Raw genomic sequence first — 70399 nt, 5'->3', positions numbered from 1 at the left:
AAACTTGCAAAACAACTTTGATTAGGGTGCAAACAAAAGAACATAATCTAAACAGCAGTACAGGGCAACCTCAAAAGACTCCAAAATTGGGCAAACATAACTTACTTAACAATATATACGACACTGATAACCAATGATCAACAGGAACTCAGAACATAACCTTAGATGTAAAACAATAATAACCAAACACCAACAAGAACCAAGAACATTACCTTATATGTCTTAGTGCATTTACATAATATGAACATAATCCTTCCCATCATCCCGTCCTCCTCCCCACGATCTAACCCAATGTTTCTCACAGCCTTAGATTAATGGCCACTTCACAAACAGCCAAGGCCAACTCATTGCCAATCCCTGTCAATCCAACTCCCACAGGTGGATACTGGTGGGCTTGCCAGCTTTTTGGTGGTATCCTGTATGATTTCTTGTTCTACCAAATCTTGCACTCCACCTTCTTCTGAGATATCCCAATGTCCAGCCTAAGAGAAACAGATCCACTTTTCTCACCATAGGCATCCCAACCCAATCCTTATCCTTCCTGGCCATAAATTTTTTGCCACTCAGTAATTTTGTCCTTGAATGCTTCACGTTTCTAGCTTCTATGGGTCGTAACAGACTATTTATGTGAGTGTGGGTCACCAGACAAGAACCCTGGGTATTTCCATAATATTGATTTTGATAACATGGTGACATAGGAGCTGGCCACAGCGACAGGCCCACGCCACAGTGCTCGGTACACGCGACGGGACAGGACACGCCAGAGTGGTGCTGTGAGGAGCCCCCGCACAGCGAACTCGTTTGTGTCTGACCTGGAGCTTCTCTGAGCCGTCATTCCTGCAGGTGATCTCGAGGCCAGACTGCAGGACTTGCTGACCTGTGGCCTTGCCAAGGCTTATCTTCTTAAGGTGCCCTCGAGAGCAGGCATGGGACTTGGTGACCCGGAGCTTAAATATTTTAAATAGTAAAATAAAGTACCAAAATTTAGTCCCTAAAAAACTACAAAAAAGAAATATTCAGCATACAGACAATTTTTAATTAATAGTATTACGATGATTATTACTAATTATAATTATTATTATGACTATTCTTTTTCTTTTATTTATCTTTTTGCGGGAATTTTTTCTTTTTTTTTTTGTGGTATGAAAGGTTTGCTTCTGTGAAAATGAAGCAAATATTTTAGATTTTAATTTACCTTCTTCCTCTTTTGTTTTTAACCTTTTCAGTATGTCCTATAATTATATTTTATAGCAAAAAGATCACCAGACAAATGAAGGTTTATAACAAATAGCCAGGCTCTGGTAGGTGGTAAAATTCTGATTTTTTAAATATTTTTTCCCATTTTTTTATTGGTGCTTTTTCACTGCAATTGCATCACAAGTAAAGACAATGAAAAAAGGTCACAGTTCATCATCATTTTCACCATTTTACAGAAGTTTCTAACAACAATGAGGATGACCAAAACCAGAACAAAACACAAACAGGAGGTAACTTCCAGTCCCATCAAAAAGGAAATGGAATTTTCTTGGAAAAAAGAATTTTAAAAATTTTAAAAAACAAAAAAAAACCCCAAATAAAACCAAACATTTGGGAACTCCCAGGCCTTGGTGACCTGTTGTGTTGGAATTTCCCCTATTCCACCTCCAAGTTATTCTTTTCAAGTGGATTTGATTGGAATCCTTTTTTATCCTTTTCTTCCCCTTCCTTTTCCTTCTTAAAAATTATTTTATTCCTTTGTGCTTGCTTCCACACCAATTTCCTCATTCCCAGCACTATCTGGTATTTTTCCGAATCCGAATTGTGTCCAGCCTTGCTTCCCACCTCCCAACCCCTGAAATCACAAGAAAAAAAAATCCCAAAAAACCTCAGAACACTGAATCAGCACAACTTGCATCAGCACTGCCATTGGAGTGTTTCTAGACAAATGGGCAGAATATTTGGGATGAGCATCCGCTATCCAGCAGGTCCTGCAATGTGGAGGTGGAAAAAGCTGCTAAAATTGGGATTTTCCCTTTCTGGGAGTGTTTTTGAGCCCAGGATTATTCCCATGGGGAATAAAAAACCTAATTGGTTTTAACCAATCCATTTGGAATGCTGCACGTGGTTCACCTGGGCTGGGAAAAATCGGGGAAAAAATGGAAAAAAACATGGATTTCCCACTTAATGGCTTCATCCCTTTGGAATGCTGCACATGGCTCACATGGGCTGGGAAAAAATGGGAAAAATCCTGGACCACACACCTGAGGGAGGGGATCTGTTAATCTTGGCTCATCCCAGGAACTTCCATTCCTCAATCAGGGATGGATGGATTAGGGAATTCCCCAGTCCAGGACTGCCTATGGCACCTCCAAGAAAACCATTTCCTTGCTTTTCCAACTCCAGGAACTGAATTCCTGGATTATTTTCCATCAGGAAATTGCGTTTAATTAAAGTCTGGGTTTTTTTCCCCAGCAATCCAGTCTTTGGCATTCCAACCATTCTACCGATCCCTATCCTAGGTGTGCTTCAGAGGGCTGGGATCTCCTGGAAAAGGGGATTTATGGTTTCTTCCTTGGAACCCAAGGGCTCCAGTGCTGGCACATTGTAAGAGATGGTCTGCAGTTTCCCTCATTTGCCTCACGCCTGTCACAAGAACAGAGACCGAGACCCTGAAAGATGCCAAGGGACTTTGTACAGGAGTTCTGGCCTGGTTGAGGTGGATGTTTGCCAGGTGATTCTTTGCAGGTGTGGTTGCTCTGCTGCCACTGTACACTGCCTTCATTCCTGCTGGTAAGCAAGGATGTGATAGATTGGCATTTAAGAAAACAAAAAGAAACACCTAAAGAAGTTAAAACTGCTGGAGGCTGCTAGGAGTTTTTCTCCCGGCAAACAACTGGCCATTTCTGAGAATTGACAGCAGTTTTGACCATTGAAAAGTGAGATCAACCTGTGAACACCACCTTAAGATCTAAGCCTGGGAATTTCTTTGTCTCTTTGTTTCCTGGCTGTGAAAGGTAACAGAGCTCCAGCTGGCCTCTCGTTCCCTGCCCAGACCATGTGGCCCGGGCAGGGGCTGGGCTGGGCCTGCTGTGGCTCCCAGCCGGGAGATGGGGCCTGCGGGGCTTCTCCCTGGGCTCTGGCCAGGCCAGGCCAGTCCCTGGCTTGGCTGCAGTTTTTGCTGTGACAGAATTCACCAGAGACTGTTGAGTAAGAAAAGTAAAAAAAAGCTCTTGAACTGCGGTGGGCTGAGACAGTGACCACACTCTCCAGAGCGGCCATGAAGAATCTTCCATCGCAGACAACTCCAGCTGCTGCTCCAGCAGAGATCACAGAACCATCTACAAAGGCTGGGCCAGATTTTAACCCTTTCATTACCCAGATGAGACTTGAAGATTAATCCTTTTTTCCAGAGAGAAAAAGAGAGAGTAATCAACATGTAAAGAGACTTTATAAACTATCAGAGATAGTAAAGAAAAGAATTAAGCTTCAGAAGAGGTAGAGAATAAGGAGAAGCTTTAATAACCTGAAATATTTTTCTGTTAAAGCTATGGAGGTGGGCAATAGTATTCTGAAAAAAATCCTTTAATTCATGACAGAGTATATTGAGAGGAATAGAGTAGTTCCAAGTGTGGATTTTAAGCAAAAAGTAAAGTCATTGTGATACAGTGAGGCGCTGGAACAGAGGGGGAGAAGTAATCGTTGGAAATTTGTAGCTTTGTAGAGGCAAAGAGAAAACTTCTGTTTCCAGGGAAGCTCACAGAGACAGATGAAGAGAACTTTTGCCTTTGAATAACTCATCCCTAAAAATGACATCCCTAGACTCATGACCCATAACACACCTCAGAGTGATGTGAAATGGAAAGAGACAACTGTTGACAGGTTTCCGGGCAGCTGGCATCAGAGAAATAGAAAGCTATAACAGAAATAGTTTTCTGGTGAAAAACTCCATAGATTTACAGAAGAAGACTTCTGTTTCTCTACAAAGACTAATGGAAAGACAATAGCAAGAATTGAGATTGTTGTAAACAGCAAAGTTTTTTTGTCTCTATGTTGTCATATAAACAAGAGAATAGTTGGGTAGTGAGAGAAAAAGAGAGAAAAGTGAGAGAGTTGGGTTTTCTGGAAGTTTTATTCTGGTTCTGTTATTCTTGTAGTTTTGTTAATAAACTTTTATTCCTTTTGACTTCTAATCCTGTTTTGCTCTTGTTCTAATCCATATCTCACAGCAAGTAATAAGGAAGTTTTCTAGTGATTTTTTAGTTGCTGCTTTAAAACCACAACAAGGGACTTGTAAGGAGTGGCCTGTTCTGTACTTTACATTTGTTTCCCAGAGCAACAGGTCTGATCACAATAGCCTAGGAATTTCCCCACCTCTTGGCCAGCTGCCCCTCGCTTTGAAACAGACTGTAAAAGTGACTTTCTAAGTTACCTTCTTTGAGAGAGATCTCCCCACAGAAGAAGACACCGGTGACCCCGTCTTGTGTGTTGGTAGCCATAACTCCCCCTTTTCTCTCTTTTCACTTTGCCTCTTTATCCCTCTCTCCCCCTCTCTTTCTCTCCCTCTCATCTATCACATAACCCATGTTACTTGCACTAAAATAAAAGTGCATTATTGCTGATGTGATTTAAACTGAAATCCCTTGGTGTCCTTTTTGCACTCTGAGATCCAACAAATCTCTCATGACACCTGCTTGTGCTAGCAGATCATGACATTTAAATTGGTGGCATGGACAGCATTTCTGACAGACAGAAGAGGCTGCAGGTTTTGTTGTGCAGTCTGTATTAGGGGAAGGATGTTTCGCTCCAGCTGCACCTAGCCCGACACTCCCAAAAGAGTGAACAAGGGGGGGAAACTCAAATTTCCCGCAAACTGTATACGCCTAGGTGAAAATCACCCCACGCTCATTTGAGGGCTCTGTCTTCAGACTTTTGCAAAAGATCTCAGTGCAAAAGGGTGGGACTGTTTTTTCTTGTTGCTGTGTATGAATTTTGACTGCTTGGTGTAGCAAAGAGACAACAAGAATTTTAAACTGAAGGAGTGCTTCCCAAGCAGATTTGGTCTCATCACCCGTCACTGTCGGACACGAAATAAATCACACAGACACAGCTCAAGAGATGGTGAAGAAGAAGCAAACTTTATTTCTTCTCTCACAATTTATTGCTTTCTGACCATGGCCAGGGATTGGGTAGTCAGCATAACACCTTTCCAACCACACTGGCCGTAAGAGATGTCCATCAAGAGACATGTAACAGAAGGAATGCATACATATCTATGTTTATAGTTACTGTCTTGGGAAAGTTCTTTAGAAACTATGTCAACAAGCTCCAAAGCTGAGTTTTCAGGGCGACAGTCACCCACACAGGGAAGCAAAGGGTGATGCAGCAAAAGCTGTGTGTGTGCATAACTTGATACCTCCCTGTAGTGGTTTTCCCTTTGTAAAAATGAGTGAAAATGGCAGTGCAGAAGTTAAAGCTGTATTTTATGCCCTATTAGCAAAACACAGTGCCAGACCTCTCTGGGAGGGGAAGAGTGTGCACTTAATAACTGGTTTAATTTGGGAAATGTAATTGATAGAATATGTTCCTTACAACATGAAACAAAATTTAAACTGGGCAAAAATATATACTCTGCTCAGTTTTGGGAGCTTGTCTTACAGAAGCTATAGAAACTCGCTTTAAGCAAAGAAGCAAGGAAAGAACTATTATAGACTCCCTTCAAAACCTAGTTGAAATTTTGCAAAAACAATTAGATGAGGAAAGGAATGAGATCCACCTGTTGCCAGCGGCCCAAAGAGATGTGTTAAAAATTCAAAGTGTGCTTGCCCACCAAAAGAAACAGAGGAGAGAGAAACCCCTCTCATTAATCAAATTTACCCTCAAAGAGAACTAACCGATAAAAAATTGTGGGGAGCACTGCTGTCCTTGCTGGAAACCTTTAATCAAAACAGAATATAATGATATCAATGATGAAGATATTGATCCGCATACAACCACTGAAGAAATCCTGTACACTGCCACTGAATTGGCTAAGTTGAAAAAGGCGTACAGGCATCTCCCTCACGAGTCAGAGACAAAATATGTATTGTGATTATCTCTCACTGGAGGAGATCAGATTCAACTGACAGGTGAAGAAGCCAGTGGGTACTGGGGACATGGGGTCTTCTCAACAGCAGGAGACAGATGTAACCCGTGGTCCCTAACTGTCCTGGGTTGCAGTATATTCTATCACCATCCTCATGTACTGTTGAAACCAGGTGAGGCAGTGCTCCCTGCCTCCCCCCCCCCCCCCCCCCGGGCTACCTTCTGTTAATGGGCCCATCAATGCCCTGCCCCATGACTCATAGATAACTTCCCCCTGTATTGTCCCCTGTTAATGGGCCCACCACTGCCTTGCTGCATGACTCAGAGATAACTTCCTCCTGGACTGTTTTCTGTTAATGGCTCATCAAGGCCTTATCTCATGACTCACCATCCCATTGTGAGATGCTCCTCCCCGAGGGAGGAGCCAAGCATTCCATACTGGATATAAGCTGAGAATTCGAACACCACAGCAGCCCTTACCTACGGGACTTCCAGAGGACAGGAGCTACTGCTGGACTTTCAGCTGAAGACCAGACCCCCTTTCTTCCAGAGGATCACGCTTCAACAAGACCACCTCATCTGGACGACTACCATCACCCTAACAGGGTTCCAGGCTGTATTCTGACTCTGTCAGTGTTTTTGATATTATTGCATTTATTCTTTTTATCATTTTCCTATTAAATTATAATTCTGACTTGCGATCTCTCACTGGTTTGATTTCAAACTAGTACATATTTTGGCGCCCAACGTGGGGCATTAACCTGAGAGAAAGTCAGAATTGCAATTTCATATTAACAGAAACCTATCCACCATGGTGGTTGGCTTGTCTATATGGGTACTGTATCTTGCTCTCTATATTTTCCCTCACATGGGGAACTACTTGCCTGTTGTATTGCTCCTGTTGAGACCAGGGAATGGTATGAGAATTGCTTTATTGGTTTATTATGCTTATGGCATGATAACCTGTGAGGCAATGAATACCATTCGGAATATATACTCAATTTTGTTTGCTTGTCCTAGTCTGGGCTGCTACATCTGGGACCTTCTCAACAATCGCACCCTGCCCTTGGTGGGAAGAGTGGAGAGTGGTTTCTTCCAGCCTTTCAGGTCAGGCACAGCAGTTTTTAAAAATATTGAGTTCTCTCTGGATGCCAAGGACAGCCTAGTCTTGCTGTTTTGTTTTCTCTGCATGGCCTGCACCATGTACACCATGCTTAGAAACAAAGCACTGTTTGGTGTGGTACAGCGTCTTCTTGAGGAGGAAGAGAAAAGAACCAAGAGCAGAGCAACAGCATCCATGACCACACAGACTGCCACAGAGGAGAAAGGAACCAAGAGCAAAGCCACAGCGTCCGTGTCTACGCAGACTGCCACAGAGGAGAAAGAAACCAAGAGCAAAGCAACAGCATCCGTGTCCACTCAGACTGCCACAGAGGAGAAAGGAACCAAGAGCAAAACAACAGCGTCCATGTCTACGCAGACTACCACAGAGGAGAAAGGAACCAAAAGGGCCATGAGCACCTCCACACAAACAGTCACCGAACCAGAGCAGCCTAAACCGGTAGAAGTTGCCCCCATTCAGAAAAAGAAATCAAAAAGCAAATCAGTCCGCATAGTGACTGATGAGGGTGAGGCAGGACCTTCACACGCAGCGGAGGAGACAGAACCAGAGATTATCACTCGCTCTCTATCCCTAGGTGAGCTGCGTGACCTGCGGAGGGAATTCACCCGCCAGACGAACGAGTCCATCCTAACCTGGCTGCTCCGCATCTGGGACGCTGCAGCAAACGACACCATCCTGGATGGAAGTGAGGCCAGGCAACTGGGATCGCTGTCCCGGGATGTGGTCATTGACCAGGGGATTGGGAGAACCCAAGAAACTCTCAGCCTCTGGAGGCGACTGCTGACAAGTGTAAGGGACAGATACCTCTGCAAAGAAGACCTCCAGGTGCACCAGGGAAAATGGAGCACAATGGAACAGGGTATCCGATGCCTGAGGGAGTTGGCTGTGCTGGAGATCATTTTTGCAGAAGATGAGAGATTTCCTAAGAGCCCAGATGGTGTCCAGTGCACGTCACAGATGTGGCTGAGATTTGCACGGCTTGGACCAGAGATGTACTCCCGTTACCTGGCAACACTGCAATGGAGGGAAGGTGAGGACAGGGTGGGTGTCCTGGCCAATAAACTAAGAATCTACGAGGACACTGTCACTGCCCCGTTTCGCACCCATGTCTCATCTGTGGAAACAAGGCTGGCTGAGCAAGTCCGGAGCTTGATTGAAGAGGGCCATCAGAAACTAAAAAAGGAACTTAAGGAAGAAATTTACCACGTCTCCCCAGAACCAACAAGAGTCTCTGCTATTAGGAGTAGGCATTCCCCAGCCAGGGAGAAAGGATACACTCCACGAGGTAACCTCTGGTTTTTTCTCCAGGAGCATGGAGAAGACATGAGGAAGTGGGATGGAAAACCCACCTCCTCCTTAGCAGCCCGGGTACGTGAACTAAAAAGAGGGACAACTACCACAAGGAGCTCATCTAGAGCCAGCGCCGCTCCGGTCTCTCGTGGCCAGAACATCAGAAGGTATAGAAATGATGATATGAGTGATCCTCTTGAAGGGACATCAAGAGCATATTCACCGGAGGAGAGCAACGTGCACCATGACCAGGATTAGAGGGTCCCTGCCTCTAGCCAGGTAGAGGAGAGGGACAACCGGATCTATTGGACAGTGTGGATCCGATGGCCTGGCAATCTGACCCACAAAGATATACGGCTTTGGTTGATACCGGCGCTCAATGCACTCTAATGCCATCAAGGTATGTGGGAGCGGAACCCATTTCTATTTCTGGGGTGACAGGGGGATCCCAGGAGCTCACGGTACTGGAAGCTGAAGTGAGTTTAACTGGGAATGAGTGGCAGAAACACCCCATCGTGACTGGTCCAGAGGCCCCATGCATCCTCGGCATAGATTACCTCAGGAACAGGTACTTCAAAGACCCAAAAGGTTATCGCTGGGCTTTTGGGATAGCTGCTCTAGAGACAGAAGGCATCAGACAACTGAGTACCTTGCCTGGTCTCTCAGACAACCCTTCTGCTGTGGGACTACTGAGAGTTGAAGAACAACAGGTACCAATTGCCAGAGCAACAGTGCACCGTCGGCAATACCGCACCGACAGAGACTCTGTGGTCCCCATCCATACGATGATTCGTGAGCTGGAGAGCCAAGGGGTGGTCAGCAAGGCTCGTTCACCCTTTAACAGCCCCATATGGCCAGTGCGTAAGTCCAGTGGAGAATGGAGACTGACGGTGGATTACCGTGGACTGAATGAAGTCACGCCACCACTGAGTGCAGCCGTACCAGACATGCTGGAGCTTCAGTATGAGCTGGAATCCAAGGCAGCAAAGTGGTACGCGACCATTGATATTGCAAATGCGTTTTTCTCCATTCCTCTGGCAGCAGAGTGCAGGCCTCAGTTTGCCTTCACCTGGAGGGGTGTGCAGTATACCTGGAACCGATTGCCCCAGGGGTGGAAGCACAGTCCTACTATCTGCCATGGACTGATCCAGACTGTGCTAGAAAAGGGTGAGGCTCCAGAACACCTGCAGTACATTGATGACATCATTGTGTGGGGGAACACGGCAGCAGAAGTATTTGAGAAGGGACAGAAGATCATCCAGATTCTCCTGAAGGCTGGTTTTGCCATCAAGAGGAGCAAAGTCAAGGGACCTGCCCGGGAGATCCAGTTCCTGGGGGTAAAGTGGCAAGATGGACGGCGTCAGATTCCCACTGAAGTCATCAATAAGATCACTGCGATGTCTCCACCGACCAACAAGAAGGAAACACAAGCTTTCCTAGGTGCCATAGGCTTTTGGAGAATGCACATTCCTGAATATAGCCAGATTGTGAGCCCTCTCTACCTGGTTACCCGCAAGAAGAACAATTTCCATTGGGGCCCTGAACAGCAACAAGCTTTCGCCCAGATCAAGCAGGAAATCGCTCATGCGGTAGCCCTTGGTCCAGTCAGAACGGGGCCAGAAGTGAAAAACGTGCTCTACTCTGCAGCCGGGAACAATGGTCTGTCCTGGAGCCTTTGGCAGAAGGTGCCTGGTGAGACTCGGGGTCGACCACTGGGATTCTGGAGCCGAAGCTACAGAGGATCCGAGGCCAACTACACCCCAACAGAGAAGGAAATTTTGGCCGCCTATGAAGGAGTCCAAGCTGCCTCAGAGGTCATTGGTACTGAAGCGCAGCTGCTTCTGGCACCCCGACTGCCGGTGCTGGGGTGGATGTTCAAGGGAAAGATTCCTTCCACGCATCATGCCACCGATGCTACTTGGAGCAAATGGATTGCCCTCATTACACAGCGTGCCCGTATTGGAAACCTGAACCGCCCTGGGATTCTGGAAATTATAACAAACTGGCCTGAAGGTGAGACTTTTGGATTATCTTCTGAAGAAGAGGAGCAAGTGACACGTGCTGAGGAAGCCCCACCATATAATGAGCTACCGGAGAGTGAAAGACGATATGCCCTCTTCACCGATGGTTCCTGCCGAATTGTAAGCACTAACCGGAAATGGAAAGCTGCTGTATGGAGCCCCACACGACGAGTTGCACAAGCTACCGAGGGAGAGGGTGGATCGAGTCAGGTCGCAGAACTTAAAGCTGTCCAGCTGGCTTTAGATATTGCTGAAAGAGAGAAGTGGCCGAGGCTCTATCTCTACACTGACTCCTGGATGGTAGCTAATGCTCTGTGGGGATGGCTGGATCGCTGGAGAAAAGCCAACTGGCAGCGCAGAGGGAAACCCATCTGGGCCGCTGAGATTTGGCAGGACATCGCCGCTCGGGTGGAGAAGCTGATCGTGAAGGTTCGACACGTGGATGCTCATGTACCCAAAAGTCGGGCTAATGAAGAGCACCGTAACAATGAGCAGGTGGATCGAGCTGCCAAGGTGAAAATATCACAGGTGGATCTGGACTGGCAGCACAAGGGAGAATTATTTTTAGCTCGTTGGGCCCATGATGCCTCTGGTCATCAGGGACGAGATGCAACGTACCGATGGGCTCGTGAGCGAGGGGTGGACCTTACTATGGACAGCATCTCACAGGTTATCCACAACTGCGAGACCTGCGCTGCAATCAAACAGGCCAAGCGGGTGAAGCCTCTGTGGTACGGTGGAAGATGGTCCAAGTACAGGTATGGGGAAGCCTGGCAAATTGACTACATCACCCTTCCCCAAACCCGCCAAGGCAAGCGCTACGTGTTGACCATGGTGGAAGCAACCACTGGATGGCTGGAGACATACCCTGTGCCTCATGCTACTGCCCGGAACACCATCTTGGGCCTGGAAAAGCAAGTCCTTTGGAGACATGGCACCCCTGAGAGAATCGAGTCAGACAACGGGACGCATTTCAAGAACAGCCTCGTAAGTACTTGGGCCAGAGAACATGGAATTGAATGGATCTATCATATCCCTTATCATGCACCAGCTGCTGGGAAAGTTGAACGGTGCAATGGACTACTCAAGACTACCCTAAAAGCACTTGGTGGAGGAACCTTCAAAAATTGGGAAGTGAACTTAGCAAAGGCCACCTGGATGGTTAACACCAGAGGATCCATCAATCGAGCTGGTCCTGCCCAGTCTGAACCCTTGCACACGGTGGATGGAGATAAAGTCCCTGTGGTACACATGAGAGGTGTGTTAGGAAAGACTGTTTGGATTAATCCCACCTCAGGCAAGAGCAAACCTATCCGTGGGATTGTCTTCGCTCAAGGACCTGGTTGCACTTGGTGGGTAATGCGGAAAGATGGGGAAACCCGATGTGTGCCACAAGGAGACCTCATTTTAAGTGAGAACTGTGTGTAAGGTTCCATTGTATATATATATATATATGTGTGTGTGTGTGTGTGTGTGGAGTTTAAGGAAGGTACTGATTTGGAATTATGTAGATGGTAATAGAATAAGGGGTGGATTATGTCCTGGGTTGCAGTATATTCTATCACCATCCTCATGTACTGTTGAAACCAGGTGAGGCAGTGCTCCCTGCCTCCCCCCCCCCCCCCCCGGGCTACCTTCTGTTAATGGGCCCATCAATGCCCTGCCCCATGACTCATAGATAACTTCCCCCTGTATTGTCCCCTGTTAATGGGCCCACCACTGCCTTGCTGCATGACTCAGAGATAACTTCCTCCTGGACTGTTTTCTGTTAATGGCTCATCAAGGCCTTATCTCATGACTCACCATCCCATTGTGAGATGCTCCTCCCCGAGGGAGGAGCCAAGCATTCCATACTGGATATAAGCTGAGAATTCGAACACCACAGCAGCCCTTACCTACGGGACTTCCAGAGGACAGGAGCTACTGCTGGACTTTCAGCTGAAGACCAGACCCCCTTTCTTCCAGAGGATCACGCTTCAACAAGACCACCTCATCTGGACGACTACCATCACCCTAACAGGGTTCCAGGCTGTATTCTGACTCTGTCAGTGTTTTTGATATTATTGCATTTATTCTTTTTATCATTTTCCTATTAAATTATAATTCTGACTTGCGATCTCTCACTGGTTTGATTTCAAACTAGTACACTAACTCAGCGTGCAACTCATTGGGCAGCAGGGCTTAACCCCTTGGAAAGAGGAGACCTATAGCTATAGTTGGTACCCCTGACCAACTACTGGAAGACATGCACAAAGCTGCCTGCTTGCAAATGATACATGACAGAAAATCAACTACTGGTTATGAATCACCAATGCAGTTACCTGTGAAATGATGAGCCCTTTAATTTGAGGCCTTCCAGAATCACTTAAACCTAGTGCAATTCTCCTTCAAAAAACCATAGCAGCTCTAAGTCCTGTTGTTGGCACTAAAATAAAAGTGCACTGTGGGGGCCGAGGAATCGAGTGCCGGTGATCCCCTGCAGATCTTCATCATAGGCCAGGCACTTTGCCCTCCCAGCGAGAAAAGTGTCTCTCCCAGAAACCCTTTGGTGTTACATGTTAAACTCTTGTACCCCATTGGTGTTCTTCCCTGCCATTCCACCCTGCTACTTGTATCCAAGTTTCCCCCGCCCCTCTCTTTCCCTATATAAATCCTGGTTTTTTTTTTCTCCCCCAGTTGAGTGAAGCTGCTGTGCTAGCCCCCTTGGCTGAGGGCCCTGCACTAATAAAGGCTGATTTCTCTGTGGTAATTGCTGGCCAGAGCTCTAGTCCTTTTTCTCCCTGCATTGCCTGGGAAGGAGCTGCTGCTTAGCAAGTCATCACTTGCCAGGCCAGGAGAGGGACATGCCAGTGCCACTAAGAGCCGTCCTTCTCAGGACGCTTTTTCAGGAAGGTCACAGCACCCCTGACATCCACCCCGCCGCAGCAGTGCACCATTACTGTGATTTAAAATTAAATCCCTTTGTGTCCTTTTGCACTGAGAGATCAAACGAATCTCTCACGAGGTCCACCTGTGTTAGCAGATCATGACAGAGCCCTCAGCAAACCAACCAGCACACACACAAGGACACAGATGGCACTTCCTGGCTGGGACAGGGCTTGTGCCTTCAGCAAAACCACCAGCAGCCAAGGGCTTCTGGCCATTTTCCCCGCACCATTCCACACCTGGGCAGCTTGCCGAGCACAAGCCCTTTTCCCCCTCTTCCGCTATACCCTGTACACCATGGGCATCAAAAGAAAGCTCCTGGGAGTCTGTCTAACATAACATATCCTATATTTATATACTAAAGAAAAACAAAAAGAAGAAAAGAACAATCTTGAAAAAAAGGGAAATCTTTGCCTGCTCATGTGGCCCCAGCAGACAGATCAGCTCTCTGCAGACCTCCAGCAGCACAGCCAGCTGAGGTCCGATAGACGAGGTCGTGACCTCCATGCCCTGCGGAGCTGATCTCGCAGCCTCTGGAATGTGGAGATCGGAGCGGGGTCTCCTGCCCTCAGCAGGCACAACGTCTGAACTGCCAGGCTTCCGACCTCCAGGCTGCTGTCATCCATCGTGTCTTCAAGGGCTGGAAGAGAGACAAACAGATCCCAGACCTGCAAGGGCCCCCGGAAAGCCCCCTGCCAGAGCCATCCCAGCTGGCTCTTGCCATGGCCAAGAGGGAGCAGGGACCAAGGGGAACAGCCCAAAGCTGCGACCATGAACACCCCACGTGCCCCTGAAATCTCGGTGTGCTCTGCCCACGCTGCCCTTCATCCGCACATTGAGCAGAGCCCTCCGCAGCCAGGCCAGGACTTGCAGCTCTCCCCGCCAGCCCCGCTGACAGCCCGCTGCCCTCACTCACATTGGTAAATGAGCTGCAGCTCTTTCTTCTGCCCCATCAGGAGCCGCCCGGCAATCCCTGGGAACACAGAGCCTGTCAGGGCCCCGGCGGCACAGCTCCCTGCTAGCGGCGCTGCCAGCCCTGGGGCCACACGCCCTCCCGCCCCGGCAGGGCTCAGCCCCAGCCCTTGCCGCATCCTGACTCAGCCCAAGGGCACGGCTGCCAGAGGCCGGCAGCAGCCCCGAGAGCAGCCGGGGCTCCAGGGCGCCGGGCCCGGGGGCCGCAGCCGAGACAGCAGCAGCTGGGGCCGGGGCCGAGCTGCGGCGGGGAGGGAGCCCGGGCTCGTGGCTCACCGAGGAACCTGATGGCTGCCGCTCGCAGGGGCTCCTGTGGGTTCTGCAGGTACGGCAGGGCCTGGTGCAGGTGCTCGGCCGCTCGGCTCTCGTCTTGTGCCAGCTGCGGAGAGCGGCAGGAGGGAAGGGTTGGCGCGGGCTCTGCCCCTCGGCCGGGCGCTGCCTGCGGCCAGCCCTGGCCTCCCGTGGCCGCCCAGCCCTGAGGCACCGGCCAGCAGCCGCTGGTGCCGGGCTCTGGAGGGGGCAGAGGGCCGGCTGCTGCCCGGGGAGCCGCGGTGCCGGCCCGCCCCGCAGCCCCAGTGGCTCGGGGCTCCATCGGCAGCCGGCTCGGGGCCACAGGAGCCTGGAGAAGAAGCCGTGCGGCCCCCGGCTGCGACACTGGGCAGGGGCGCAGCTGCCAGCCCCATACACCGAGCGCCGGAGACAGGGAGCTTCTCCAGGTTAAGGCTGGGCCTTCCAGGCCGTCCTTACCAGGACCTCAGCGAACTTCCACAGTTGCTTGTTCTTCACGGGATTTGCAAGGTCTCTCCTCTTCAGGAACTTGGCCATGCTAAGCAGTGCTCTCTGAGAGGCCTGGAGAGCAGCAGAGACTCGCAGATGGCCCCACAAGGCAGGGCACAGGACCCGCATTCGTGTGCCAAGGCCTGCAGGAGGCTGCAGCCAGCAAGGTGCCAGGGCAGGAGGCAGCCGAGCCCCCTGCCCGGGTGACAGCAGCAGCCCGGGAGTCCTCACCTCTGCTACACGCTGGTTCTCGTCATGGCAGTGGAAGAAGAGGGGCAGCAGGCTCTGGCACATTTGTGTCTCCAGAGCTTCTTTTTCCATTTCAGCTAAAACAATCACCAATGTTTGGAAGAGCAGTATGGACACCAGCTGCACCTGGCTATTATTCTATATGGAAGGAAGAGAAAACAACCTCAGCCCTGTCGGCACGGGGCTCAGCAGAGCACAGGCCTGGTGCACCAAGTGTCCAGGCAGCAGCCAGTGGCCTCGGCTGGGGGCACAGAGCCTTACGTGGTCAAAGAGTGGTGGGAGCACCTCAGCCAGCTGCAGGGCAATGGGGCTGGGTATCAGCATCTCCTTGTCCAAGACTACGGAGCTGAGTACCATGATTGTCATCCTAACTATTTCTTCATCTGCGTCCCGCAGGAGCTCCACAAGCCTTTCAGTCAGGCTCCACATCTTTTCATTCTGTGTGGAAGACAAGTCTGTGAAATGCCACCTTGCTGCCACAGGGCCAAGAGGCCAAAGGCCTGTCCCAAAGCACTCAGGCAGCTGAAGCGGGAGGCAAGAGAGCTGGCAGCAGCTGCCTCAGTGCCCAAAGCCCAGCCGAGCCCAAGTGACTTTGTTCCCCAGTGCAGCTTCTGCCACTGCCCACTTCTCACCATTGAGGGATCGTCACTGAGCTTGAAAAGGGCTCTGAGCACTAGATGACGCTTGTCCCTGCACTCGCTACTCAGGTGCCTTGAGAAGATTTCCAGGAGCCTGTTAGCACCACGTTCACTCAAGTCCAGGTAGTCCAGGATCTGAAAGGCACAGGACAGTGACAGGGGAGCCAGCCGGCAGGAGCAGGAACCACACAGGAAACAGGGCCCAGGCGGCAGCCCAGGGCATGGGCACCGTCCCAGGCAGCTGCAGCTATGAGAGGGCAGAGAGGTGGCAGACAGCTCTGCAGGGAGGCAGTTCTGGCCATGGGGCTCACCTCCACAAGGAATGCCAGGGCAGGCAGATCCCAGCGTGCCTCCTGTGTGCTAAGAACCCGGAGCAGGTAGCGAGCAATCCGGGAACACAAGCGTTTGGAGACACAGGATATCTCCCTTCCAGGGTGAAAAAGTAACCAAGACTATGAGCCAGAGGGACAAACATCTCCCAGGAATGACTGAAAAGTCCTGATTTTTCACCATGATCCTGCAAGGGGATCTGAGCCTTTTGGGAGGTGACTGCTCATGGGTGCTCATGGGTGAGCCTTTTGGGAGGTGACTTCCTCTCCCAGCCTTTCCCAGTCTCCTTGGCCATCCCTTGGTGATGCGGCCCTTTGGCCCTCGACAATGGGGACTGTGGACACAGGGCAACCTGGGCACAGGGCACAAATGCCAGAGGCAGTGGGGAGAAGGGGTCTCACCTGGCCAGCAGACCCACGGCATAGTGGTGGGTGTCGGCACAGAGCAGCGTGTCCCAGCCACACTTGCGTTCCATTGACAACACCACTTCATTACAGCGCATTTGGCAGAGCAGGGACTTCAGGGTCTGCACTGCAAACCTGTGTGCACAGCAAAGCCCAGGTCATGCTGGGAGCACTGGCTCCTGCCCTGGGGACATGGCAGGAACAGGAGGACTGGGATGGAGCACCTGCTGGGGCTGATGGCAAGGCCATGTTGCTCCTGGCATCCCTTCCAGAAGGCATTGAGATCCTCTGATATATCCAAAGTGCTGAAGAACACTTGGAAGAGCAGATGCACAAAGAGGCGGGGGAAATACACATTCACTACCCGTGGGACACAGGGCACCTGAAGGAACTTCCACATCACCACTGTTGCCTGCAGAGGACAAAGCACCCAGGGATAGTGCCCAGTGCCAAGGTATCTGTGTGGCAGGGCCTGAGCGCGGCAGGGCAAGGCCAGGGGAAAGCCTTGGGGAGCTCCACGCCTGGTGCCCCTGAAGCTGCCTCTAGGCCAGGTTTTAGCCCAGTGCCTGAGGCAGGCAGATGCGGTGGGGGAAGGAGGAAACAGAGCTATTGGAGAGGCGGTTGGCCATGGGGTGAGCAAAGGCCAGTTGCAGAAACTCACAGCCAGGGCAAAGACACCCATGTTGTCCCCATCAGAGGTGCACTTGCTGTGCTCTGGCCAGGTTCTCAGCACATCAAGGAGTATCTGCATCACTGGCTCCACAGTCCGGCTCGAGCACATGATGGTCTTCCACATGGTCATTGCAGCTCTGCGAGGTGACAGCTCTGTCTCACGGGGATCTCAGACACATCCCCGTGGCCTTGGCAGCAGTGGCAGGGGGAGCTGAGCTGGCGCTGCCAGCTCTGCCTCTGCCTGCTGCTCCTCACCAGCAGCAGCACCCAGGCAACCCAGCCCTGCGGGGACAGGGCCCTGACAGGGCATGGCATGGCAGCAGGCCCAGGGGCCGATGGAGCAGGGCTGGGAAAGGTCCCAGGTACACAGGACCCTGGAACTCTCTGTTGGTCAGACACCTGGGCCAGGCTGTGTAGGCTGATGGGCTGGGGAGCCCTGAGCCCTCTGGGCACATGGGCCTCGTACCTGTCACACGTTGGGGCCACACGCAGGAGAGCAATGACCACGTCAGCGGGCTGTGCCTCGGTCAGATCCAGCAGGGTCCTGCCCAGCCTGGAGTCAGCAGACTCATTAGCCATGAGGCACTGGTGGATGTACCTCACCATGGCAGGCACCTGGAGAAGGCACAATGGGAGACTTGGAAAGCTGCCAGAGGGAGTCAGGAATATCCCCTGCTTCCCCAGAGAAGTGCTTCCCTTGTCACCACGCTGCAATGGCCTCAAAGGCTTAGAGTGATCAGCAGGCGTGGCTTGGGAGGCCAAGCGATCCCTGGAGGATTAAACCCTGGCCACAGGCTGCTTACTTGCTCTGGAATGGAAACACCCTCCTCCAAAATGAATTCCATCATGGCAGCACTGGTGTCGCTGGTGTAGATGTCACCATCTTCCATGGACCCAGTGCCCATGACGCTGGTCTCTTCCTGCCAAATGCGCTTGATGAATTTGCATGTTGGGTAGGAGAAGGAAGGGTGGGAAGAGAGGGATATTGCATGGAGTGTTCCAAGCATGGTGCTGAGCTGAGCAGTGCAAGCAGGCCCAGCCCAGTTGGGGATGGCTGCAGGTACCTGTGCAGGTGTTTTGTGGAAGAGGCCACAGGCAAGGTCCTGCTCTTGTGTCTGGTCCACAGCTGCATCTGGCAAAGAGTGAGAGCAGCCAGAGCTGAGGGGCTGCAGGAGCGGCTGGAGAACGCAGCCCAGCCCTGGGCTGTCCCCAGGCAGGGACAGCCCCGAGATGCCCCAGGGGATGGAGCACGGCCACTGCTGGAGGGGTAGCCCCAGCCCCACTTGTGTCCTGTCCCTGGGTGTGTCTCCACAGGATAGGGTGGGATGGGATGAAATGGGATGCAATGGGTTGGGATGTGGCAACCAGCCTTTTGTCCCAGCTCTGCCACTCACCCTCCTCCAGCGGCTGGAATTCCTGCACCTCTTCAGTCTCTACCTCTGGGGCAGCTCCAGGGTCTTCTTCTTCCTCCTCCTCCTGCACCCAGGCCAGCTTGGGAACTCTTGGGGGTCGCTGCTCCATGGCAGTGCCTGGATTTATGGTACTTGCAAGAGAGATGCCTTTAGAAAAGCTCCGAGGCAGGGAGTCCTGCAGTCATGCCTGGAAGACACCTGCAAGACTCAAGTCCTGGCAAGACTGCAGGACAGCAAGTCCTGCACTCGGGTCTTGAGGGCTCCTGCCTCAAGGACAGGAGGCTCCTCCTCAAGGATTGTGCCCTGGTCTCAAGGGCAGTGACTGCAGGGATGGGCGATGCCTCAGAAAAGCTTTGAGGCAGCAAGTCCCACTGTCTGCCCTCGAGGGCACCTTAAGAAGATAAGCCTCGGCAAGGCCACAGGTCACCAAGTCCTGCAGTCTGGTCTTGAGGTCACCTGCAGGAATGACAGCTCAGAGAAGCTCCGGGTCACACACAAATGAGTGTGCTGTGCGGGGGCTCCTTACAGCACCGCTCTGGCGTGTCCTGTCTCGTTGCATGCACCGAGCACTCTGGTGTGGTCTTGTCACCACCAGCTCTTGTCCATTCCACTGTTCCATTCCACCGTTACCATGCTGCACCATGTCACTAACGGCCCTTGCACACACTGCCACCTTCCTGGTTCCTCCCCCATTGTTGTGGTTTTAAACTAATAACTAAGACAATTACTTATTTCTTGCTGTGAGATATGGATTAGAACAAGAGCAAAACAGGCGTAAAACTTAAAAGGGAAAAAAAAGAAAGTTTATTGACAAACTACAATAATAAGAACACCAGAATAAACTTCCAGAAAAAACTTTTCATCCCCATCTACCTTCCCTTGTTCACATGACAACAGAGACAAAAACTTTGGAACTTTGGTGGTTAAAACAGTCCCAATTCTTGCTACAGTCTTTTCACCAGTCTTTGTAGGGAAAGAGAAGTTTCTTCCTGTTAATTTATGGAGTTTCTCACAAGAAAACTATTTTTGTTATAGTTTTCCATTGCCCTTATGTTAGCTGCCCAGAGCTGCTGTTATCAGAGCCCACTCCTCCCATTTTCACCTCACTCTGAGGTGTATATGGGCCATGAGTCTAGGGATAGCATTTTAAGGATAAGTTATTCAAAGGCAAAAAAAGTCTTCTTCATCTGTTTCTGTGAGCTTCACTAGAAAACAGTTTTCTCATTGCCTCTCAAGGCTTCAAATCTCCCAGCACTTCAGTATACCATAATTACTCTACTTTTTACTCAAATTTACACTTTGAACACTTTATTCCTCTCTAGATCCTGTATCATGAATTAAAGGAGTTCTTTTCAGGACTTCATTGTTCATCTCCATAGTTTTAACAGAGAGATATTTCAGCTTAATTAAAGCATCTTAATTCTCTACCTCTTCTGAAGCTTCTTTTCTTTCCTGTCACTGGTAGTTTATAAAGTCTCTTTTCATGTTGATCACTCTCTTTTTCTCTCTCTGGATAAAAAGATTAATCTGCAAGTCTCATCAGGGTAATGAAAGAGTTAAGATCTTGCCCAGGCTTTTGTAGATGGTTTGGTGATCTCTGCCGAACAGGAGCTGGAGCTGTCTGCGATGGAAGGTTCTTCATAGCTGCTCTGGAGAGTGTGGCTGTCTCTGCTTGCTGCAGGTCCTGAGCCTCTCTCCTTCTTCACTCGGCAGTTTCTAGTGAATTTAGTTACAGCAAAAACCTGCAGCCGAGCCAGAGATCGGCCCGGCCCGACCAGAGCCCGGGGAAAGCCTTCCGCAGGCCCCATCTTCCGGCTGGGAGCCGCTGGGCCCGGCCCCGTCCCTGCCCGGCCACATGGCCTGGGCAGGGAACAGGAGGCCTGGAGCTCTGCCACCCTTCACAGCCAGGAAACAAAGAGAACCAAGAGAGCTCTGGTTTTACACTTTAAGGTAGGGTTCACAAGTTGATCCCACTTTTCAATGGCCTAAACTGCTGTCAATTCTCAGCAATGACCGATAATTGGTCAGGAAAAAAGACTCCAGGCAGTTCCCAGTAACTTCAACTTCCTTAAAGGTAAAGTAACTCCATGACACCCATCCCCCCCAGAGTGGCCCAGGTTGGAAGGAATCTCTTGCCCAAAGTGTCTAAGACAGCATGACAGGATCTTTAGGAGCGCCTCAAACCATCAGCAAACGCTGCCCTGCTCTGCAGGCTCAGGGCAGCAGAAGGAGCCCCCAGGGCTGCTGACGCACCCGCAGCAGGAAGGGCACGGGGCCCTGCACAGAAGCTAGCACGGCCTCTTTGGGACACGGCCCTGATGGTGGCCATCCTAAACCTGCACAGGGTGTGACACAGACAAGGAACGTGTGTGTTGAATGCTGCTCTGAGCCCTGGGGTCTGGCCAGCACTGAAATCAGCAGGTGTGGCAGAGTCCCTGCCGAGGCAGACCTGCCGCCCCCCCAGGCGAGCCCTGGCAGTGCTGGTGCCCTTCTCCTGCCCCAGAGACCTGTGCCCCTGGGGGGCTTCTGTGCCAGAGGGCAGCCAAAGCCCACATGCATTAGGGGCTGGGCTCCATCCTGCAGGGACTTCCTGGATCAACTCTTGCTATCTTTCCCATGACATTGCCCCTTCCTGGAGTAATTTTTTTTCCCTAGAAGGGATTGGCAGTAGCACCAGAACACCATCAGTTTCTGGGTTTCCCTGGACAATTCAATTGTACTGAGGTTCTTCCATGTTTCCTTCTGCTTTTCTTTCTTGCATCCTGGAAAAAAAAATTGGATCTACACAGCCTCTGATATTCTACATTCCTCTTGCTGCATGTCTGGCTGTGGCAGCTCATGTCCAAACACAACTGCATCTCTGCTGAGCACGGGAATGGACGGCTACAAACAGGGAGGTCCCCAGTGAACCTCAAGGCAGACCCATGGGGAAGTGCAGACTATTGGGATAACTCTGGGCAGAGAAGCTGTTCTGTGTCTCTGATTATGGTGCTGCTGCCCAGAAACTAGGCAAGAAAACTGTACTCCTTAATATAAGACCTATGGAGCAGGTATTTGTTTATTCGATTCCGAGATTTAGGGGTGTTGCTTCACTCATTCATCCATTCTTCACACCGTACTACCTTTTGTATATTTTTTTAGTTAATGTGCACATTATACTTTCCAAACCTTCATATTGCAGCGTATTTTCCAATCACGTGGTTATGTAAGCCCTTGTAGCACGTGTGCGGTTTCTACACGAGATGGTCCTCAGCCTCCTGGTGGTTGTTTTGGATGATGGCTCGTAAGACTTCCTCAGGCTTGAACTTTTCACCCCTGCTTCCAAGGCGTGCTCTATATGATTGTCTGCTCACATAGTCTGTGGTTAGTTTTTGCAGTTCACTTGTTCTGCTAAATTTGCTGATTTCTAAAAAGTGCTTCATTTACATACCCTGTTACAACACAGCTACTTACTGCACAGCTCCAGCTTTTTGTGTAGCTCAAACATTATCTCATTGCCTTTGCAACAAGTCTGCCCTTTCTTTTATCCTTTGCAAATTCTTTTGCATCCATAGTCTTGCTGTGGTCACAAAATATTTACCTGTTTTGATCCTGAATGTCATTTTAATTTGCTTCAATTTGTGATACATGGTGACAGTTTGGTTACAATATCATATGAAACTCTGGCTCATCATGCAGGTTCCTAAGATTAGTATTCCAGTTCCTAAAATTCCTACAAACAATTGTGTTAGCCAATTCGTATAAGGTAGCCAAGATCTTAGAGTTTCCCACAAATGTTTACTCCAAGACGTATCATCTTTGGTTACTTCAGGGAGCACCTTTGCACGTTGCCAAATGGTATGGATATCCATTGCTCTTTGCCCTGACTGATCTATCTAAGTGCAACAACTGGTATTAATTAGAATACAAACTCTTCCCATTTGGGATTTTATCATCTCTAACACCATGTGGTTTTGAAAGACTGCTTCTTTTAGTGAGTTTATTTCATTTTGTAGTCTTAGTAAGTGTTGTGGTTTTAAAGCATTAGCTAAAAAATCACTAGAAAACTTATTCATTTCTTGCTGTGAGATATGGATTAGAAGAAGAGCAAATCAGGGTTAAAACTTTAAAGGAATAAACAAAATTTATTAACAAAACTACAAGAATAAGAAACCAGAATAAAACTTCCAGAGCTCCTTTTTCCCCACTACTCAACCATTCTCTCATTCACTTGACAACACAGAGACAAAAAACTTTGATGGATAAAACAGTCCCAACTTTGCTATAGTCTCTTCATCAGTCTTTGTAGAGAAAAAGAACTTCTCTTTTGCTAATCTATGGAGTTGTTCACAAGAAACCATTTTCCTATGGTTTTCTATTGCTCTGATGCCAGCCACCTGGAAAACTCTGTCATCAGTTCTCTCCTCACATTTTTTACATCACTCTGAGCTGTGTTATGGGTCATGGGTCAAGGGGTGTCATTTTAAGGATGAGTTATTCAAAGACAAAAGTGCTCTTCATCTGTCTCTGTGAGTATCTCTGGAAACAGAAATTTTCTCTTAAGGCCACAAATTTTCAACAACTCTCCCTTCTCCGTTTTTGTTCCAGCATCACGTAAGATCACAACTACTTCACCATTTGCTTAAATTCACACTTCAAAATACTCTATTCCCCCCAAAATACTCTTTCATGAATTAAAGGAGTTTTTCAGAACACTATTGTCCATCTCTATAGTTTTAGCAAAAGAATATTTCAGCTTATTAAAGCATCTCTTTATTTCTCTTCCCATCTGAGGCTGAATTCCTTTCTTCACTGTCTTTGATAGTTTATGTTGTCTCTTTACCTGTTGATCACTCTCTCTTTTCCTCTCTCTCTCTGGAAAAAAAAAAGGATTAATCTGCAAGTCTCAGCTGGGTAGTGAAAGAGTTAAAATCTTGCCCAGGTTTTGTAGATGGTTCTGTGATCTCTGCCAGAGCAGCCGCTGGACCTGTCTGCAATGGAAGATTTTTTTCATGGTTGCTCTGGAAAGTGTAGTCACTGTCTCAGCACACTGCAAGTCAATGGCTTTCTCTCTCCTTACTCAGCAGTCTCTGATGAAACTCAGCAACGGCAAAAACTGCAGCCAAGCCAGGGACCAGCCTGGCCTGGCCAGAGCCCAGAGAGAAGCCCCGCAGGCCCCATCTCCCGGCCGGGAGCCACAGCAGGCCCAGCCCAGCCCCTGCCCGGGCCACATGGTCTGGGCAGGGGAACGGGAGGCCAGCTGGAGCTCTGTTACCTTTCACAGCCAGGAAACAAAGAGACAAAGAAATTCCCAGGCTTAGGTCTTAAGGTGGTGTTCACAGGTTGATCTCACTTTTCAATGGTTAAAACTGCTGTCAATTCTCAGAAATGGCCAGTTGTTTGTTGGGAGAAAAACTCCCAGCAGCCTCCAGCAGTTTTAACTTCTTTAGGTGTTTGTCTTTTTGTTTTCTTAAATGCCAATCTGTCACAGTAAGTCATCTGCTGTTGAGTTAGCAATCCTATTTTGGCTGAGATGTTTGAAATTGCCTTTTCCAATTGTGCAATTCTTAAAATTGGGAGCAACACTCTAACAAAACTGTGAATCCTAGTGCTGCATCACACCAGTGGGGCAATTGGGTGTTCTCTTAGCGAGTCTGTTCTTCCATAGTCCTTGAATAATAAGTGTCATTTCATTAGTTTGATTTATAACCTGTAAATGAGGGATAAGGCATCCCATGGTTACATTGGCCAGTGCAGTCACCTGGTAATTACTTTAATGCTGTTCCATTCCCACAAAACCACCAAGATGCATCAGTAAGATCACAGCTGGTATCAATTCTCACAGACTCATTTCTCGTATGTCTATCAAAAAGACAGGTTTTCCGCCTTGGATGAGTGACATGGACCCACCCAGCTGTGTTACCGGAAAAGTTGCTGAGATCTGTCCCAGACTTGTTCAGCCCTGTGTATGTGACTGACTCCTTGATAGGTAGTAATTGGAAAAGGGGCTTTCCCAGGGAAGATCCTGCCTGTCTACATTGAGCACTAGTATTGTGTGAGCTGTAGGGGTTCAAATCTGACCAATTACTTGATGGTACCCCTGTTAAGGGAAGGTTCGTTCCATTGTTGCACCTCTCTGCAAAGACAGAAATCCCTGAGTCCTGTGTAATTAGCTGTGGCCCCTTTCAGTGTTACATAGGTGTCAACACTGAAGGCAGTGACAGTATAATCAATGAAAAAGACAGTGAAATACAATATTAATTTAATGGTTTATGAGTGAATTGCAATTTTAGTCTATGATCCCCAACAGGTTTGGTCATCCAGGGTTTACTTGGTGATTTCTTCACTGGGGTGTAGTGAATCAAGGTCGTCTTTCCTTTACTCAAATGGATGTAAAGGCAATCAGAAGCACTTGGAACAGTCTGTCCCACTTTTCTTGCAGAGGATCACCTGTAAAATTCTTACCATACACTCAGTCACCAGGATCAATTACATGCAATTTATGATCTGGCTGCTTAGGTTGAATCTCAAACACAGCATTAAACTTCTGGAGCAATTGTTTGTTTATAGCCATTAAATAGTCATAGATATATTGATTACCAATTTGCGCCAAATTTTTATCACAAGTAACATTTCATCCATAAGGTCTGCCATAAAGCATTTCAAATGGGCTAACTTTTTATTTAGACCTAGGTTTTATTCTGAGTCTGATAAGGGCAATAGGTAAAGCTTGATACCAATATAAATTCATTTCTTGACCAATTTTAGCCATCTGTTGTTTGATCATAGGGTTCAGCTTTTCTACTTGACCACGAGCTTGTGGTCTATAGGGCGTGTAAAGCTGCCATTGGATTCCTAATGCTTTGCTGAGAGCTCGCACCATTTGTGCACAGAAATGTGATTCTCCATCAGAGGATATTTCTCTAGGTGCACCAAACCTAGGTATGCTCTCATTCAACAATGCTTTTGTCATTTCTCTAGCTTTATTTGTCCTACAAGGGAACGCTTCTGACCACCCAGAGAAAGTATCAGTAAGTACCAGGAAATATCAAAATCACCCCCCACTTTCTTGGGAGTTCAGAAAAGTCTATCTGCCACAAGTGTCCAGGAAATGCTCGTCCTAAAAACTCCTTTTTCTTGCCTAACTGTTGGATTTGGATTATTCTTCAAACACGTCACACATTGTGATGTTACTTCTTCAACACTTTCCTGCAAGCTTAGGCCTGCAATTTCTTCCCTTAGGTATTGGGGTAAGGGCTCTGCTCCCCAGTGAGATTTCTCTCCCCACCTTCAGACTTCACATAATGTCTCATAAACTTTTCTGGTGGTATTAGTTGACCTGTTCCTAATTTTCCCCAACCATTTTCTAGAAGTTTTCCTTTATTTTCATTAATCCATTTATAATCAGAAGGTTGGTATTTTACAGGCTGCTTAGTTGATACTGCAGTAGGTATTAGAGCTGCCACAAGTGGTTAATTTCTTTTGGCAGTGATTCCAGCTTCAGAATCTGCAAATTTGTTGCCTGCTTCCGGGAGGCTGTTACCTTTAGAGTGCCCTCAGCAATGTATAATTGCCACTTGCAATGGGAGTTCCACCGCCTCAGGGAGCCTGAGGATTTCAGCTGCATGTTTGACAATCTCCTTTGGTGAATGTAGTCAGGAGTCCCCTTTCCCTCCTTATGGCTCCGTGGACATGAACAATTCCATAAGCATATTTGGAATCAGAGCAAATAATATTTTTCTTTTCCATTGCCATTTCTAATGCTCAAGTGAGGGTGTCCTGGTTTAGGGCAAATTTGGGAAGAAACCTCCAAATGCCGTCCCTCCTGAAAGCAAATTCAAGCGGCCCCTCCCCTAGTTGGTTTGGGAAAAGATTTCTTTGGAGAAAAATGGACAAAATGTTTATTTAGCAGCCAAGTATTCACAAGTATAAAAAATGAATAATATTAAAAAATAAAACTTTTCACAGTTCTGAAGAGATGGTAAATTCAGAAAGTCCTTTTTTGCAGAGTGTAACTCAGCTCACTCAGTCTCTTATCAGTCCCTCTGGTGCTGGAGTGCAGTCCCAGGCCCTGGTGGGCCACAGGCATGAGCTCCTGGTATTTCTCTGTATTTTCAGTACAGAGCAGGTTTAAATCATTCCAAGGAAAAGAAAAGCCACAGTCCAAGGGACTTCTCTGCCTCAGCTAGCTAAAAAAACCAACTAAAAGCAAAGGAGACCTCTGTCTCACTGTCCATCCATACTGCAGACAACACAGTCCAGGAGCAGGATGCAGGGGAGTGAGGGCAGTTTCTGAAAACAAACTGCGTGCTTCCTTTTTTCCTCTCTTTGCTCTCAGAACCAGTCTTAAACGTGCAGAAATTAATATCCAGCATCAACAGAACAGACAACTGGGAATACAAGCATCATAAAGTCACCCCAGGGCTATTATCTCAGTCTTTTGTGCTGAGGCTCCTGCTGGTCACGGGTTTGACTCGATTACCTCCAAGACTGTAGTCACAGTGTAGCCCACCCTTTTCACTCCCTGTCTCACAAAACTGCTGCCAACAGTGAACCAGTTCATGGCACCTGGGAGCGGCTCCTCCTTTAGACCTGGGCAGCTGGAATACACAGCTTTGATGGTCTCTAGGCAGTCACGTACTACAGGTTCAGCTTCAGACCCTCCTTGCAGAAAAGAGGCAGGGTTAATAATATTGGTCACTTGAATTTCAATATTGTCAGATTCAGCCAGGACTGCTTGGTAGTTTTGGAACCTCGAGGAAGACAACCAATGGTTCCCTTTCTGATCTAATACAGGTGGCACTGTGTGTGACACTAAGACAATCACCTTTTGCCCTAGTGTAAACTTCTATGCTTCTTCAATGTTTGTGATTGCTGCTGCTGCTGCCCTAAGGCAGGCAGGCCAGCCTTTGGTCACAGTATCAAGTTTAGAAAAATAGGCTACTGCCCTTTTGTAAGAACCCAGGTGTTGTGCCAGAACCACTAAAGCTATTCCCCGTCTCTCATGGGAGAATAACCAAAATTACTTCTTTCACACAGCCCCAAAGCAGGGACCCTCATGAGTTCACGCTTCCATTTTTCAAAGGCCCTGTTTGCTTTGGGGTTCCATATCACGGCATTTTCAGAGATTTTCACCAATTCATATAAAGGTTTCTCGACCAATCCATAGCCGTGTACCCACAGTTGGCACCAACCTGTCATTACAAGGAAAATACAGAGTTCTCTTACGGTTTGTGGTTGATGTGTCTGGAAAATTGCTTTCTTCCGGGCAGTTCCCAAGGACCGTTGTCCTACGGAGGCCTCATATTTGAGGTAGGTCACTTGTTGCTGTTCCAGTTGGGCTTTCTGTTGAGATACTTAATAACCATTCAATCCAAGAACATTCAAACTGCCCATTCAAAACATTCTTTAGTACTTTCAGTGGCAATCAACAAATCATCTACATTCTGTGGGAGTGTTCCTTGCCAGGCAGAGACTGCTATTGCTCTAATTCTTTAGCCAATTGATTCCTGTTACAAATGACTCAGACCATAAGCAGGAATGAGTAAATAAAATTTAGTTAGATCATGTTCAAGTTACAAAGCAAAGTGGGGACAGGGCTGGGAGCATTGTGAGACTCTTTCTGCTCACCAGAGGCTCAGCCCACAGAATGGTGTCTCTGCCTTTTATACACTCAAGGTTGCACCAGCTACATTAATATTGATAAGCAGTCCCTGTATTTCCTCCCAGCACCTCCCGCAGTCCGTGGCTTTGCCCATATATGTATACTTGGCTCCTCCTAGGGTCCGTGGCCTCATCCCTAGCGGTAGATTTGGCTCCTCCCAAGGTCTGTCAGTCAGTCCTCTGTGCCTTTTGTCGGTGAAGCCCTTCTTGCATCTTGACTGATGGCGAGATATTGGCCTGCCAAGCCTCCCAGCACCCAGTGTCCCCCACTCCCTGCCACCTCTTGCCAGGGACAAGAGTACGCCCACCCTGACGTGTTTTGACAGCCCGGCCAGCCAGAGCTGCCAGGCAGTAACCACAGAAAGGAAGGGGAGGATTGAGGGGACAGCAGAAAAGGGTTGAAGACCAAACTGGAACCACAGGAGTACCTGTCAAAAGACCTATAAATCTTAACAGAACTTCTTCCCAACATACTTAATAACTCCTCCTCATTTGCGTGAGCCAATCATTACACCTTATTCATTGCAATTCCCAAAAACTTTGGGAATTTTTTTGAACCCTTGAGGTAATACCCTCAATGCATCCAGCTAAGGTTGTTTTTTCCTGCCAGTGGTGGGATTCTCCCATGCAAAAGCAAATGTATTTTGATTTTCTTCTGCAAACGGAAGACAGAAGAAAGCATCTTGAAGAACTATCATTGAAAACCCCTTCCAGCCCTTGAAGACATGACAGGTGACATCAGCCTGGAGGTCAAAAGCCTGGCAATTCAGACATTGTGCCTTCTCAGGGCAGGAGACCACGCTCCAATCTCCACGTTCCAGAGGCTGCAAGATCAGCTCTGCGGAGCATGGAGGTCATGGCCTCATCTGTCGGGTCTTTGCTGGCTGCGCTGCTGGAGCTCTGCTGGCAACTGATCTGGCAGGCTCTGCCTGCTGGACCCACATGAGCAGGCAAACATTTCCCTTTCCTTCAAGATTGTTCTTTTCTTCTTTTTGTTTTTCTTTAGTATATAAATATAGGATGTGTTATAATAGACAGACTCCCAGGATCTTTCTTTCGCTGCCCAGGGTGTGCAGGGCATGGGGAAGAGGAGGGAAAGGATGCTTGTGCTCGGCAAGCTGCCCAGGCATGCAGTGGTGCAGGGAAAATGGCCAGAAGCCCTTGGCCTTTGGTGGTTTTGCTGAAGGCAGAAGCCCTGTCGCAGCCAGGAAGCGCCATCTGTGTCCTCGTGCCCGTGTGGTGCTGACTGGGTTGCTGAGGACTCCCAGGTGCCTCTTGATCCAGCTCCTCTGGAGCTCCTGTGGGGCTGCAGCGCTGCTGCCAGGCCACGCCGGGGGAGATGCTGAGGGGATGGGGTGGTTGGAGGCCATGAAGGGATGAGAGACTGCGGTGGCCATGACAGGACAAGGCTGTGGGAAGGCACGAGGGGGATGTGTGGAGGCTGGAGGCTCCAAGGGGACAGGAAGCTCTTGAGGAGCTGGGGCAATAGGAAGCCCTGAGGAACTGGGTGTCAGAGGGATAAGCAGCCCCCGGACAGCCGATGCCCAGCAAATCTGACGCTTCCCCAAAGTGTCTCCCGGACCTGCGGCAGAAGCCATCAAGGCTGGGCTTTACCAGGATGGTGGGGACACCCTGAGGTGCGCAGGCTGGGCTGGCTGGGGACAGGGAGGACAAGGCCCTCCTGCTGGAGTATGGCACAAGGTAGTGGGAAGTCAGATAACCTGATATTTTACTCCCAAAACGTTCTTTCTTTCTCCTAAAATTTATCTCAGATTTTGTCACAAAATTATCGCAATGTCCTCTCTAGCTATTACCTCAGACTCTTCCTCAAATGTAATTTTGTCTCTTCGAGGTCACTTCTAATTATCTGCCAAATGTCCACTACATGTACTCCAGAGATTGCTTCCGATTTCGTAATTCTCTCAGCCTAGTGATTACCTCAACTTTAAACCCCAAATGTTCATTCTGTGCCCTACAGGTGACACCAGATAATGCCAGCATTCCTCTCCTATGAAGTTCTCTCCCTCTGAGCCACTCCAGGTTTACCTCTCACAAACTGAAACACTCCCTAGTCCTGAGACAATCCTGCCCCATTCTCCTCTATGTGTATCAGCGCTGGGCTGCCCCAGGGCACTTCCCACACCGCTTATGGAAGGCCGCCCAGTGCCTGGCCTGGAGGGGCGGACATAGTGGGTTCGAGCTCGCACCCCGTGGCTGAGGGGAGAGGCGGGCCGGGGCCGCCTGCGCCTGGGCGAGAAATGCCCTCTGCGGCAGGGAGCGGCGGCGGCGGCGGGGGCGGCTGCGCAGTGGGGACGCGCCTGCCCCTCCCGTGTCCCTCAGGGAGCGCCCACGTGCCCTCAGAGGCCCTCAGGTACCTTCAGCGACCAGCATGTGTGCTCAGCCACACCCGGCATGCCCGACTCCCCCTCAAATGAGGCCCACGTTCCCTCAGTGACCCCGACATCCCCTGAGGGACTCAACAGACACCCGCCTCTGCTCAGTGACCCCCATGTCACCTCAGTGGAATCCTGAACACCTGCCACCCTCAGTGACCCTCATGGCTCCAGAGTGGCATGCAGGGAATCTTCATGACACCTCAGCAACACACGGGGCATCCGCCTTCCCTCAGTGACGCATGAGGCACTTATGCCAGGAAAATTAGTCCACAAACACCAGAGGTTTATATCCAAAATAAAGACGGAGGAGTCTTGTTACTTTACTTGAATAAAGGGAAAGGCCATGGGGCATTCCCCTGGGGTCTCTCAAATTTTTAGAGGATGCAGCCTCCTTTTTTTCCTAATTTCCCGGCTGCATTTCCCACTCTCTTTACCCATTGGTGGAAGTATTTGAGACGTACAGGCTTCCCAAATTGCCTAATAAAGACCCCCTTCTAATGTATACCCCACCCCCCCTTTTTCTTATCCTATGGATCTGATGGTTCCACGCATTGCTTCTTCCATCTCTCAGTACCTAGTTGTCATGGAGTTACTTTACCTTTAAGGGAGTTGGAGTTGCTGGGAACTGCCTGGAGTCTTTTCTCCTGACCAATTATCGGTCATTGCTGGGAATTGACAGCAGTTTAGGCCATTGAAAAGTGGGATCAACTTGTGAACCCTACCTTAAAGTGTAAAAGCAGAGCTCTCTGGGTTCTCTTTGTTTTCCTGGCTGTGAAGGGTGGCAGAGCTCCCGGCTTCCCGTTCCCTGCCCAGGCCATGCGGCCGGGTGGGGACGGGAGCCGGGCCTGCCACGTCTCCCGGCCGGGAGATGCGGGGGGGACGCCTGGGGAAGGTTTTCCACGGGCCACGGGCCAGGCCGAGCCGATCTCTGGCTCGGCTGCAGGTTTTGCTGTAACTACATTCACTAGAAACAGCCAAGTGAAGAAAGAGAGAGGCTCTGGACCTGCAGCGGGCTGGAGCAGCGACCACACTCTCTAGAGCAGCTGTGAAGAACTTTCCATCGCAGACGGCTCCAGCTCCGGTTCAGCAGAGATCCCCGAATCATCTACAAAAGCCTGGGCAAGATTTTAACTCTTTCATTACCCAGATGAGACTTGCAGATTAATCTTTTTATCCAGAGAGAGAAAAAGAGAGTGATCAACATGAAAAGAGACTTTATAAACTACCAGTGACAGGAAAGAAAAGAAGCTTCAGAAGAGGTAGAGAATTAAGAAGATGCTTTAATTAAGCTGAAATATCTCTCTGTTAAAACTATGGAGATGGACAATGAAGTTCTGAAAAGAACTCTTTTAATTCATGATACAGGATCTAGGGAGGAATAAAGTGTTCAAAGTGTAAATCTGACTAAAAAGTAGAGTAATTATGGTATAGTGAAGTGCTGGGAGATTTGAAGCCTTGAGAGGCAATGAGAAAACTGTTTTTTCGTGAAGCTCACAGAAACAGATGAAGAAGACTTTTTTTACCTTTGAATAACTTATCCTTAAAAATGCTACCCCTAGACTCATGGCCCATACACACTTCAGAGTGATGTGAAAATGGGAGGAGTGAACTCTAATAATAGCAGCTCTGGGCAGCTAACATTAGAGCAATAGAAAACTATAAAAAATAGTTTTCTTGTGAGAAACTCCATAAATTAACAGGAAGAAACTTCTGTTTCTCTACAAAGACTGGTGAAAAGACTGTAGCAAGAATTTTGACTGTTTTAACCATCAAAGTTCCAAGGTTTTTGTCTCTGTTGTCATGTCAAGGGAATAGTGGAATAGTGGTTAGGTAGGGGATGAAAAGGTTTTTCTGGAAGTTTATTCCGGTGTTGTTATTATTGTAGTTTGTCAATAAACTTTCTTTTTTTTCCCTTTTAAGTTCTATGCCTGTTTTGCTCTTGTTCTAATCCATATCTCACAGCAAGAAATAAGTAATTTTCTTAGATATTGGTTTAAAACCACGACACTAGCTTTACCCGCAGTTTGTAAAGAGAAATCTCTCTCATTCCTTTCAACTGGATACCTATTCTGGGAATCTAGTATCAGCTCAGTGACCCACATGTCCCCTAAAGATCACTTGGGTTGAAACAGAGAAATTAAGAATCAGGAATCATTTATAAAATTGCCTTGTGTAAAAGAAGGGGCTACAAAACCTGTGTGAAATGCTGACTGCTCCAATATTAGCAGGAAGAGAATAAAGACTACTGGATGAGATAAGGAGCTGGAATATGTAAACAGGCTGCAAGCATAAATGTGCCATAGGATGAGGGTGTTCCTTGGCTTCTTTTGGACCCCTAAGCCAGAAGAAATGGAAAGAGGGGGGTGAAAGAACTGAAGGGAGCATTCGCAAGAAGACAAAGTGAAAAGTTCAGCTGAAGGAAAATTGCTCACTTCAGCCCCAAAGACCCCCAGAAGACCAGCAGAGTGAGTATTAATTAATACTCAGTGAGGAGGGAAGAAGCCAGCCAGGAAAATGATTTTTCTGAGAGAATCTGTTAAGAGCTTCCTCTGTGCCTAGGAAAAAACCAATAGCTGTCTAGTTCTGAGAGCTGACAACCCATTAAACCATTTAGAAGCTTGCTCTGCCCCTGTGAATTCTACATTTTAAAAGACAGGCAAGCCCAAGAGGGCTCTCTCTTGTTTCCAGCCTTGAAAGGTAACTGGGCTCTGGCTGGGCCTGCCCCGCTCCACCGCAGCCTGCGAGGCCTGGAGGGGCCGGGCCAGGCCCCAACAGGAGCCAGGCGGGGGATGGGAGGCTGCAGGGCCCTGGCCAGAGCTAAGTCAATTCACAGCTACTAACATCTTACTAACACTAAGCCCTGGCCTCAGCCCTGGCCCTGTCTGCTCGTGCTGAGCCAGAGTCCGCTGGGCCCTGGGAGTAGCTGCTGGTCAAGCCGGGCCCCCTCCAGCGCGACCCCCCACAAGCGGCTGCCATCAGTGGGAAGGGGGAGCCATCAGTCTGCAGCTGAAATGAAAAACAGCAGGGGCCAACCACACAGCCAGAACAGCCATGACCACTGTGGTCAGGTCCCTGAGATCTTAGCACAACCACAACATGGCCTCAAATTCATCACTGTAACTATTTCAACCACTACCCAGCAAAAATCATCATATCCATCTGCAGGCCTGGGTGAGATATTAACTCTTTCGCTGCAGAGAGAAGACCTAGAGACCATAATCCTCTCTCAAGAGAGAAAAAAATATAAAGACACGTATAAGATAACATAAAAGTTAATAAAAAAAGATCAAGTTCCAAATAAAAGAACCATGAGGAGATGCCCTAATATGCCACTGCCATCTGCTGCAAGTATTTCCACCGAGGCTCCCTTCTAGAAATGTCCCTGCAGCACATCAGCATCAGCTCTAGGTTTGGTTGCATCAGTGAGGCAACTCAAGCATTACCTCAAGCAAACAATCTCCATTCTCAGGCAACATTTTGCTTTGGGTTATCGTTGCAGCTCTTTTGGCTGTGTAGATGGCCCTAATAACAGGAAACAAGCACCTCAGAACTGGTATTATTTTTCCAGCAATGAAGGAAAGAAACTCAAACCAAACAAAGTTTCTGAAATAGTGGTTTTGAGGGAAGTGCACCCCCATTCTTCTCACTTCTTGCCTGTAACCTGGAGAGGATGGTTTAAAGGCACAGAGTCCCTGCTGCTTCTTGTGCCGTGCTGCTGAAACACTTAGTGACCATATTTGTTCATAAGCCAAGCCACTTTCTCCATATCAGCAAGCTGGAGCCTGGTGATGGGGAGAGCCTGCCAAAACCTCCAGTTTGTTTCCTGCCACTTTCTGGGATGGGCCCAACAGTATTTGAGTACTCAAATGCTCATTGACTTGAGTATCCAACGAGTAGAGGGTTAGCAAAGGGATGACACTTCTCTTTCTTCAGATTTCACCAGGAATATTTTCCTTTTACATCATAAGGAAATCTGAAATTTTCAGACTGCAGAGAGACAAATCTGCAGGTGGCTCTTGTGTGCCCAAAAAGGCATTTTTATCCCATACATCTGTGGAGGCATCTTAATGTATCTCTGTTGAATATAGCATGCCAAATATTTCTTTCCTTCCCTGAAGAGCACCTGGGGGATTTCCTTTCTTTTCTTCCAAATACCAATGTTTTCAACAACAGGACAAAAAGCTTGATGAGTTTTGGTTTATGGCAGCTGTGCTTAAGGGACAAACACGCCTTGCAGAGATCCTCATGTAATAATTCTTGGAAACAGTAGAGTTAGAATAGCAAAATCCCTCTTCCAAGAAGCCTGTCAAGCTGGTGTGAATCCTCAGAGAAGGAAACATGCATTTGCATGTCTTTATTTTCCCACTAACTAGATCAGTCCATGAAATCAGCTGCCAAAGCCAGACCTGCTGGATGTTGGAAAAGCTGGGGCTGCTTTGGGGCTTGTGTTTTTTGATGATACAGGGAAGTCATCTCTGCCTCTCTGCCAGGGCAAAATCTGCCACTGCAGAGTGGAGCTGAAACAATGGGCTCTGGGAGAGCAGTTGCAGGGAAAGGAGCAGGTGGAGCCTCTTGTTTCCTTTTTGCTCCAGGTTCAACTCCTGATAGCCAAAGGAGGGACCCCACAGCTGCGGCAGCCCAAACTCCTCTCAGCTTTGCTGCGTGACTTCCTGAGCTGCTGCCTGCAGACAGACGAGGCACAGTGCTGGTCTGCTGAGGAGCTCCTGCAGGTAAAATGCCAAGGGGCTGCAGGTGAAACAGTGTCTGAGGGATGGTGGCTCCTCCTCCACTGAATTCCAAGGCATCAGATGTGCCCCCCTCCTCCTCCCTTCCAATCTTGGTGCTGTTCAACTGAGAATGGTGAGGAATCCTAGACTGGGCAGGGCTGGCAGGGACCTGTAAAGCTCATGTGGTCCGAGTGCCCTGCAGAGAGCAGGGACATCTTTAAAGAGAACAGGATACTCAGACCTGAGCTGTTTCCAGGGGTGGGGCACTTACCAGCTCTTGGGCCAACCTATGCCACTGCTGCCCCATGCTCCTTAGACCTCCTCTGACTCAATGCCCTTTTCATTTAAAAAATACTCCCCTGCCTTTGAAGCTCTTAGCTTGGAAAAGCATGCTTCTTTCTTCTTTTCCTTTCTGCAGCATCAATTTGTAACATCAGCCAAGCCTGGCTCCAGCCTGGTGCCACTCATCCTTTCCGTGAAGCAGTGAAAGGCGAGAAAAATAATGTTTTAATCAATTTAGAACAGTTTTCTCCATGGCCAGCTTAGAGTAATATTGTAGACTAGTAATGTAGAGTTGGATTTTAGAGTAGGATTATAAATCCATAAACTTTCTGAAGCCTCATCTCCTTTGGATGATTCCCCTCCTTCTGACCCTGTGAGAAAGCTCAACATTTCCTTCTGAATTGCCACTTTTTCCTTAGAGGTAGAAATTGACATTGATGTCTTCTTTGGTATGGTTTGTAAGTGGGGAAGGCTCTTCTTCAGTCATCCTCTCCAAAGGTCACACTATTCAAGAGGCATCCTGATCACATAGTATCTTTCATCAATCTGCTGCTGCTCTTGGAATTCGAAAAACACTGGCTCGAGCAGTGCTTGCAGCATGTCCTGACAGCACTATTCTGACACCAGTGCAAGATGGAGGAGCTAATCCTCGGGGACTCCAGCCCCATGAGTTTGGCAAACTGATGTTACTGAATTTTCACCTTTTGGACCATTACATTATGTGCATATGTCAGTGGATACTTGCTCAGCATTTGTGTGGGCTTCTGCCCATTCATCTGCCTCAGCTGCTGCAGCTCAACAACTTTGGAGAAGGACTCCAACTTTTGCTGTGATGGGCTGCCCCAAGAAGATCAAAACTGATAATGGTCCCGTGTATTGAGCGACTTCTACTGCTAATTTTTTACAACATTGGGGTATTCAACTTCTCCATGGAGTCCCATATAACTCGTCTAGCCAAGCAATTGTTGAATGCATTCATGGCATTCATAAAAGTCACCTTAATATTTTGGAAAAACAGGGGAAAATAGGGGGTTCCCCCCATGAAATATTGGCAAAAACATTATTTGTTATAAATTGGTTGAGTGTAGGTGGACGACAAGACCATCCTCCTGCAGTAGTACACGTGCAAACAAACCAATCTGATTTTACCTTTAAAAATATGCAAGTTAAATATTTTCCTCCTCTGACTGGGTTATGGGAGGGCCCAATGCAGTTATTAACTTGGGGAAAATCTTATGCTTGTATTTCCACAGGGAAAGATTCATCTACATGGATTCCTGCAAAATGGCTTAAACCATGCTTACAGAAGAATAATGACATCAGCTCTTTGTCTTGAAGCATGGAAGAGACATCAGCATGGAATGAACTTGGCATTGACACCATTGCTGAGTGCCCTGCACCCTGACAATAAGGATGCAGTTGGTTTTTTGCCAGATCTTACTGCATTTTATGTGGCTGTTTGAAAACAATTGTTGACAAGAGACAGTTAGAGACTCTTGAAGGTGTTTGTGGAGAAGAAGGGCTTGACTATTGACCCTGGCTATTGGTGTGTTGTTCTTGGTGTAAACAAGAGAGTTGGAGAGTCACTCGGGCACATGAAAGAGAGGAGGTGTATACGTGTCAGCCGTGTATCACATGGGTTATTACCTACTCCAGAGCACGATGGTTGACTGACTTTGGTGGTCCATCATTAGATCAGTTGTCTGGAGGGAATGCTCCAAGGGGTGCAGTCAGAGTACTGCGTGAACAACAACAGTTTCTAAACTCATTCAAACAGATTGAAGATTTTGGACAGGGAGTATTAGCAGACATTAGCTTTGAGCTTCTTAAACGCTTAGCATTATTACGTATTAGGCAAGGCAATAAGGTAGTGAACACCAAGTGTGGTCTGGGTGTTGGAGTTGCCCAAAGTTGGCAAGTTTGTAGTCGTGAACGGGACATGGGAGAAAGACGATGGTGACGTGCACGCCCATGGCGATGTTAATGTTGATTTTGGGGGGTTTTTCATTGTATGGTGAAGGGTGTTTTTGGACAAAGCACAAACAAATGTTTGGGTAACCTGGGCTAATGTGTCTGGTATGCAGGATTTTTGTCTCAGTTTACAGCAGGCCAATGACCCTTTTTGAACTTGCTTAATTGGCATTCCCCTTCAGGAGAACAAAACAGATTTTTCTGGTTGATGGGACCCGAAAATTGTAAATTTAAGAAGCGGCAGAAGTGATGACTGTCTCAGTCCAAAGGGACAGTATACTCGGCCGTTTATGCACAATGCAGCCTGGCAGAAAAGAGTAATTGCAAATTTGAACTGATCATATCCTATTCCATTTCAAGAACTGGATTTGTTAGCCAGTGTTTTCCCAACCTTGGATGTCAATGTTACTGTTCTGCCTAGTTGCAACAGTATGGCCCCACCATGGTAAGCAGTTAATGGTAAAGGAGTAGTTTGGTTTGGAGATCCTTGGATTAGTTGGTTACAAGAGCAAGGAGGAAAAACGTTGTTTGAAGGTTATCCAAATGTTACAGGACAATCTCCATGGAACAGATTAAAAACAGGGGGTCTGACAGGAAACACTTCAGGAGAGTGGGAACTCCTGCCAGGATTCCTTTTGATCTGTAGGAATCGAGCATGGCCTGCTGACGAGTTTGGCGGGAGAAAATGCAGCACTCAATATGAATGATCAGCAAATCTCATTTATTGGTAACTCTAAAACCACTTATATAGCATCAATAATTAGGCTCATACATAGTGCAAAAGCAAGCTCATTATTGGATATTTCATTTAAGGTCAACTCCACCTAATTCTACATTCCTGTGATAGCTCATCTATGCTGAATTCACATTCTTCTGATCACAGCATCCTGTTCTCAGTTAACAGTTATCACCAAGGCCTTCCTGACTTTTGCAACATCTCACACCAACTGTACTCCATTGTCTAACTCTTTCCCAGCTAACTGCTGCATGGGAATATGACCTTTGCTCTCTAGCCATTCCTCTACAATTCCCCCGTTTTCTTTTTGTACTAACGAAACTGTAGAAGTAGCCTTTTTTACCATGTTTTGCAAGCATTGCAGCATGCAAGGAATAAACAGTAACACAATCACAATGATCAATATAACAACAATTGCCATTTGTGCCAAATTTTTTAACCATCCTGTAAGACCTAGGGATTGAAACCATTCCTCTAATGGATTTGTTTGCATGGTTAATTTTTTCATATTGCTCTGTAGTTGTTGAAGACGAGCATGAATAGACACTGAATGATCAGAAAGGTTCATGCAACACATCCCATCAAAGTCTTCACAGCCATGGCCCTGTGCTAATAGTGGAAAATCAATAGCAGCTCTATTCTGCAATACAGCATGCCTAACACTGTTCATATCCAAAAGCAAATCAGACAAAACCTTTGATGTAATGTTAAACTGTTTTCCTGTCCAACATGCCAGTTGTCGTAACTGTGTTAAGGCTTGAGCACTGGATACTCCAGGTGTAAAAATAGATGACACAATCACTGTACGATGTTCCCAAAGTTCAACCTGATCTTTGCATTCTGGTCGCAATTGAAACACACTTCTCTTTGTTCATAACCTGGTTCTATTGGCTCCTAATAGTTGCTGTATAGTGGGTGCAAACAATGTCAATTTCCCAAAATAACAAGGCCCTCCATAAATGTTTGCTGGCAGTCCTTACCATGCACGATCTCCACAAATTAGAAAAATACTAGGTGGTAATTGTAGAGATGTACTGCTAGAATTTACTTTGTGAGACCAATTGCCACAGTATGTATCATTATTTTGCAAATATAGCAAATTTTGTGGAGAAACATTTGTACCATTTTGCCCATGAGACTTTTTTGCATGATTGCTCCTAGCCCTATTGACAAAATTTAAACAGTAATTGCTAGGGGCTGAACCTAACTGTCTTAACTCTTGTGGATCTGACCCAGTAACATTTAAACCTGTAGCAATGTTCCAATTTTGAGCACCAATGGGATTTGCCTGAATTAAACCTTTGTCACAGATATTGATCCTGAATTTACCTGATGGAATTTCACATAATGTTTTGTTTGCTTCCTTGGGTGTTTTCCAATTCTTTGTCCAGTTTTTAAACATTGTGGCATTGAGTGAATCATCTAAAGGTGCGCCCACTAAACAAGTTCAAAAAGGATCCGAAGTGGTAGCCATTGAAAGGCAAAAATTATCCTGTCCAGTTTGATTAGCCCATGTTACCCACATATTTTGTCTCTTATCCATGTCAATCAAAAACCCTTCATTTCCCTTTGTCATGGTAAACCACAACAACCTGATCAGAAATAGTCCTTTAAGGACTTTAAAAAGATAGTTGCAGTTCCGCCAGCATTTTGGCTGGATCCCATGTGAGATCTTGCTTCCCTTTTCTTTTACCCCTCTGCCTTGCCCATCGATTCGGTTGCTTCGAACCACAGGGTGTTCCATCTTCTCAGCAGCAGGGATAACTTTCAGGGAAAGACCCTTTCTCTCGAGACTGCCGTTTTAAGAATTGCTCCCAATTTTTATTTTTTACCCCTGGGATATCACACCTGACTTGTGTAAGTGTCTTACGACAACGTATTGTTGTTATTTCAATAATAAACGGTAAAGGGGTATTAGGATGATAACAATAGTTTTCTGGATTTACCCCAAAAGCAAAAATCTCCCACCATCTATCAGATCCTTTTTCAAATTGTCCTGTTTGCACACCTTCCTGTAAATGCAATCTCAGTTAAACTTCTTTCAAAGTTGTAACACTCTGTATAAATCCCTCTTGGAGATCTACCCCACTTAGAATGTGTCCACCACTTTTCTTTACACACTTTACAAATGTAACATACAAAAGGATAACATTCACAATTTGGTACTGTACACAAGATTTTCATGTGAGAGTTCATCAGATCCCGTCTCTATGTTGATGGTAGAGAGCGAGAAGTATCTGCTAAATTTTCTGGATCAGCTGAAGGTAAATCACTGGGATCAGCAGCACTGGGATCAGCAGGTTTAGTCCATCGGCTCAGCACCCAGACAGGCCCTGTGGGGGTAGACACACAAAGATAACCACGTCCCCAGTATAGTACCTTGCTAGGACCTCCCCACAGACCTATTTTTGGATCTTTATAGCGAACCCATATTGAACTTTGAGTTTTTTCTGCTTCAGGTGCACTATGACGTATTGCTGCAGGCAAATCGCTGTTTCCAAAGATACACAGAAAATTTAAAACAAATAAGCAACGCAATAATCTTTCTTGTGGATCTTTGATCTCTCTAAATTTGTTCAGATATTGCTTCAAAGTACCATTAGCTCGTTCTACTATTGCCTGACCTGTGGGGGAATGAGGAATCCCTGTTATGTGTTTGATTCCCCATGATTGCATCACCTGTTTAATTCTACTACTGCAATAAGCAGGCCCATTGTCTGTTTTGATAGAACGTGGAACTCCCATGACTGCAAAACAACTTACTAAATGTCACTCAACATTCCGTGCTTTCTCACCAGATTGAGCTGTAGCCCAGATGTAATGACTGTAAGTATCAACGGTGACAAGTACATACTTAACTCTCCCAAACTCTGCAAAATTAGTAACATCCATTTGCCACAACTCATTAGCCTGTAATCCTCTAGGGTTTACCCCAAGACCCAATCCACTGCCTTGATTGTGAAAACTACAAATAGGACAAGCTTTGACAATAGCCCGAGCCTCCTCTAAAGGTATCTGAAACTCCCTATAGACACCTTTTGCATTTTGATGAAAGATGGCATGAGCTTCTCTAGCTAACGTCTGTGGTGGGACAGGACTATTTTGTGTCAATGAAACCAGTTGATCTGCCCTAGCATTTCCTTCTCCTAAACCCACATCCCATTTGTGGCTACGAATATGGATAATAGCAAAGGCAGCAGTCCTCAACTTTACTGCTCTTTGAAGCTGCAAAAACAGTTCATATAAGCGAGGGTTTTTTACTTCCTTGATGTCTGCATTTTCAATACGTTCACTCACTCCTGCAACATATAAAGAATCAGTTACCACATTAACAGGACCCTTAAACTGCACCAAAACCCAAACAACAGCAACTAATTCAAGAGTTTGTAATGTGTCCTCCTTTTGAGCTGGAATAATGTGATGATTCCATTGTCCTTCTGAATTTTGCCATGTAGCAGCAGCTGTACAAGATTTCTTTCCAGCATCAGTGAACACAATTGGTGCCCCTGGTAATGGCACAAATGATCGTTTGGGCTTTTCAATCCAGTTCTGCTGGCCTATCCATCGTAGTGGTATTCGAGGCACTTCCTCAGTACTGACCACACTACTATTGTCAAGCAATGCTTCTTGCAGTGTGGAACTGTGAATTAAATACCAGTCTAAAGTGTCCTTTTTTATTGGTATCTGAATTACAGCTGGATCTGCACCCATAATTTGCCACAATCGCTTCCGCCCTTGTTTTATCAAATTTGCTAAAATTTCAATTTTTTGAATTAAGGTATGTCTCTGTTGAAGTGGTGGCAATAACCACTCTAATACCCATATTTCCCCCGTTTTCTTTTGTTGTTGCGTTAAGGCACCAATGAGATGTTGAGGTCCAAACCATACAGTAAGGTTAATGTCCAAGTCTGGATCTCGCCTATGAACAACACCTGTCTGGATACAGTCCATTATTTTATTGAGAGTTTCTTGTTGTTCACTGGTGACCTGTATAGGTGCTGTAGGATCAGTACCTTTTAACAAAGGTCGTAAGGGTTGTATAAATTCATTAGGAATACCTACAACATGTTTAAGCCATTGCAAATCTCCTAGCAATCGCTGAGCATCATGAACAGTATGAAGTGACATGTTCAATGACAGTTTCTGAGGGGCAACATACTGCTCAGTTAAAGTCCACCCGAGATATTTCCATGGGGATGACTGCTGTATTTTCTCAGGTGCAACAATCAGTCCATTCTGAAGTAGTTGTGTTTGAATGTCCTGAACTTGTTTATCTGCAAAAGGTTGTGACTGAGCAAAAAGAATATCATCCATATAGTGATAAATAATAGTTGTAGGCCATCGAGCACGTAGTGGCTACAAAGCATTGTCAACGTAAAGCTGACACAAGGTAGGAGAATTACGCATACTCTGTGGTAAAACTGTCCATTCAAATCTCTTGTCTGGTTCTGCTCGATTTAATGATGGCAAAGTAAAAGCAAATCTGCAAGTATCCTGTTCATGCAATGAGATAGTGAGAAAACAGTCCTTTAAATCAATTATTAACAAGGGCCAATCTTTTGGTAACATTGCAGGATTGGGCAAACCAGGTTGTAGTGCCCCCATTGGCTCCATTTGTTCATTTACTGCACGTAAGCTGTGAAGCAATCGATATTTCCCAGATTTCTTTTTTATAACAAAAATAGGAGTATTCCAAGGACTTGTTGACAATTTTAAATGTCCTTGTTGATATTGTTCCAGCACTAATTGATGAGCTAGTTGCAGACTTTCCCTTTTTAAAGGCCACTGTTCAACCCATACTGGTTCCTGAATTATCCATTTAAGTGGGAGTGGGAAAGTCCAAACAATGGCCTCTGTTCTAAAGGGTGTTCGTTGGTCAAAATAACACCAAGTTGTGACAGAATATCTTGTCCAATTAGACATTGAACTTTGTCTGGTAATGGAACAATTGACAAAACAGAATTGATGACCTTCCCATCTAATTGAATCTGGATTTGTGGAGACCTTTTTGCCAGAGTTAAGCCTCCCACCCCTGTAACAGGAACCATACTAGGCAACAAAGGCCATTCCTGGGGCCAATATTGTGGAGCAACAATACTTGAGTTCGCCCCACTATCCAATAGTCCTTCTAAGTGGTGGGATTCTCTGTTATAATTGAGAACAACTGTTCGCTTGGCTCGAGTGTTTAAGTCCAGAGTAAGCAATGTAATTCCTCCTGTAGAACCAAATCCACCCGTACCCCGTGATTGATTTTTCAGTGGTGTCAACTGATGGGTACATTGTGGCAGCGGCACTAATTGTGCAATTCGCTGTCCTTTATCAATTCTAGTTGGTGGTGCCAGTGTATATGCCATGATATGTATTTCACCAAAATAGTCCACATCAATTACTCCAGGTAAAATAAATAGTCCCACAAGACTAGCAGATGAACACCCCAACACTATTGCACCCATAGCTTTTCCATTTATTATCAGTGGTCCAATAATTCCCGTGGGAATCTTGTAGGGCTGTGATGTCAATAAATCCACAGTCACTGAGGCTGCCAGGTCCAGACCAAGGCTCCCTGCTGTGGCAGGCTGGAGGGAAGTTGCACTGATGTTCCAGCAGCTGCTATTTGTGTCCTGGCGCGGCGGCTTCTCATGCTGGCTTTCCCATTTCCCGATCGCTGGTGGCAGACATTATCAGCGTGGGTATTGGACCGACACTGATTGCACCAAACAGACAATACAGTACATTCCTTTCGAATATGTCCAAGGTTGCCACAGCGAAAACATTTGAATCGAGAGGCTGGAATCGTGCCATTGTTAGTTGTAGCCACTTGTAGGGGTGCAAGAGCTTCTAAAACCTGACTCTGAGTAGATGCAGCCTGCTTTTCTAACCCTTGCCCTAGTTCTTTAATTGCTTGGACGAACATTGCCTGTGAACCCACTGGTATATTAGACATTCTCTCTAATGCCTCCTCAATAGTCCAATTAGCACTTAGGGAATTTAAAATTGACTTGGTTGCTGGATTACAATTTTGTAAGGCACATTGTTTTAATAATGCTCCCCTCATATATTCAGGAACACCTGCCCGTTCTATAGCTGTAGCCGCTTTATCAATAAATGCTCCAAATGACTCATCTTGCCCCTGTTTAATACCCATATAAGATGGAATTCCTCCTGGCTTCTTAATCTGATCAAACGCAGCTCATGCCAGTCGCATTCCTTCTTTCAATTTATCTGGTCCCAAAACAGCTTGTGCCTCAATTTGACTATATGCTCCTAATCCCAGAAGTTCTTCCAAAGTTAATCCATGCAGTGGATCACCTGCCTGCCTTTGCACATTTACACATTCTTGACAATAAGCTTGCCAGTGCGCATTAAACAACAACTGCTGATGCTTAGTAAGAATCAACTTCATAATGCTCCTACAATCTGCAGGCAACAAAATCTGTGTACCCCACAGATAATCTGTCTAACCGGTTCACTGGTCACTCCAAACTGACTGACTGCAGATCGCAACTGTGATAACCACTTTCAATCTAAAGCTGTAATTTGAGCTTGTATTCCTCCCCCTTGCATCGGTGCAAAGGTTACGGGACATACTACTTCCAATACAGCATCTGTCATTTCCTGATCTCCTTCTTGCAAAACATTCCGTGCCAACGTAGCCCATGTCTCCCTTCTTTCCCGTGCAACAGTCTCACCTAACTCACATCCTACCCCAGGGACAGATTTATTTCCCATAGGAGAGGATGGTAACGGTGCCAAAGGCTCCGTTCCAGAATCAAGGTTAGTAGGTGAAGGAATTTGAGATGACACAAAAGAATTAGCAGCTGAAGCAGAGGTCAGTGACTGCGTGGTGGGGGTTAAGATTACTGTGTTCGTGGCGGGTGGCAATGGACATTCATTAATTCCCTCTAATAATTTATTTTTTGACATAGCTGCAGATGCCTTTGTGGCAGCTGCCTGTTCAGCCTGATACTGCAAAAGAACATTATGAACTGTCCGCCACAGCTTTCCCAATTTTTTAGCAGTTTTATCATCATCTAAAGTAGCTTCCCACAATTTTTCTCCAAACTTTCGCCACTCACTTAATTCATGGACTGTATGGGGATTCTGAAAACAACCCTGAGCATACCCATAAGCAAGAAGTTCAGGAAGCTCCTTGCACAAATCAAAGTTTTTAACCTGTTGCTTTTCTAAAAAGCAGGTAAATAAATCATATGCTACTTGCCTTTCCATCTTACCATCAGCACTGTTGCAGCCCTACAAGGTTTCGGCAGCACGTTACGGCAGGACTCTCCTCTAAGGTCGCCTGGGCACGGCAACCCTACTGTGTGATCAGAACCCTCCTCCGAGGTTGCCTGGAATGCAGCACAGCTGTTGCTTTTCGCCGTCCTTGCTACGGAGGACCCGTCCCCTGTCACCACTCACTTGGCCGACTCCGACTCCTTTTTAAAGTCCCAAAGATTCCAAAGGTTCCAAGGGTCGCTCAGGTCCCTGTTGTTCGGGTGCCATTTGAAGAGTTTGGCGGGAGAAAATGCAGCACTCAATATGAATGATCAGCAAATCTCATTTATTGGTAACTCTATAACCACTTATATAGCATCAATAATTAGGCTCATACATAGTGCAAAAGCAAGCTCATTATTGGATATTTCATTTAAGGTCAACTCCACCTAATTCTACATTCCTGTGATCGCTCAGCTATGCTGAATTCACATTCTTCTGATCACAGCATCCTGTTCTCAGTTAACAGTTATCACCAAGGCCTTCCTGACTTTTGCAACATCTCACACCAACTGTACTCCATTGTCTAACTCTTTCCCAGCTAACTGCTGCATGGGAATATGACCTTTGCTCTCCAGCCATTCCTCTACAGCCTGGTATTCCAAGATGACCTGTTGGTGGACCATGCTCTCTTGGTCCACTAAAATTATTTGCCCCCCACATGAGGAATTTATTGAATGCCAGTCAAAGTCATCATCAAAGATCACATCAATCCATTTGAATTTTGATGAGACTTGTAGTGCCAATGTGCAATTACCATCATTGGTGACTGTCATTGCAACATCTTTCCATTTACCAGAGGGAATGGCTGCCAGGAATGTGAAAAATAAAGCTCATCTTGCCTGTTGGGGAGTGTACTAGTTTGAAATCAAACCAGTGAGAGATCGCAAGTCAGAATTATAATTTAATAGGAAAATGATAAAAAGAATAAATGCAATAATATCAAAAACACTGACAGAGTCAGAATACAGCCTGGAACCCTGTTAGGGTGATGGTAGTCGTCCAGATGAGGTGGTCTTGTTGAAGCGTGATCTTCTGGAAGAAAGGGGGTCTGGTCTTCAGCTGAAAGTCCAGCAGTAGCTCCTGTCCTCTGGAAGTCTCGTAGGTAAGGGCAGCTGTGGTGTTCGAATTCTCAGCTTATATCTAGTATGGAATGCTTGGCTCCTCCCTCGGGGAGGAGCATCTCACAATGGGATGGTGAGTCATGAGATAAGGTCTTGATGAGCCATTAACAGAAAACAGTCCAGGAGGAAGTTATCTCTGAGTCATGCAGCAAGGCAGTGGTGGGCCCATTAACAGGGGACAATACAGGGGGAAGTTATCTATGAGTCATGGGGCAGGGCATTGATGGGCCCGTTAACAGAAGGTAGCCCGGGGGGGGGGGGGGGGGGGAGGCAGGGAGCACTGCCTCACCTGGTTTCAACAGTACATGAGGATGGTGATAGAATATACTGCAACCCAGGACATAATCCACCCCTTATTCTATTACCATCTACATAATTCCAAATCAGTACCTTCCTTAAACTCCACACACACACACACACATATATATATATATATATACAATGGAACCTTACACACAGTTCTCACTTAAAATGAGGTCTCCTTGTGGCACACATCGGGTTTCTCCATCTTTCCGCATTACCCACCAAGTGCAACTAGGTCCTTGAGCGAAGACAATCCCACGGATAGGTTTGCTCTTGCCTGAGGTGGGATTAATCTAAACAGTCTTTCCTAACATACCTCTCATGTGTACCACAGGGACTTTATCTCCATCCACCGTGTGCAAGGGTTCAGACTGGGCAGGACCAGCTCGATTGATGGATCTTCTGGTGTTAACCATCCAGGTGGCCTTTGCTAAGTTCACTTCTCAATTTTTGAAGGTTCCTCTACTAAGTGCTTTTAGGGTAGTCTTGAGTAGTCCATTGCACCGTTCAACTTTCCCAGCAGCTGGTGCATGATAAGGGATATGATAGATCCATTCAATTCCATGTTCTCTGGCCCAAGTACTTACGAGGCTGTTCTTGAAATGCGTCTCGTTGTCTGACTTGATTTTCTCAGGGGTGCCATGTCTCTAAAGGACTTGCTTTTCCAGGCCCAAGATGGTGTTCCGGGCAGTAGCATGAGGCACAGGGTATGTCTCCAGCCATCTAGTGGTTGCTTCCACTATGGTCAACACGTAGCGCTTGCCTTGGCGGGTTTGGGGAAGGGTGATGTAGTCAATTTGCCAGGCTTCCCCATACCTGTACTTGGACTATCTTCCACCGTACCACAGAGGCTTTACCCGTTTGGCCTGTTTGATTGCAGCGCAGGTCTCGCAGTTGTGGATAACCTGTGAGATGCTGTCCATAGTAAGGTCTACCCCTCGCTCACGAGCCCATCGGTACGTTGCATCTCGTCCCTGATGACCAGAGGCATCATGGGCCCAACGAGCTAAAAATAATTCTCTCTTGTGCTGCTAGTCCAGATCTACCTGTGATATTTTCACCTTGGCAGCTCGATCCACCTGCTCATTGTTACGGTGCTCTTCATTAGCCCGACTTTTGGGTATATGAGCATCTACGTGTCGAACTTTCACGATCAGCTTCTCCACCCGAGCGGCGATGTCCTGCCAAATCTCAGCGGCTCAGATGGGTTTCCCTCTGCGCTGCCAGTTGGCTTTTCTCTATCGATCCAGCCATCCCCACAGAGCATTAGCTACCATCCAGGAGTCAGTGTAGAGATAGAGCCTCGGCCACTTTTCTCTTTCAGCAATATCTAAAGCCAGCTGGACAGCTTTAAGTTCTGCGACCTGACTCGATCCACCCTCTCCTTCGGTAGCTTGTGCAACTCGTCGTGTGGGGCTCCATACAGCAGCTTTCTATTTCCGGTTAGTGCTTACAATTTGGCAGGAACCATCGGTGAAGAGGGCATATCGTCTTTCACTCTCCGGTAGCTCATTATATGGTGGGGCTTCCTCAGCACGTGTCACTTGCTCCTCTTCTTCAGAAGATAATCCAAAAGTCTCACCTTCAGGCCAGTTTGTTATAATTTCCAGAATCTCAGGGCGGTTCAGGTTTCTAATACGGGCACGCTGTGTAATGAGGGCAATCCATTTGCTCCAAGTAGCATCGGTGGCATGATGCGTGGAAGGAATCTTTCTCTTGAACATCTACCCCAGCACCGGCAGTCGGGGTGCCAGAAGCAGCTGCGCTTCAGTACCAATGACTTCTGAGGCAGCTTGGACTCTTTTATAGGCGGCTAAAATTTCCTTCTCTTTGGGGTGTAGTTGGCTTCGGATCCTCTGTAGCTTCGGCTCCAGAATCCCAGTGGTCGACCCCGAGTTTCACCAGGCACCTTCTGCCAAAGGCTCCAGGACAGACCATTGTTCCCGGCTGCAGAGTAGAGCACGTTTTTCACTTCTGGCCCTGTTCTGACTGGACCAAGGGCTACCGCATGAGCGATTTCCTGCTTGATCTGGGCGAAAGCTTGTTGTTGTTCAGGGCCTCAATGGAAATTGTTTTTTTTGCGGGTAACCAGGTAGAGAGGGCTCACAATCTGGCTATATTCAGGAATGTGCATTTTCCAAAAGCTTATGGCACCTAGGAAAGCTTGTGTTTCTTTCTTGTTGGTCGGTGGAGACATCGCAGTGATCTTATTGATGACTTCAGTGGGAATCTGACGCCGTCCATCTTGCCACTTTACCCCCAGGAACTGGATCTCCCGGGCAGGTCCCTTGACTTTGCTCCTCTTGATGGCAAAACCAGCCTTCAGGAGAATCTGGATGATCTTCTGTCCCTTCTCAAATACTTCTGCTGCCGTGTTCCCCCACACAATGATGTCATCAATGTACTGCAGGTGTTCTGGAGCTTCACCCTTTTCTAGCACAGTCTGGATCAGTCCATGGCAGATAGTAGGACTGTGCTTCCACTCCTGGGGCAATCGGTTCCAGGTATACTGCACACCCCTCCAGGTGAAGGCAAACTGAGGCCTGCACTCTGCTGCCAGAGGAATGGAGAAAAACGCATTTGCAATATCAATGGTCGCGTACTACTTTGCTGCCTTGGATTCCAGCTCATACTGAAGCTCCAGCATGTCTGGTACGGCTGCACTCAGTGGTGGCGTGACTTCATTCAGTCCACGGTAATCCACCGTCAGTCTCTATTCTCTACTGGATTTACGCACTGGCCATATGGGGCTGTTAAAGGGTGAACGAGCCTTGCTGACCACCCCTTGGCTCTCCAGCTCACGAATCATCGTATGGATGGGGACCACAGAGTCTCTGTCGGTGCGGTATTGCCGACGGTGCACTGTTGCTCTGGCAATTGGTACCTGTTGTTCTTCAACTCTCAGTAGTCTCACAGCAGAAGGGTTGTCTGAGAGACCAGGCAAGGTACTCAGTTGTCTGATGCCTTCTGTCTCTAGAGCAGCTATCTCAAAAGCCCAGCGATAACCTTTTGGGTCTTTGAAGTACCCGTTCCTGAAGTAATCTATGCCGAGGATGCATGGGGCCTCTGGACCAGTCACGATGGGGTGTTTCTGCCACTCATTCCCAGTTAAACTCACTTCAGCTTCCAGTACCGTGAGCTCCTGGGATCCCCCTGTCACCCCAGAAATAGAAACGGGTTCTGCTCCCACATACTTTGATGGCATTAGAGTGCATTGAGCGCCGGTATCAACCAAAGCCGTATATCTTTGTGGGTCAGATGTGCCAGGCCATCGGATCCACACTGTCTAATAGATCCGGTTGTCCCTCTCCTCTACCTGGCTAGAGGCAGGGACCCTCTAATCCTGGTCATGGTGCACGTTGCTCTCTTCCGGTGAATATGCTCTTGATGTCCCTTCAAGAGGATCACTTATATCATCATTTCTATACCTTCTGATGTTCTGGCCACGAGAGACCGGAGCGGCGCTGGCTCTAGATGAGCTCCTTGTGGTAGTTGTCCTTCTTTTTAGTTCACGTACCCGGGCTGCTAAGGAGGAGGTGGGTTTTCCATCCCACTTCCTCATGTCTTCTCCATGCTCCTGGAGAAAAAACCAGAGGTTACCTCGTGGAGTGTATCCTTTCTCCCTGGCTGGGGAATGCCTGCTCCTAATAGCAGAGACTCTTGTTGGTTCTGGGGAGACGTGGTAAATTTCTTCCTTAAGTTCCTTTTTTAGTTTCTGATGGCCCTCTTCAATCAAGCTCCGGACTTGCTCAGCCAGCCTTGTTTCCACAGATGAGACATGGGTGCGAAACGGGGCAGTGACAGTGTCCTCGTAGATTCTTAGTTTATTGGCCAGGACACCCACCCTGTCCTCACCTTCCCTCCATTGCAGTGTTGCCAGGTAACGGGAGTACATCTCTGGTCCAAGCCGTGCAAATCTCAGCCACATCTGTGACGTGCACTGGACACCATCTGGGCTCTTAGGAAATCTCTCATCTTCTGCAAAAATGATCTCCAGCACAGCCAACTCCCTCAGGCATCGGATACCCTGTTCCATTGTGCTCCATTTTCCCTGGTGCACCTGGAGGTCTTCTTTGCAGAGGTATCTGTCCCTTACACTTGTCAGCAGTCGCCTCCAGAGGCTGAGAGTTTCTTGGGTTCTCCCAATCCCCTGGTCAATGACCACATCCCGGGACAGCGATCCCAGTTGCCTGGCCTCACTTCCATCCAGGATGGTGTCGTTTGCTGCAGCGTCCCAGATGCGGAGCAGCCAGGTTAGGATGGACTCGTTCGTCTGGCGGGTGAATTCCCTCCGCAGGTCACGCAGCTCACCTAGGGATAGAGAGCGAGTGATAATCTCTGGTTCTGTCTCCTCCGCTGCGTGTGAAGGTCCTGCCTCACCCTCATCAGTCACTATGCGGACTGATTTGCTTTTTGATTTCTTTTTCTGAATGGGGGCAACTTCTACCGGTTTAGGCTGCTCTGGTTCGGTGACTGTTTGTGTGGAGGTGCTCATGGCCCTTTTGGTTCCTTTCTCCTCTGTGGTAGTCTGCGTAGACATGGACGCTGTTGTTTTGCTCTTGGTTCCTTTCTCCTCTGTGGCAGTCTGAGTGGACACGGATGCTGTTGCTTTGCTCTTGGTTTCTTTCTCCTCTGTGGCAGTCTGCGTAGACACGGACGCTGTGGCTTTGCTCTTGGTTCTTTTCTCCTCTGTGGCAGTCTGTGTGGTCATGGATGCTGTTGCTCTGCTCTTGGTTCTTTTCTCTTCCTCCTCAAGAAGACGCTGTACCACACCAAACAGTGCTTTGTTTCTAAGCATGGTGTACATGGTGCAGGCCATGCAGAGAAAACAAAACAGCAAGACTAGGCTGTCCTTGGCATCCAGAGAGAACTCAATATTTTTAAAAACTGCTGTGCCTGACCTGAAAGGCTGGAAGAAACCACTCTCCACTCTTCCCACCAAGGGCAGGGTGCGATTGTTGAGAAGGTCCCAGATGTAGCAGCCCAGACTAGGACAAGCAAACAAAATTGAGTATATATTCCGAATGGTATTCATTGCCTCACAGGTTATCATGCCATAAGCATAATAAACCAATAAAGCAATTCTCATACCATTCCCTGGTCTCAACAGGAGCAATACAACAGGCAAGTAGTTCCTCATGTGAGGGAAAATATAGAGAGCAAGATACAGTACCCATATAGACAAGCCAACCACCATGGTGGATAGGTTTCTGTTAATATGAAATTGCAATTCTGACTTTCTCTCAGGTTAATGCCCCACGTTGGGCGCCAAAATATGTACTAGTTTGAAATCAAACCAGTGAGAGATCGCAAGTCAGAATTATAATTTAATAGGAAAATGATAAAAAGAATAAATGCAATAATATCAAAAACACTGACAGAGTCAGAATACAGCCTGGAACCCTGTTAGGGTGATGGTAGTCGTCCAGATGAGGTGGTCTTGTTGAAGCGTGATCTTCTGGAAGAAAGGGGGTCTGGTCTTCAGCTGAAAGTCCAGCAGTAGCTCCTGTCCTCTGGAAGTCTCGTAGGTAAGGGCAGCTGTGGTGTTCGAATTCTCAGCTTATATCTAGTATGGAATGCTTGGCTCCTCCCTCGGGGAGGAGCATCTCACAATGGGATGGTGAGTCATGAGATAAGGTCTTGATGAGCCATTAACAGAAAACAGTCCAGGAGGAAGTTATCTCTGAGTCATGCAGCAAGGCAGTGGTGGGCCCATTAACAGGGGACAATACAGGGGGAAGTTATCTATGAGTCATGGGGCAGGGCATTGATGGGCCCATTAACAGAAGGTAGCCCGGGGGGGGGGGGGGGGGAGGCAGGGAGCACTGCCTCACCTGGTTTCAACAGTACATGAGGATGGTGATAGAATATACTGCAACCCAGGACAGGGAGACAAACAGTTGCATTTGACTAAGAAAGTGTTGAGTGAGTTGCTGACTGATGTTGATAGTATTAGGCATGCCACCCATGCAAAATCTTGCAGCTATAGATTTTTTGTTATTAGCACATGGACACGGGTGTGAAGATTTTGAAGGAATGTGTTGTTTTAACTTATCTGAGCACTCCCAAAATATTGATAAACAAATGGCAGGACTACATGAAAACATGAAGCATATCAGAGAATGACATGATCCTTTTTCTTCCTAGTTTGGGTTTAAGGGGTTGGTGGCAGACCTTGGTCAAGAGGGCAATAATATTACTGATTGTATTTCTAAGCTTTCTGCTGCTTCTGCCTTGTTTCTTACAATGCATTCAACAAATGTTGCACCATTTAGTTCCTCCAATTTTAAAGAAAAGAAGGGGAGATGTAGGACCCTGAGCTGCATTAGAACAAATTTCACCATAAAGAGAAAGAGTTAAGAATGTGGGCAAGGTTATCAGACAGGGAAGGAACAGTTGTGGTCAGCAAAAGAACACAAAGGAAGAGCCAAAGGAGATGAGAGATAGAGAAGTTGAACACACAAGTTGTGGTCCCATATACACAAATGTAATTATCCAATACAAATGCTTACAAGGATGTGTGCAGCCAGTTCTGCAGGAGATACTTGTATGAATAGATCTATATACAGTATAAAAGTAACCAAGCTTAGAGAATAAACAAATGATCTGATCCTCATATTGGTGCTGTGTTATTCCTGTTCCTGCATGAAGAAATGAAGACCCTGGCACTGAACCTATGACAATGACTAGCAGAGAGCCTCAGGATACCACTACTCTCATGTCAATAAATTCTGAGTTGTGATTTAAGTCTGTCAGAAAATGAAAATGGTAAAAATGAAATATTTTCCAGCTGTTTCTCTCTGGTTTACCTTTTTTGAAGGCCAAAGCTCTGTACTGCAGGTGGCCCAAGTGTGTGCAGAGTAATGCAGCTCCCAAAAAACTCCTTGTTTTTCCCAGAAGTCATCATCACTTGTTCCCAGGTGTGTCCAGATCTGGCAGGAGAAAGAGCCCACAGCACAGTGGGCACCGTGCCCTGCCCAGACAGAGCTCTCTGGCACTGAGCAGCAGCAGCAGCAGCAGCAGCGCCAGCACTTTTCAATCTGCTCCTGCCTTGGCTTCACCTGGGGGACAGAAGGCTCTGGAAATCAGCACTGCCACTCATGTTCCCAGCCTGGAGCAGCTGCTGCTGCTGCTGCTGTGCAGATCCTGCCAGTTCAACTGCTTCCAAATGGGAATAAAGACAGAGATATATGTACACAGGAGCCCTGGGCATGTCCAATAAATATGCAAATATGTGGAGAGATTTGTTAAGAATTATTTCAGCTGTTATGGCAACAGTGTTTTCTTCCCTGGTTCTGTGCAATGCTTTGGGCCATTCTCTTGGTCTGGCTGCTTTGTCTTTGGTCCCATGTGAGTGCTCAGTTGGGGAACAGGCTGTAGGTGCTTGGGCCACTCTTGCTTTTACTCTTGGATCCCTTGAACAACAGGGTTTGTTTCACCAGGGGACTTTGTGCAGCTTTGTGACAGAGGAGAACTTCCCAGGCTATTTGGTGTTTGCTGTAGGGGAGGTTGGGTTGCTTTGCATAAATTTGCATAAATTCCAAGACAGAACACTTGCTTTGTGATGTCAGGGCATGGTTGCCACATTGTCATGGAGACATCAGAAGGTTGCCTTGGTGCACGGAAGGCCTCAGTGTCAGAGCAGCTGTTGGGCTTGCTCAGTGCAGGAGCATCCTCCTGCTTGAGGCGTTTGTCAGTGGGCAGCTGCACACTGACAAGAGCCTTGTTCTTCTTGAGTTGGAGCAGTGTCTGCAAACTGGCACAGCAGTGCTCCAATGATGGAGCCACTCGCTGCTGCAGTTTGCACTGTTTACGGCTTTATTTATTCCGGCTATTACCTGACAAACCTGGCATGTAAGTAGAGGTTTTCCCTGGGTGTAACCTAATCTGGCTTTTGTAGGTCTTCCTGCTTTTTCTTAGTCACGGGGTTGATTTTGAAACAGAAGGACCATTAGGATGCCACTGCTTTGCTAGAGCTCCTGTCAACAAGTTTAGCAAAAAACAGGATGCCTGTAGCCAGGGGTCTGCAGGCAGCATTTGCAAGGGTTCCATTCCCTGCACAGGAGAGTCTGTGGCAGCAGAGTCTGTCCTTTCCTCAGTTTGCTGGCTCAAGCAGGATAGCTTTGAAAATGAAGAGACCTTCTCAGAAGGCCTTCTTAAGACTTTGTGGTTCTCCCCACAAATGAGGGAAAGCTTCTTTTGTTCTTAATTTTGTCATGAAAGGATTTGACTAAGTTCACCCTTTTCTGAGTGCTAGAATAGCAATACCCTTTGCAATGAAGTGCAAACTCCAAAGCAGCGAGTGTGTGCTCCTGAACGCTGGAGCTGCTGTTGCTGTGCTGCACAATAGAACTGCCACAGCTCAGGGGGATTTGGGGGAAGATATTCTGGGCCAATGTTTTCAGGAAGTTAATGAGAATTACTGCATGCAACTTATCTTTTAAAAAAGTACTTGAAAGGGAAAAGAGCAAAAGCTACTTTATCTGTTGGACAAGACTCGAGCATTGACTGTTAAAGAACACTTTGCATGTTCTTGATCAACTTTGTGTTCACTTACTGGCAAAAGAGGCCAAAGTGTAGGCACAAGCAAGAATATTGCCCAGTTCCTTGTTGGATGTGTGAAAGAATTGTGTCCCCTGACGGTTGCTGTCAGAGGAAAATACCCTCTGTTTGGGTTCACTTATTCTATGGGATTCAGCAGCCCAGGCAGTTTTCTCACCCCATTGCGTTCATTTTCCCTTGCTCACTGCAGGTCACCTGAGGCGTGTGTTCAGAGGTGTCGATCCTGAGGTGAGTGAGAAAGGAACCTTTGATATTCCTGTTGTTGGAGAATTGTGGAGCAAGCTGGGAGCTTGGCCTGTGGCAGCAGAGTGTAGGTGGCCAGCTGAGTAGGCTGAAAGGAAATCCATTTCCATGTCTGCAGCAGTGATAGCAAAGGCATTGCTGCCTATTTCCTCATCTTCCACTGCAATGCTTTAAAAGAACCAGAAGACCAGTTTTCAGAGAGAACACTGCTTCTTGACAGTAGCCAGGGTGGGAGATCTAATTCAGACAATTTGCAGTCCAGTTGAATTAAGCCATTTTCATTTAGTTGGAGTGACTTAGAATCCCACTGCTATCAAAGTGGATGATTTGTCTTTAGTCGAGCTGGTTGTAGAAATAGAGCAGAATAGAAGTAAGGTTATAAATGATAGGTAGCTGCCTGTCCCTAACACTACTATCTCTGCACAGAGCCCAGAACCAACAGCAGACTCTTCTCTGGCTCCCCCTGCTCCTGGAGAAGAGGCCAAAGAGGAGCAAAATGACCACGAGCCTCCAGCAGTGGTCACACCCCAGCCTGAACATTCAGAGACTGTAAGTGCCTCTTCTGGCTGGTGTTGTCTTTAGTGCAAGGCACAGCTGCAAGTTCCTCAGCAGCCGGCACTTGCTGTTGGTAGCTGAGGCTGCTGAGTGCTGGAGTCGTGCCAGCACCTAGCAAGTCACCCCAGCCAATGGCAGCTGAAAAATGACTTTTGATCTGTCATGTTTAGGCCCCCAATTGCTGGGATTCTGAGAGGGGCCAGCCTGAAGCATGAAGGCTCCCTGTGCCCAGAGGAGGGAGCATTTCAAAGACACTCTGCTCAGCCATGTCACATTCTGGAGAGGACACTGTGGTCTGGAGAGTCCTGTGCCCTACAGACTGGCCAAGTAGCTGCAGGCACAAAAGATGTTGATGTGACCACACAAGCGCTTTGGGGTGGTTTGTCCCCATGAGCTTCTTGGGTGTCCTTACCTGGGAGTATTTCAGAGACACACTGGGGATGTGGAATTTCTCACTGAAATCAGGGATTTTGGTGCCTTTGTTGCTGGGTTGTTGTTTTGCCTCTTCAGGCAGAGCAGTCAGTAGCAGAGCTGACAGGTGCTCTGAGCCCACGTCTCTTCTGGCTTTTGATAAGCTGCAAAGAGATGATTTTGTGGTCCATGAATCCATGTGGGGCCACTCTTCTCTTGTGGCAGAAGACACAAACTGCACAGTTCTGAACCCTTCTTCTGAGGCAAAACCAGAGACTCCATATGTCTGTTGAGACTTTTCTTTCTGAAGTCTGCAGCTTTGAAAACTCCCTAGGAGCCTGGAGGCTGGGATAAAGCTGCAAGTCCTTGAGTGCTGTCTTGTGTTGCTAAGAACAGGAAAGACATCTCCAGATTCTGAATGGTGTCTTTAAAGTCAAATGTGTAATGTGGTGCCTGAGCAGCTGCGTGGGACAAAGCACCCAGGGGTGTCGCTCAACAGCAGCTGAACGTGAGCCAGCTTGGGCCCAGGTGGCCAAGAAGGCCTGGGGCATGCTGGCCATGTGTCAGCAAGAGTGGGGCAGCAGGAGCAGGGCACTGAGCGTCCCCCTGTGCTGGGCAGTGCCGTGGTGCTTCAAGTCTGCTTCAAGAAGAGTTCCATCAATTCCTACATGACAGTGCTCACCACTTGGGCCACTTTCCTGCCAAACATCCCCTCCCTGCAGCCAAGAAGATTAGACCCTGGAATGGGTGACAGTTTCATCTTTTGCTTTGTTTATTTGTCTATTGGTTTGATTGTAAAAAAGACTCTGTGTAATTTCTCTTTCTGCAGCCATTAAAGGTGCTTTGGCTCAACCCTTCCTGCCCACTTGCAGCACTGGAAGAGACTCTGTTAGAATTTGAATTTGGAAGATGGCAGTTCTGGAAAATGCAGTATTTTTGCAGGAGAACACATAGTTTGGGGTGGGGATGTTGGGGCAGAAGGAGCTGTTCTGGTGCCAGGCCAGACAGCAGGGCTTGCACATCACTTTCAGGTGAACAGTGCCCATGCCTTTTGGCAGCCCATGGTTGATCAATAGGTGCTGTGTTTGGGAATTGGGCAGGAAATCAATGGCCTTGCATTCCAGCTGGTGCTGAGAGATCAGAGAGGCTGGGAGGGGCTGGGCTTCATTTCTGATTGCAGCCACTTCAGCACCATCAGTGTGCTTGAGTCCAAGAGAAGAACTTGTCTGAGCACAGATGCACAAAGACTGCAGTTCCCAGAGCAGTGCTCTGGGTCTGACAGCAAAGCACTGACACAATCCAGATTCCCCAAGAGTGTGATTTATTGAAGCAACAGGAGAGCAAGTTCAGCACTGCTGCTGATGGGGGCACTGGCTACCAAGTGTTCATGTGTGTAGGGATAGAAAATATAGTAAGAGAGTTTATAATAGTGAGATCCATCTGTCTATCTATCTATCTATCTATCTATCTATCTATCTATCTATCATCTATTTGATAGATATAAAATATTCCATTTGAATTTTCCCATCTCTGCTCCAAAGCAGTTGGTGGTATAAAGGTCACCTAAAGGTATCCCTTTGAGGAGAGGAGGAGAGGCAGGTTACATTAACTGATCTGGAGCAGGCAGAGATGATTCCCCCTGCAGAGATGGTTGTTTTTTCCCCTCACAGCTCTTTTCCTCCTCCACTCTCTTCTGCTGTGAAACCTTCTTTTTATGCAACAAATTGCTGCATGTCCTAAGGGAGTGGAACAATCTCAAGCTCTAGGTGGAGTTTGGAGACTTTGGTCATACATGGATTACATGACACATGGTTTCCTTCATTTCCTTCATCCCTAGGGGTGTGTCAATTCATTTGTTGATGGGGCCTTTGGAGGATCTCTGTTAGTGCTGCTCAGAATTCTCAGCTGACAAAAGAGGGAGGATAAACACCTTGGTCCTCTTCCATATACTCAGGTGGCCATAGGGGCTCTCTGACCTCCATCAGAAGATCAAACTGCACACATCCTTATCTCCTGAATGAGCAGGATTTCTAGCAAGAGTGTAGATGTCAGAAAGGCAGGAATGGTGGTGCAGGCCTGAAGAGAACATGAACTCCACAAGTGTCTCTCACAAGGGATGAAATCACACAGGAAGCCACCTGCAGAGCCAGGGTGGAACTGTGGGACAGGGCTGAGTGTGAGTGACTATGGAAACACAAAGAGGACAGAGCAGAAGGGGAGGGAGGCCCTCAGCAGACCCTTGAGAAATGGCACACATTTCCTGTCAGCTGCCCAAGAGTCTGTTGGGGATTCAGACCCAGCTGGACCCTGATTGTACTGCCAGTGTCACTTTGGAATCTGTGTTTCCCCATGGGCAGAGAACGAGCCAGGAGAGCATCAGCACAGTGCTTTGGGAACGTGTGAGCCCATCAGTGTTTGAGTCTTGGCCCACAAATGTTGTGTGGGGAGTCGAAGCCCATGTTCTCTTGCTTTCTGTGCAGGTTGTTCTGGAGAAAGAGCAGGAGCAGATTGATTTGTCAGAGATGCCATGCCAGACTGAGGGAGAGCTGTTGCCAGCCCGAGAGCAGGAAGAGCAGCTTGGGCAGCAGGTGGAAGAGGCACTGGAGAATGGCCAGGTAAGCCTGACTCAGCAGGTGACAGAGTGCAGGGCAGGAAGAGGGGCATAAAACACAGCTCTTGGGACTGAGGAGGCCAGGAGTCCAAGAGGCACTGAAAGCACAGAGCCTTGTAATCTGCAGAGATCAGCTCTGGGACAGGAGGGTTACAGTGGAAGCAGAGGTGGTTAAGTAGGCAGAAAGAAGTGACTGAATGAGTGTGATTTTGAGGCTGAAAGAGGGAAAAGCTGAGCCTGATGGCAGCTCCCAGTCACTTCTTCTTCCTTTGTGTGTACAGAACATCAAGGCAGAGCCACAGGCAGAGCTGCCTGAAGCTCAGAGTGCCATCGTGGCAGTGAAGAGGAGGCCCCAGGAAGACATGAGGAACATTCAAGAGGAGATGACACTCTATCGGCAGAGAAGAGATCAACAAAACAAGGTGAGTGATAGAGTGGCAGCCACTCCACTCATCAAGCTGTCTCTCTCATGTGTTTTAGAGGACAGCAAGGAAAATCTCCAGGCAGAGATGCAGGATATTCGGGCTAGGATCAAGGAAAGGGAGAAGAGGCTGGAGGAAGAAATGAAGATGGTGGAAGAGGAAATCAATCACCTGATTCAGGAGAAGAATTTTCTACATAAACAAGTGAGTGAAACAGCGATAGCCACTGCAGTCACTGCAGTCTGGTGGTTTGTGCCCTTCTTGCCTTTCCCCTGCAGAGCAGCAGGGAGCTGGGGTGATGCCCCTCAGTGCCATCCTGCTGTAGTGTCTATCCCAGCTGCTTTGAAGGAAATTTCCTGGTGTGCTGAATCCCAACTACTGCTCTGGACAGTGGCACAAGTCATTTTCTCCTTTTGCCAGCACTCATCTGAGTGCATTCTTGCTGGCCTCTTCCTGCTCTCCTTGTTTCTTCAGGTGTTTTTGCAAGTGAACACAGTCACCCAGATAGATGTTGAACACAAGCCACAAGCTGTCTGTATCCCTTGGGGAATCTGCTCCTCTCCTGCTCGTTCCCTTTCCTCACAGTCAATGAGCCTTGGCAGAAAGGGACAAGCTGTAGTCTCTGACTGCTTTGTTCTGTTTGACTTGAGGTTGGAGTGTTGACATCTCACCTGGCAGCCTGGGAAGGCTTCCAGCAAATGACTGGTGATGAGGAGCCCCAAGGTCGACATGAGGCACAGCAGCTGTCCCAAGCAGAGATGCTGAAGGTTGAGCATGTCTCAAAGATGGAGGAAAAGTGGACTCATTGTGAGGAGGTACAACATTTGGACAAGGATCTGCAAATGTGTCTGCAGTCTTTGGAGGGGGAAAGGGATCCTTGGGAGGAAATGGAATGGTCATTGTTGCAGTCATCCTTCAGAAAATCCATGAAAATGGGATATGAAGGTGTCTATGAACTCAAATAAAACAACCTCTGGTTTTGACCATTTGGTTTCAGAAGCAGGTGTCCAAAAAAATCCAGTTTATGAGCTTGGCATGTGGCTAAGAGCAACTTCTTACGGGCTTGAATTTGAAAAGGGTACTCGGGGTAATCTCTGCCATTCACTTTTCTGACACCAACTCATTTCTACTCTCAGAGCTACCAAGAAGCCTTGGTTCCCCTCCCTGAGAAGTGGAGCCTGTGCAATTTCTTCATCTCCAGCATTGACACAGATGCTGCTCAGCCACAGGAGGATTTCCCGGAGCTACTGAGTACATCTAATTTATTTCTTGTCTGAGGGACAGTGAATTGTGTGCACATGCCAGCATAGCTGTACCAAATGTTCCTCCTCAGTTTGGTGTCACAGGGACATTTAGGTCTCTCCACAGGAAGTGCTCTGCTTCGAGGCAGGGAGAGAGCACTCTGCATGCTCCTGCTGTCCCTGAGGGCAGCCTGGACAAAGGTTAAAGTTTACCTGGCTTCCCTTTCTACTGAAGAAAGAAGCAGGAATTGTTGCTGGAGCCGTTGCTTGAGTTCTACCCATTGGCCCAACCCCTGCTCAGATCAGTCTCTAGGAAAACACATCAAGCCCTTTGTGATTCTGCAGCACAACCCATTTAATCTGCTTCTCGCCCATAAGAGCTGCCAGTGTTGTGCCCTCCCATAAAGACCTGGTGGGGCTGAGAAAAGATCCCATTTCATTCTGTGTGTACCTTCACCTGTTGAGACAAAAAAGGGCATTGATCCACACCTCGGTGTATCTGATGCCAAAGCCAATCCCGTTGTGTCCTGAATGGGGGCAGCAGCTTGTCAGGGGCTCAGGCTGGCTGTGGCTTGTGGCCATGGCTTGTCAGTGCTCATGCTTGGCCTTTGGCAGCCTTGCTGTGTGCCCTGGCCCTGAGGGCTGCTGTGACTGCAGGGGCTGGAGCCTTCCTTAGCTGGGAGAGTGGCGCTGCCGCCCAGCCGGCCGCTGCAGAGCCGAGCTGGCCCGAGGCAGCAGCCCCTCGTCTGGGCCGGCTTCTGCACGGCACGGCCTGGACTCCCGAGAGGGACAGCATCTCCTCTGGGCAGCTGTGCGTGTCACAGCGGCGCCTGAGCAGCACTGCTGTCCTCGCTGCCCTTGCCCGCTGTGCCCACTTGGGAAGGTGGGGGGAACGTGTGCAGTGCTGAGAGGCCGAGTCCAATGGCAGCCACTGATCCGCGCTGTCAGGGTGAAGGGAAGCACTGGGGTTCTTCCCATGGGCCACGGGCAAGGGCGTCTTGGAGCTCAGCCTGCTCATACAGGGTGAGGGTCCTGATGCTGAAAGCCCCCTTGGAATGGGTTACAGAATCAGCTGCTCTGCTTTACAGATGGAAAGCCATTCATTCTGTTGGCAAATGCTGCAAGCTAGAGAAGATGCCCTCCTCTCCTGGCAATGCATCTCCCTGGGCTTTATTTCCTGACAAGAGAAGTCTTCAAAGGACTGGACAAAACCAGTCTCTCTGCTGGCCATTTGGACTGCAGAACTGCCTGGCTTGTTGCTCTTGCTCTTGTTGTTGTTGTGGTTGCTGCCCAGCTGACCACAAAGGGTTCAGAGCCCCAGACAGTGGGGCTTTCATATCTCCTGGAAATTGGAATTTCTGCATGAAAGTGAGAATCCTGCATTTTGTTTTCCTCAGGAAGAATAGTGAATGTGGAAAATCCCATACGAAAATACACTGAACTGGAAAATCTCGGCAGCGGGTGAGTCCACAGATACTTCTACACAGCCTTGGGCCAGGTGTTTCGCTGGTGGAATATCCATCAAGTGGGAAGTCAGACAAGCTGCAAACATGTTTACACACCAGGGTTAGTCTGCCCCATCTCTCAGTACTGGCCAGAATTTGTAAGTGTGCTCAGAGGGCATTGCCAAAGACCTCCCCATGCTGCCAACCAAGGTCTTGCCTGCAGCAAGGAACAGAACCTGGTAGATCTCCTTGTCTCTCAAGTGTGGGACAGCTCTGTGGTAATTTCCTTAGCATTTGTGTATGTCTCAAGATCATAGAATTTTGCCACACGAATGACAGAAGAAGAACCCTGCTTACCTGAAAGAGCAACCTGCCCCCTTATGATAGCTGTCAGATGACACTTCTCAGGGACCTTTTTTTCCAAGAGTTTCCTAAAGGAAATACTCCATGCTCAGGATTAGAACTGCCCAGTTTAGAAACTGATAGCCGAGATGAAGGAATAAGCTGTCTTTTTGAGCTGAGGCAGGAAAGCCCAGCACTTCAGGAACAGGCCCAGTGCCCATGCACTGGAGGGGAAAATGTATCATCTGCCTTCTGGCAGACCCCTCCTGCAACCTGCAGCTTTTAGGTATTTACAGCAGAGATCTCCTGTCTGGACTGGCTTTCACTGCAAGATCTAAATGGCTTCTCCTTTCTTTGCTGCTGTTTTGTTTCTAGGGCTTTTGGAGAGGTTTCTATAGCACTTGACATTGCCACAGGAAGACAGGTAAATGTCAACAGCCCCTGCAGACTCTGCTGCTCTCGAGGCCTTTCCCTACGGGTGACATCTGTGCCTGAAGCTTTGGGTAGAGCTGTGCAGCAAAGACACAGGAAGCACAGACTGGTGCCAGCCTGCAAATTGCACTTGGGACAGTCTTTGTCCTTCTCAGCTGCCAGTAGGAAGGCAAGGAGGGCAGCGGTTCCTTGCAAAGAAGGACGTGCCCACTTGCTCTCAATTGCTAAAACCAAGGTTTAGCATGTCACTTAGAGCATCTCACTGCTCTTTGGGGCTACAGTTTCAGAGTCCTGAATCCTCATTTATGGCTACCAGCAAATACATCTGAATGTTACTGGTAGCTCATTAGCCACTTGGGAGCTGTACGTAGGGAGAGATCTGCAAGGTGTCCCTAAAAGCCCAAAGGCCTGCCTGTATCCACAGAGTACCAAGGCACAGATTACCTCTCTGGAAGTGCAGGCAGAGCAGCAGAGAGTGTGGTCAGAGCTTTGTGGGTGAGAGTTGATACACCTTTGTTACCAAGTGGACAAGGCAAAGTGTCAGTGGTCAGGTGTCATGTAACTGTCCCCAAGGGAGCAGAGCAATGGGCTGTTGGATTGTCACTTCCTAATTACTCCAATGTCTAATCACAAGGTGCTTTGGCACAGCTTGGCTGTGCCGTTCCAGAATCACTCACTCCATGTGAGAAGCTCCATGCCAACTTCCATAGTTACTCATTTTCAATATCATTTTAGGTGGCCATAAAGAAAATCAATGTTCAAGGACGGATCAGGAAGGAAGCAATTGCTTATGAACTCATGGTCATGAAAATGAACAGGAACCCCAACATTGTGACCTATTTAGAGAGGTGAGGGATTCTTGTTTTATCCCACCAATATTTATTTACATGCTTCATGCATGCAAAGTTAAAAACCCACTTTGGATACTGGCAGGAAAAAAGAGCTCTTAATTACTGGTTAATTATGATTTCTCACCTTATCTCCAGTGGATGGAAGAGATTTTTGCATTTTGTCTGCATTATTCTACCCTGGCAAATGCAGTTTGAAAATTGTCCAAAAATCTGGACCAGCCCTATCTTAAGAACAAAACACTCTGTAAATTCATTTCCTCCACATTGGATTGGGGCTTAACTTTTTCAAGTTTTTAGGAGCACCTTTGAAGTGCTGAAAAACCACCCTAGAGAGAGGATTTCCCTTGCATTGCTGCCCTTTTTCCATTGCTGTGCATGCCAGGAAGACTCGGTGCTTATTAAAAGAGATACCATGTGTGACAGCTTTTTATCTGGTCTGTTACTAAACTGCATTTGTCACTTGCTGGCCATCTAAGACATCTCCTTTTTTGTACATGTGCCATTCTCCTTGAGACTGCACAGACTGCAAACCCTGCACAGCCTAGAGGCAATGTCTATTCCTTTTATTCTGTCCTTGTCACAAAGACACCCAGAAACAAGAATCAACTGTTGTCTTTTGCAAACAGCAACGTAGCCATGCATGTTCATCTCCACACCCTTGTTTCCTTCTTTCAGTTACTTTGTGGGGAAGCACCTTTGGCTGGTGATGGAGTACATGGACGGAGGCACTCTGAGAGATATCATCAATGAGACTCAAATGTCAGAAGGAGAGATTGCAGTTGTCAGCCGTGAGGTCAGGGATCCCACCTGTGCTTCCAAGGGCTTGAGCAAGATTGTCTGGGAAACTGGGGCTCAGAATGGGAGTGATTTCATGGGCCAAGCTTGGTTTCTGTGTTGCTGGTATGCTATGGGCAAGCAAGAGCCTTTCAAGTGAACTGCCTGCCAGTGTCCCTGCACTCACTCTACTCACTCCATGTACTCTTATCTCCTGCTGTTGTATTCTAGTTCTGTTGCTTCTATTTGGATTTGCTGTTCTCCACCTTGCCTCTCTAAATGCTTACTTTGTGCTTATCTGCACTGCATTCCTTGCCTGTAAAAGCAAAGGTGCTGGTTGGCAGAATTTGAAATGAACAGCAGAGAAGAAAAAGAGACTCATTTCTTTTAGGTCTCAGCTGAAAAGGATAGTAGTGCAGCCCAAATGCTGTTTGCTTCTGAGCACACCCACTGCAGCTGCAGTCACTCTGCCTGGTTTGCAGGGGACAGTCTACAACAGCAGTTGCTGCTGCTGCTGTTTCAAAAGCTGCCATGCCTTTCTTGACAAAGGTCCTGCTCTGCTGCTGTTGCAGCAGCAGGCTCTTCCTCTCAGTGGCACTGTGTTCTGCCATTACTCCCCATTCCCCTGCAAAGGGAATTTTTACAGCTGTTTCCTTGCTTGTGTAATGAAATCACATCACTCATTTTGCCCCCCTGTTTCTGCTTTCTCTCTCAGTGCCTGCAAGGACTGGATTTTCTTCACTCCAACCATGTGATCCATCGAGATGTGAAGAGCTGCAACATCCTTCTCAGAATGGACGGCTCTGTCAAGCTGGGTCAGTGTATTCTTGGTCAGGTTCAGCCTCCCAGGGATGTGGGGTGTGGGGCTGCTTTCAGTGACTGCCAGCTCCCCAAAAATGGTGCTGCTGGCAGTGCAGGGGCCCCTGCTGTGAGCTGAAGGCACAGCTGTGATGTGCACAGAGGTATGACAAGGTACCACAAGCAGTCAAGAGTGGCATTGCTGTGTCCCATCCAAAGGGAAGGAGCTACAATCTAAAGCTTCGGAAAAAGAAAGGCCATTGCTGGAGGAAGTGTAAAAAAGGTGGGGATTTTTTGAAGCAGCCAATGCCATATTTCCTTGACTAAAGCCCTGAGGAAATTGAGCAGGAATGGATTTCCAGCAGATGACAAAGTGCATTCTGCGCCTGGGAGTGGGCAATTCTTTTGCTTGGTTTCCTAATTGGAGCTGCCTTTCATGGTGTGTTGTTTTCTCCACAGCTGACTTTGGCCTCTCTGCTCAGCTCACCCCTGAGCAGAGGAGACAGATCTCCGTGGCCAGCACTTCTGGGTTGATGGCGCCTGAAGTCGTGACAGGTCACCCGTATGGCCCCAAAATGGACATATGGTCTTTTGGAATTGTGGGCATCGAAATGGTGGAACGAGAAGTTCCTTACTGGAATGAAACTCCTGTCTCGGTAAGGTGCAAATACTCACTGATCCTGCTGACTTTCTCACCTGTCCCATGTTCTGTGTGCCACAGGACAAAATGCCATTGCCCTCTGCTGGCATTACTTCCACCAAGGTCCCCTTCTAATAATGTCCCTGCAGCACATCAGGATCTGCTGTAGGTTTGGTTGCATCAGCAGGTAAGTGGCAAGTACCCAGTTCAGAAACGTGCCATTTTGGCCTGCAGCCCTGCTGGCCTCCGTGACATTTCTCCTTTGCTTTTTGAAAATTCTTGAAGCTTGTCTCTGAAGGAGAAGAATTTTTCAGTGGGGAGTTCAGCAGTGTGATAAATATCCTTTGAGATGGAGTTGGGACCTTCCCGTTTTCAATTTTCTAGAAGAAGAAAAAATGAAAATAAAGAAAAGGAAATGGAAAAGAAAAAGCAAAAAAGAAGAGAAAAGGGATGAGAAAAAAAGAAAAAGGAATAGGATAAGGAAAAGAGGGAGGAAGAGGAAGGGAAAAGGGAAGGGAAAAGGAAAGAGAAAGAAGGAAAAAAGAAAGGAAAAGGAAAATATAAAACTAAACTTAAAATTAAAAATAAAAATAAAATCAGGAAAAGGAAATGAAAAAGAAAAAGAAAAAGAAAAGGAAAATAATAGAACAAAAAGGAAAAGTAAACAGAAAACACAAAAATCAAAGTAGTTCTGCTTGCTTTTTCCTTTATTAAAACAAAGCACATCCATTTTTGTCCAAATTCTAGCATCTTTTCCAAATCCTGTGGGACCTCCAAACTTTCAGGCTTTCAAGTCATCTGTACATTGTTCTGTCATGTGTCTGGGTGGCCTGGAAAAGTTCAGGATGTGTTTTTCTCCAGCTGCAATCAGAATTGTGTGCCAAAGCCCCGGCTGTTTCTTGGTACTTGAACAGGAGGATGAGCCTGCAGTCAGGTGCCTGGGGCTGGGATCCAAGGGGTGCGGTTGACGCCGGTGCTGTTCCTTTAGCACAGGAGCAGGGCCATCCCTGGGCTGCACAGCGCTAGTGACAGTGAGGACTCCCCACCATGCCCACTAGCTGAGCTCAGCTGCAGAGGGACAGGATAAAACATCCTTTTTGACCTCTGCTGCTGTGGGAAAAGTGAAGGAAGTTTTCCTCTGGCTTGAAGAGGATCAAAGTCTTCTTGGTCAGCATCTATTTCATTGCTACCAGCACTGGTGGGTGTTTTCATGCAGACTCCTAAGCCTCTCCCCACTGTCATTTCTGTCTGTTTTAAATGCTTTCTGCATTTCTTTCAAGAAGTAAAACAAAAACTTGATGATTTTTGTTTCAAGGAAGCTGTGCTTGAGGGACCAACAAGCATGGCAGTGATCCCTTTTGTGCAATAATCCTTGGAAATAGTATAGCTAGAGCAAATTCCCCCTCCCAAATGGCCTGTCAAGCTATTCACACAAGCTGGTGTGAATCCTCAGAGAAGCAAAAGCTGCATTTGGTGATGGAGTTCTCATTAACCAAAGAACTAGTCAGTGAAAATCAGCTGCCAAGGCAAGATCTGCTGGATGTTGGAAAAGCTGGGGCTGCCTCGGTGTTTAAGTTTTTTATTGGTATAGGAAGGTCATCTCTGCCTCTCTGCCAGGGCAAAAAATGCCACTGCACAGTGGAGCTGGAACAATGGGCTCTGGGAGAGCAGTTGCAGATGGGAAAGAAGCAGGTGGAGCCTCTTGTTTCCTTTTTCTCTAGCCTCAACTCCTGATAAACATAAGAGGGACACCAAAGCTGTGGCAGCCCAACCTATTCTCACTTTTGCTGCATGACTTCCTGAGCTGCTGCCTGCAGACAGACGAGGCACAGCGCTGGTCTGCTGAGGAGCTCCTGCAGGTAAAATGCCAAGGGGCTGCAGGTGAAACAGTGTCTGAGGGATGGGCTCCTCCTCCGCTGAAATCCAAAGCATCAGATGTGCCCCCCTCCTCACCTCCAATCTTCCTTCTGTTCAAATGGAAATGGTGAGGAATTCTAGCAGGACTGGCAGGGACCTGTAAAGCTCATGTGGTCCAAGTGCCCTGCAATGAGCAGGGACATCTTTAAAGGGATCAGGATGTCCAGAGCCCTCTCCCACCTGCCTGGAATGGTTCCAGGGACAGGGCACCTACAAGCTCTTAGGACAACCTGTGCTAGTGTTGTTTGTGTGTCCAAGGAAACAAGTTCTTCCTTAGACTTCTTCTGATTCCATCCCCTTTTTCTTTAAACATATTAGCCCATGTCCTGTTGTCACTGGACCTATTCAAAAAGATGTCCTGCACACCCTCAGAAGCCACTCTGAAGTTTTGGAAAGTGTCTAGAAAGTCTCCCTGGGGCCTGTTCTTCTCCAGGCTGAATAACTCCAGCTCTCTTAGCCTGGCAGAGAAAGCACCATTTCTAGAGCCCTGCTAGGGCAAAAGTCCCATCAAAATGAAGAAAGAAGAATCAATGGATGAGTGGGATTCTGGGCCAGGTTTGCCTGTGATGGCAAGGTCCTGCACGTGAAGATGGAGGTGCAGATGCCCCCATTGGTCCCCTCTCTGGGTCTGTCTGGGAACCAGAGGAATCCTGATTGAGGCTGTGAGGCACTGAGTTTGGAAAGTCATGGTTAACTGAGTTTTGTTGATTTCTTTTTTTCCCTTTTGGGCAGCATCCACTTGTAACATTAACTGAGCCTGTGTCCAGCCTGGTGCCGCTGATCATTTCAGTGAAGAGGAGGAAGGAGGAGAAAACATCAGGACCAGCGTAGAGTCAGCTTGTAGACTAGGATTGTAGAGTAGGGTTATAGAGTCAGATTGTAGACTAGAATTGTAGAGTAGGGTTATAGAGTAGGATTCTGAACTAGGATTATAGAGTAGGGTTCTAGAGTAGGATTGTGGACTAGAATTGTAGAGTAGGGTTATAGAGTAGGACTATAAATCAATAAAATTTCTGAAATTTTAACTCATCTGGAAGATTGCTTTCTTTTTTACCCTGTGAATAAACTCAGCATTTCCTTCTGACTTATCAGTTGTCTCTTCAAGGTGCAAAGTGATATTCATGGCTTCTTTGGTGTGCTTTGAAAGTGGGGAAGGCTCTTCTTCAGTCATCCTCTCCAAAGTGCACTGCCTTTGGAATTTGGCTCACTGGCTGGGTTTTGCCCAGCTGTGTGGTATGTCTAATTGAGGCAGAAAGGGCAATGGCATTTGCAGGTACAAGCAGTGGAGGGGTGGGGCAGCCGAAACATCCTGTGCAGATGCAGGCCTTCAGCTGTGACTCCAGAGCATTTGGGTTCCTGCCATTTGGATTTGTATCCCTGTGGTGGTTTCACATTGATTGATATTTGGAGAAGGAAGAAACCACCTATGGAAGAGATTTTTTGGAGAGAAGCTGCTGGGAGCTCCTTCTGTGCCTGGGAAAGGTCAATAGCTGGCTAGTGCTGAGAAGTGACAACATTTTGAACCATTTAGAAATTAGGTCTGCCTCTGTGAGATCTACGTTTTTAAAAATAAAGCTTGGGAAATCTCTCTCTTGGCTTCCGGACCCAGAAGGTGACGGAGCTCTGGTGAGGCCGGCCCTGATCGCCCACGGCCTGTGCTCCTGGGAGAGGCTGGGCCGGACCCCAGTGGCTCCTGGACGGGGGATGGAGGCTGCAGAATCCCAGCCCCAGGCAAGGCTGGGCCACAGCTGCTGACATCTCGCTGACACTAAACCCTCTCCCCAGCACACACCGATGGCTCCAGGCCCGGCAGCTGCCGGGCAGAG

General features: G+C 47.6%; 2 protein-coding genes and 1 pseudogene across 2 annotated transcripts; 1 reads left to right on the top strand and 2 right to left on the bottom strand.

Moving 5' to 3' along the window:
• Positions 1-13750: 13750 nt before the first annotated feature.
• Positions 13751-19498, bottom strand: LOC111922127 (maestro heat-like repeat-containing protein family member 7). The gene is made up of 15 exons (XM_086867765.1): positions 18856-19498; positions 18526-18593; positions 18265-18381; positions 17928-18076; positions 17451-17598; positions 17014-17201; positions 16787-16924; positions 16367-16481; positions 16050-16190; positions 15679-15855; positions 15400-15555; positions 15139-15240; positions 14668-14770; positions 14336-14392; positions 13751-14059 (listed from the first exon to the last, which is right to left on the bottom strand). Exons 1-15 carry the CDS (start codon positions 18980-18982, stop codon positions 13860-13862), a joined length of 1986 nt encoding a protein of 661 aa, XP_086723891.1. The 5' UTR covers positions 18983-19498; the 3' UTR covers positions 13751-13859.
• A 19305-nt stretch (positions 19499-38803) lies between these two features.
• Positions 38804-40337, bottom strand: LOC147648045 (syncytin-A-like; annotated as a pseudogene).
• A 14572-nt stretch (positions 40338-54909) lies between these two features.
• Positions 54910-69598, top strand: LOC111945520 (uncharacterized). The gene is made up of 15 exons (XM_086867791.1): positions 54910-55183; positions 56082-56119; positions 56561-56683; positions 59581-59715; positions 59993-60337; positions 60784-60948; positions 61270-61384; positions 62772-62835; positions 63537-63585; positions 64329-64441; positions 65120-65237; positions 65934-66033; positions 66476-66672; positions 68378-68515; positions 69306-69598. Exons 1-15 carry the CDS (start codon positions 55105-55107, stop codon positions 69402-69404), a joined length of 1878 nt encoding a protein of 625 aa, XP_086723917.1. The 5' UTR covers positions 54910-55104; the 3' UTR covers positions 69405-69598.
• The last annotated feature ends 801 nt before the right edge of the window (positions 69599-70399 follow it).

This window comes from Cyanistes caeruleus, chromosome Z (assembly GCF_971803275.1).
Source record: "Cyanistes caeruleus chromosome Z, bCyaCae1.hap1.1, whole genome shotgun sequence".
In the NCBI taxonomy this organism is placed as follows: Eukaryota; Metazoa; Chordata; class Aves; order Passeriformes; family Paridae; genus Cyanistes; species Cyanistes caeruleus.
Note: the sequence above shows the minus strand (reverse complement) of the source record. Positions and strands in the feature narration are given on the sequence as shown.

Bases quoted from the DNA above. Each gene is read 5' to 3' on its own strand.
- LOC111922127 (XM_086867765.1), bottom strand. From the start codon at position 18,982: ATGGAGCAGCGACCCCCAAGAGTTCCCAAGCTGGCCTGGGTGCAGGAG. The intron at 15,241-15,399 runs GTGAGGACTCCC...GCTGCTCTCCAG, and splicing joins AGAACCAGCGTGTAGCAGAG to GCCTCTCAGAGAGCACTGCT. The intron at 14,393-14,667 runs GTGAGCCACGAG...CTGTGTTCCCAG, and splicing joins GGCAGCCATCAGGTTCCTCG to GGATTGCCGGGCGGCTCCTG.
- LOC111945520 (XM_086867791.1), top strand. From the start codon at position 55,105: ATGATGGAGCCACTCGCTGCTGCAGTTTGCACTGTTTACGGCTTTATT. The intron at 60,338-60,783 runs GTGAGTGAAACA...GTTTGACTTGAG, and splicing joins AGAATTTTCTACATAAACAA to GTTGGAGTGTTGACATCTCA. The intron at 66,673-68,377 runs GTAAGGTGCAAA...CTTTTTCTCTAG, and splicing joins GGAATGAAACTCCTGTCTCG to CCTCAACTCCTGATAAACAT.